This window comes from Girardinichthys multiradiatus, chromosome Y, assembly GCF_021462225.1.
Source record: "Girardinichthys multiradiatus isolate DD_20200921_A chromosome Y, DD_fGirMul_XY1, whole genome shotgun sequence".
Lineage (NCBI taxonomy): Eukaryota > Metazoa > Chordata > Actinopteri > Cyprinodontiformes > Goodeidae > Girardinichthys > Girardinichthys multiradiatus.
Genome location: NC_061818.1, coordinates 30,692,753 through 30,745,868, shown reverse-complemented (window position 1 = coordinate 30,745,868; position 53,116 = coordinate 30,692,753). Strand labels below are relative to the sequence as shown.

Below are 53,116 nucleotides of genomic sequence, written 5' to 3'. Positions count from 1 at the left end.
TTTTACAAAACCAAAGTTTACAGTCACAGACTGTACTAAAATAATCAAAGGTATTTCTTTGCAAAAACTGTATGAATTTGGGATTTATTCCAGAACCGTCTTAATGTAGGACTAAATAAATTGCAATCTAAATTAATCACAACCCTAACGTTCTACAAAAGCAATTTAAGCATTTTTTCCTATAAAAATTAGATTCTTTCCTATATCGTCATCCAATGGTTGAGTTGATGACAGTATCTCTAAATAAAGCATTAATTGTACCTTGTCAACACATTTCAGCTTCAGTGTAATAAAGTGGGTGTGGATCTCCCAGTTTCTGCAAGTTTCCAGTTTAACTAGGGCGCCATCTACTGTCTGCTGCTGGTACCTGCAGAATGATTTAGATATATTGTCCAGATTGGATTATTTAAAGAGCTGGATTAATGTTATCAAAACTACACCCTGAAAGAGGAAAAACACATAAGCTCAAAGTTTTATTTGTTGAAACTGTTACGTTTTAAAAAAATACAGAGCCACTACTTTTGTTTTTTGACGGGTAACTTGTATGCGGTCCCAGCCGGCCTCAGTGGGAACGATTTAACAACCAACCTTGATAAAATACGTATCCATGTTTATAACTAACTTGTTATTTGTCTGCTTTACCAACAGCAGTGTCAACCTTTTCAGAATGTTAATAGGTTAATCTACAGCATTTTTATTTACAAAATTACAGAAAAAGCCAAACAAAGCTCTTCCTCTGAAGAGCATTTGGAAAATAATTTAAAAATAAAAATACAATTATTGCAGTATACTACAATCTTATTGGTTCATGATGCAAAAGCAACACCCCGATGTCCAGATTTCAGTGCAATTCATTCACACGTACCCTCCAATGGGGAAACAGGAGCGTTGCCTCAGAGTATTACAGATGTTAAAACCTCTTTGCCCAATTTCTCCAAATTTAGAGAGGACTTCTTTTGTGACAATGTCATACCAGTTTAGACACAATAGTTATTTCATATGGTCACCGATGGCTGGCTCCTTCACATTATACACTGACATATGTACAACTTACAGCAATACAAATTATTTTGAGACCAAGAATTCAATAAAGAGCAGGTAGTTATATGGGGAGAAGTATCACAAATCATTGAGGTTGTTCATCTATAAGCACATCACAAAAAAGAGGTGAAACTGTTGGTTTTATGTAACAAAATCTATGACATGATCCGCTTTATAATCTCAGCCAAAATGGATCTCTCTGGATTCCAAAATTAGCAAAGATTGTGACCGCATCAATGAGGAAAGCTTAAAACAAGCTACTAGTGTAGTAGTGAATACAGCCCAAACTGGTTTATAAAACAATCTCAACAGAACTTCTCTACTTCTATAAACCTGCCTTTATAACAGGAAACATGGGCAGGAAACGTAAAAACCCAAATGAAACAATAGAAAATGCTAGTGTCAACTTTTTAACCAAACACAGGCTGCACCATGTAATGACCACTGTTGGCATGACTGACTTCCTATACACAGATGAAAGGCTTCATTTCTATCCCTACATCAAGATCGTTGCACTCCTATGTCAGTGGTCGAGTGTTGTCCATATCCTGTTTCATATCTACTGTCACTCAAGAGCCGTGGTTAGGTGGGTGTTGGAGATCCTGTCCTGAGAAAATTGGGTGCAGAAGTGGGTGGAGCTGGAGAGCTGCTGCTGCTGCTGCAGCCTGTGAGGGCCGAGGTGCAAATAGTGTTGGATAGAGAGCAGTGTGTGGGATGTGGTGGAGCGCCAATGGTGTGTGGTGAAGCGCAGAAGCTGGGATAATATGAATAGGTTGACCAGACAGGAAGGCTGTTGGGTGGGCAGGAATTAGCCCTGCATGCCCCAGAGAGTGTCCCAAAGAATGACCGAGAGCGTGGCCTAAAGGGGACAAGGAGATAGGAGTAAAGTGGTGCTGGGGAATGTGATGCACCTGAGCCAGCTGGGCATGTGCATGGTGAGGATGGTGGGCGTGTGCAGGGTGGATGCCCATTGCAGCAGCGGTAGCTGCATGGTGCTGCAGGATGGCGTGTTGGACAGTGGTGATGGATGTGCCGGAGGCTACAGAGACAGTCGGCTGCTGAATGTGGATCTGTTGCATGGCTGGAGGAGGAGGAGCTGGGGCTAAGTTAGCAGCTGCAGCTGCTGCAGCCGCAGCGGCTGCAGCTGAGGGAAAAGCCTTAACCTGCTTGGCCAAAAGCTGCTGCTGAATATGTTGTTGTGCAGCCTGTTGCAGCTTGCTGTATTTCTCCATCTCCTCTGGTGTGAATGTGATGGGCTGACTCTCCAAAGGGGCCAGTCCATCCTCCTCAGCCTCAATGCCATCCTCCTCCAGATTGGGCGGAGGGTAAGCAGGGTAGCCATGTACTTGAGGCTGCATTTCAGGCATGATGGACTCAATCATGGGGTTCTGTGAGGGGTCTTGACCTGGATCTGCTTGATACTGAGGCATCATCATGGATGGATCTTGTTCAAACAGTGGCTGGGGTTCTTGGTGTACTTGCTCTTCTAAGGTTGGCTGTTCTTGTGTCTCTTCTTGCATCACTGTGTTCTGTGGGACCTCCTCAACCTTCTGCACTGGTGGGGCTGGAGGTGGTGGAGGAGGAGGGAACTCTCTTATAGGTTCTACAAGGATGACCTCTCCATCTGCTTCAGAACCCATTCCCGTTCCTGATTTCTCTCCTTCATCGGGTCTTGTTAGGGGAATCACTGGTTTCTTTCCTGCCTGCAGCTTACCAAAAAGGGGCAACATGGCTTTGCTTCCCAGGGTTGGTGGTAATTTAGGACCAAAGTAACCCAGTGGTGGGTCCTTAATCTTAATCCCAGATTTTGTTGCTGAGGCAGAATCCTCAGAACCTCTCTTGGACTGAACCCTCTCAAGCAGCTGCCGCGCCGTGAGCATATTTTTGTGTTCCCCTGCATCACGAGACCCGACTGGCCGTAAAGTCTGAGAAGTGGATGCATGGGTGTTACGGTTAAGGCTTCGCGATGATGTGCGAGGAGACTGGGAGCGATAGATCCGGGAGCGGTTGAAATCTCTCCGATGTGTGTCACTGTCTGCTCGACCCCTGGCGCTTCGTCTGAGAGGGGAGCCTTTGTTGGAACTGGAGGACCGACTCGCTGAGCTTCGGCTACGGCTGTAGCTACGCCTCCATGATCTTGTGCTAGAGCTGCGGCTCCAGCTGCTGGAACTTCTCGAGCTGCTGCGATGGTGTCGCCGGTGCCGCTTCCTTCTGCTATAGCTGCGTGAACGTGAGCGGGAATCATCTGAGGAGGAAGAGGAGTACTGATGTCTCCTGGATCGTCTACGACCTCGACTGCCTCTTCGCTCGTACTCGGAGTCTGACGAACGTTTGGAGTGCCTCCGTCTGCGACCTTCTGTGCTGTAGTCGCTGTAACTGTCTGAGTAACTGCGGCTACGGTGACTGTAGGCACTGCTTCTTGCTGAGGATTGCCCAGAGCTGCTAGAGTAAGAGCGACTGCGAGAGGTTTGGCCACGATGGCGCCGCCGGCTGCTGCCACGGCTTTCCCCCCGCCTCGATGAGCGGCTGCAAGACCGCCTGGATTCTTCGCTGTGGTGGCGCCGCTGCTCCCGTGGGCTGGACTTGTGACGACGCGAGTGTTGGGTGTTGGAGCCACCTTCTTCCTCACTCTCACTGCTGGGTGGTCTACCATGACCCGGACTTTTTTGGGCAGAGGTGGAGCAGGATGCACTTTGCGATCCACTAGAGTCAGTTTTTTGTCTTTTAGAGCCACCGTGATCTTCTGAGGAGTTGGCCTTGTCATTACTTTTTCCACTTCCGCCTTGTTCTGCTCCAGTCTTAGAAGGCACTTCCTTTGCAGCACGTTTCCTTTTTCCCAGCTCAGCTCCTGTGGTTCCTCCTCCTCCTCCAGCTGTGGGCCGAACAGAGGAACCAGCAGCTTTATCTTCCAACTTTGGCTTAACTTTTTCTTTGTCATCACCAGCTGCCCCTTCTTGATCTTGAGCTTTATTTTTGCTCTTTTTCCGTTTGTGTTTCTTCTTCTTTTTAGGTTTCTCTTGGGTTGCCTCAAAATTCTCCTCTGCCTCTTCAACTCCATCTTTTTCTTTTCCTTTGCGTTTTGAATGTTTTCCAGATTTCTTATGCTTCTTCTTTTTTTTTCTCTTCTTTTTCGCACTACTGCTGGCAGTCGTGGGTTTTTGCTCATCAAGTTCTGGCTGGCAGGGATCTCCCTTCATTGCAGGCGTGTCTTTATCAGTGGATGTTTCAGGTACAGGTGCAGCAACTTCAGACGTCGAAGCAGCTACATCTTGACCTTTGTCATCAGTCTCTTTGTTGGGCTTCGGGGACTTTGCTGCTTTCCCACCACGCAATCCTTTATTTCTTGAAAGCTTAAAGTCGAAGTAGAGAGGATTACAGCTGTAAGACAGCGAAGGCTCAGCTTTTGTAAATTCAAGGAGCTCTGTAGGCCACTGCAAAGTGGTGGTCTCATCTTTGCTCAGAACAGGGAAGAAGGGACCCGTTGGGATTTTTGGACCGGTGTTTGAATCGGCTGTATTTTGTGTGTTCTCTATTTTCTGAGTAGGAGAACTGGGGACGGTGGAAACTGTGTCCAGTGCACAAGAAGAGGGATCTACCTCCATCTTCACTTTAGGTGATGAAGGCGGTGGCTCTGGGTCAGCTGCTGATGAATCATTACCTTGTTCTTTTTCAGTTTCACACTCGCTTCCTTTGGGCTCTGTCTGATCAGAACTTTCTTCATCCTTTTGCATTTCCTCTACTTCCTCGTCATCTTCATCATCTTTGCTCTGACACTCCTCAGAAGCCTTCATGAACAACAAAAACTGGAAGTTAGGCTTCACCCGACAATGAGCTGGAGGTACATAGTGGTAGTACTCCGGTCCACAAAATCCTTCATCCTTTTTCATCATCATCTTGAGTTTGTTTAAAGTTGAGGCCAGGGAGCCACCGTCATCAGGCTGCTGCTCCTCTTCCGCCCCAGCTGCACCATCTTTCTCTCCTCCTTCATCTCCTTCAGGAGCTCCCCTGGGACTGTCTGTGATGCAGCCGGATGTCTCCTCTTGTCCTACAGCCTTATCCCCATCCTGATTCTCCTCCTCCTCCTCCTCCATAGCCTCCTCGCCATGATCAGCAAACACAGCAGCGGCCGTCTCCAGCTTTACGGGGGCTTTCTTGGCAAAAGAGAATGATACACTGACTTTTGATGCACTACTGGGGGTTGGGGATAAGGATGTGCTCTTCCCCAGGGAAAAATTAATAGTTGGGCTGGGCTTCGGGGAGGATTGGCCAGTTTTCTCCGACGGTGATCCCTCAAGGATGGCCTCTGTCAAAACGGGGTTCTCCAGTGACATGCTGTCACCATCTCCTTCTTTCTCGCCATCAACAACAACTGTCGTCGTTTTGAACATGGGGCCACTTCCAGGTGTACTAAAACACAAAATAAAAAGTATACCTTTAGCTAATATGCAATGATGTATGGGTTGTTTTAAAACACATTCAATACTTCAAAGGTTTGTTAAATGTCACGTTCTGCCAGCAGAGGGCGCTCCAGTGATATGTTCATACCGGTCCTGTTTGTCCTGTTTCCTCTGCTCAGCCAGCTCATGAAGTCGACGCAGCATCCTCTCCTGCTTCTTTCCATCTTTCCGAGAACGGGAGGACACATTTCGAGCAAACTCTCTCTGCTTCAGCTCCTTTAACCTCTGCATCACATCAAAAAGGAAATGTATTTGGTGTATTAAACATTTCAACACATCTTTTTCACTACATTCTGTTAATCTGGTGGCAACTCAATGTTCTAAACTGAAGTTGAGGATCTTCTCTGACAAGATTTTCATCCACTCACAGTATCTGCAAACAATATAACATGTTTGTGGCAAGATCCTGTGATAAAAAAAAAAAAACTTGTGCAGAGTTCTTTTTACTTTAAATCTTGAGTGAAATATAATGCATATCCACTCTTTTCCATTAAATTTACAGAGATCTCTGAATAACGCCTGAAAACTGCTACTTTACCAGACTGATGAACCCTATTGCTTTCGAGACTTGAAAACAAGAAATACCTGTTTGTGCGCGTGGTCATAGGAGTTAATGTGGTTGTCAAATTCCTGGTGTTTTGTGTACTGCTTGTCACAAAGTTCGCAGTAGAAATTCGCTCTCAGGTCTTCCAGAGCTTTTGCGATAGCCTTCTCCTTTTCCACCTGGTCCTATATTTGGTGAGAAAAACGGGACATTTTAACGAAAGATCAGAAAACCAAAAAATAACAATCTCCTTTAACACATGTTAAAACTTTCACCAGCTTTAAAGGAACCCCACCTTGTATTTTTGCCGCAGCTCTTCTGTATCCTCTTTTTCCACTTCAAGCACTCTCCGCTTCTCCGTGGCATCCTCTGCATAGTCCAGCTAAAAAGGACAAACACAGCAATTCCAGCACTTCCAGAAAACGAAACACCTTGTGAGTCGACAACAGCAGTCAGCCAAGTTACTGGCGGTATGGGGCTAATTTTCATTGCTGTGTAGTATCCAAAACATTTCATTTTTAATGTAAGTCTTCTTTCTCTGGAGGCATGTTGGGTGATCCTTTGGATCGCTACGAAAGAGGGCTAGAAACGGCAGGATGCTAGTTATTTCACTCCCTCACCATTTCAAACTTTTGCAGTTTTGATTGTCGGGTTTAAAAAGGATGTCACAGGACATCAATTTATAGCTGCATTGGGGCCACTTTGTTAACTTGGCAAAGGAACAATCTGACCACCAATTAAATTCAACAAATAGCAAGGAAGCTGAATGTATTACAACTAAGCTGCTCTGGGTTATCCTCATGATCTTTCAACCTGTCTATCATGGAACATGTTGGATTTGGACATTTTTTAAGCCTTTTGGAAATCTTTCTAGTAATTATCTATATTTTCTAGGAAATACACACAAAGACTACTGTTTACAGTTAGTAATGCTAACAGAGTTAATCGTGCCAACTGCTAAAATAAGATGCTAAAGAAAGTTTGTGAATATCAACTGAAATTATTTTGTCTGTTGCTGTTTTAAAATAAAAGGAAAAACCCTGTTTAATAGCAGCTTCTCTCTCTCACACACACACAGTGTAATGTCGCCTCTGCTTCCATAACCATTTAGTGTAGAAAGGGTTAAAAGATATGTTGTGCACTGTTAGGTACAGTTCTTCAAGAACTATCAGAATCGGCTAAACTCACCATCTGTGGGTCAAAGCTTAAAAAAAACCAAAACTTGTAATTGGGCACTGGTCTCATTGATGCGTTTCTGGACTTTTGCATAACCCTGATGTCTAAAAGGTAAATTTGATGACTTCTTCTGTTTCTGAACGCAACCACCGAGGAGAAACACTGATGGGTATGCCTATATACTGCATCTAAACTCACTGGCATAAAATATCAAAGGGTCAGGCTTATAAAAGTGAAAGGTTAAGGTTTCCATCTGTGTTGTAACTTTGCCTTGTGCTTTAAATTTATTATATATGACCTCAAAAAAACCAAAAGAAAACTTAATACAATTACCACAGGACCTTGAACAACAACACTGTATGATTGCAAATGTAAGAGACATGACATTTAGCAATAATTTAGCATTGACACATATGCATTTGGCATAAACTACTAATTTAGAAAGTGCTCTCCTGGCATCTGCTGCACTCAAAGTTTGTAAGACTAAAGGACAGCACGACACTGCTGAGCTTTACTCAACTTTAGCTTAAGTGTGCATGGTGGTTTTTGGGACGTGCAGGTTTATGCGTCATGTAAAAGCATCTGATGCTTAACATTTATTTGGGTGTTAGTTTGAGACTTCCTACAGAGGACCGAACAAAAAAACAGTGACCTAGTTTATTTAGATGGCCTACAGCAAAGCAGTTGATGTTGTTTCGCAGATGCTCCAACAGAGATAAGAAGGAGAATCTACACCAGCGTCTTGGTCTGAGATTAGTTACTGCAGGCCATGAGATTTTAATTAATCTTATACCAGTAACGAGGGATGTCAGGCTTTCTCATAGGTATTATTCAACTCTGTGTGGTTCCCACAATGGCAATCTGCCCAAATGTGCCTCTACAACATCTAAGCATCTAAATAACACGAACATTAAAAAGAACAAATGGATAAATTCAGCATCCTACCTCCATCTCCATTCGGCCCATTCCCATGACATCATATTTAAGAACAATGGGCACAGGGTCGGTGCGTCCTGAGGCAAAAGTGACAGAGAAAACTAGTTGAGTTTTTGAGATAGGGACAAAACACCAACTCGAAGACAGCCTGCTTTTAGAGCATAGGGTGCTGGGGTTAGAGAATATTTGCCTTGAAAGTGCAAAGAGACCAGAAAGCTACAGTGAACCAAACACCAGCCATTCTCACAGCTTACTACAGCCAACTACTGAACTAATCTAGCCTATTAAGCTTTCATGTGGCTGTTGGTTTGCATTGTAGGCACTGTAGGTGAATTAGATTAATCATAGCTTTGTTTAATTTCTGGTGGATTAAATAAAGACGAGGCAGTTGTTTTGCACGGAAGTGCAGACACCATGCACTTCCTTGTGCATTTATTGCTAAAGCCCTGTTAGACCAGAAAGCCAAGTTTAAAAGGAAGTGAAACCTTAAGTGTGCATTTTGGAGTTAGGTGGAATTGTAACAGGCCTGCACTGATGTCTCCATCACTAAATCCTGCATGGAGGAGAAATTCCCAAAAGCCTATAAAGCCAATTGTGTCATCTCTTGCAGGACTCTCTGCAGCAACCATTTTTTAATGTCCTATGGTCCAAATCGGTTAAATTTTCTTATGCACCATTTTGAATCATGATGTCAAAAAAATAATTTTTTTTCCCCTTAAGTTTTATTATGTAAGCTGTGAAAAGAGCTAGGACAGAAGGAAATTAACTTTAGAAAAATTAAACCAAAAGACAACCAAAACAGAATGAAACATTATAGATATGAAATATTTAAAAATCAAAACTACTTTAGAGATTGACACAAATTGCTTAATCCACTTATAATCAGCCAAACAAAGCAGAAAGAATGTAAAAAAAAATGAATAAAGACACAAGCACTCAACTACAGCAGAGTGACGTCACAGGCCAGGTGTCGCCATGTTGACAGTGCAAGGGAGGGGGATACTTACCTGATAAAACATGAGGGGATGAGTAGGAGGAGGAAAGGGGAGGACGGACAGACAGACAGAAAGACAGGGGAATCTCAAAACAAAAGGCATAAAAAGAAATTGGACTAGTCTGCTGCTCCTGATGCCAGCCAGATACAACAACCAATCTTACTCATGGGCATTTTAATTCAGTTTGGTTTCAGTTTTTTTTTTCCTCCCATATATTCACAAATGCCACCCCAGATTTCTAGGCATGCCATTGGGCTTAGAAAGACATACGACCCTGGAAGGATTTGCTCCAAATTTAAATGTATGCCTCTAAAAATCAAAGGGAAATAGTTTCCTCGTTAAACTGAGGAAGGTAAGACAGATGTTTGGTCTAATCATCTGTGTCATTCCTGTGCTCGCCTTGGGTAATTAAGTCATAACAGCCCAATGACTTATTTATTATGAAATCACTGATGCATGGACATTCTAACATGTCTTTGCCTGCCTGGACTTTCAGTCCCACTGCAGTGTCTCTTAGTTGGACAAGCTTTTCACAAAATATTTTACTCTTACCTTATTATTCTCGATGTCTTATTCAAATGGAGGAAGTAAGAGGAAACGGCTGTTTGGGTGAAAGATGTGTGGTTTCACACTCTTTCACAAACGGCGTCAGAGCAGTGAAGCAGAAAACAGAGTCTGGTCTGTTGGCCAGCCACTGCAGTGGTCTGTCTGAACTGAGTCACAAGCAAGGCCCAGAACTGAAGACTCATGAACGATTACAATCATCCCAAACTATCACCAGTTATTATACACAGTGACAATACCTCCACATTACCCATTCCAGTGGAAAACAAAGGGACCAGACAAAAAACAATGTGCAGCTAAATCACGAGGTGTGAATCACAAGGTTTAAAAAAAAAAAAAAACTGAAAACAAACAAAATGACAATATTCTAACAGTAATACAGATGCATGGTAATATACAAGCAGCAGAATGAGGACTAGGACAGAGAGAATTGAAAGCCTATGTAGCATTGGTGCTCTGATGAGAGGAAAATGAAAATAATGGGAGAAATTAAAAACAAAAAAAAAACAATTTAATTGGGGGATAAAATAACATTTACCACTAAGTTTACCATCAGCACAACATGGGCAGGATCAAATTGCTGTAAAAAAGAAACACCAATTGGTTAAGCAGGAAGATTGAGGCACATAGAGAAGGGCAGGTGGGGTTGGGTGTGTGGTAATGGGGTTTCAGGGCGTATTAGCAGGGGGGGCTTCTGTAAGTCACCGCCACCCCCACCCACCTCATCCCTTTACTCAGGGCTAGGTGCTTACAGGAATCTCCTCTCACCACTTATTCAAACCGCTTGTTCAAGTCCCCAGGCCCCTAAAGTGATGTCGTGCATTTTGACAGAAAATGTAACCGAAGGAACCAGACTACCATCCCTTAAACTTAAAGGAGTTTCTACGACAGGATATTGTGACCAGTAAATTGTATTTATTCGAGCTACAGATCAGAAAGGTAGCATTTATCTTAAAAATGGAACCCTTGCTTTCTGAATTACATGTCTTTCTAAAGAGAGAGGTGTAATACACACTAAAAACCAGGATGCATAAAACATGGTAAAACAATAACAGGACTACCTAGAATGTCTCATGTCAAGATTCAGGTTTAGGCAGCTCCATATTACTGGTCATTAACAACCTGTAGTGAAAAAGTAGCTACAGTTCATCAAACAATGTTTTCCATGTATGTCTACAAAAACATATTTTACTAGTAAATATTAGAGAGCTTTAAAAAAAAAAAAAAAAAGAACACCTGGTGGATTTTTTTTCAACTTAAAAATGTAATAAATACCCTTAGGCACGGGCCAGTAGAAGATTCTAACAGTATCACTGTATACACTCAAAAATATAAAAAATATATATAAAATATGATCCAATAGCTTTCTTAAAAAACAAAAAGGTAACATTTATTATTATATTGATTTTGAGAAATAGACCTAAGCAGAAATAGAATGAACTCGCAGTAAATGTAGTGGTAGTTTTTAAATAGTTATTGTAAAGAATATTTTTTACCGCTAAATTAGTCTTTTTTTGTAAGCAAGGGAAAAGTGCAGGAGCCAGCTGATCAGCAGTGTGCGGCAACAGATGGGATATGGGGGGCAGGACTGATTAGGACATTTTGGCAACATGAGTGGTGCCAGTTCAAATGCACTAAACTTATTGCAAGCCTCATTTTTAACCATAAATGTCGCTACAGAGAACACCTCCCTATATTAAACAGATGCTTGCAGATCTAGTGGAAGTACATTTATTATATACAAATTTAACTAAACAGTTAATATACAAATGTTACTGTTTATATATTTATGTATGCATACACTTGAAAATTTGAGAATGACTGCAGAATCTGGGGATCTAAGTAGGCCTGCCTCCGGTACGTCCCTGAAGTAGCCACAGCCCTGCATCAGCTGACCTGTACAAATGCAAGCTGGCTTTTGGGGTTCGAGCGTTATTCGGAGATGAAGTATGGTTTGTGTGACAAGCTAGGACTTAAAAGTGAAAACAACACTTGGAAATCCACTCTAACGAGAAGAGCAATAAGGCGAGCTTTTGCTCGGCCAACAAAGGATTTATAAACCGAGTTCGTCTGCCATTACTGTTGTGAGAAGAATGCGATGGGGAGATTTTAGTTCTGACGTCAATGCCTCATCACATCTGCCATTATCCCGCTCTGACTTTATTTCTGAAAGCTCACACCTATGCAGGACATTACCTTCTCGACTAGTGATTCGTGAATGACCAGATGCGGTTTAGAGGCGGTTCATCTTTGCGGATTTCTGAGACAAATTTTTAAGCGTGTTATTCTAAAACTTTCTTTGGTATTCATGAAAAGGACCATAGAACAAGAATAGTCTGAAGGAATAGTTACCATAACATTTTCAAAGCTGTTTTTAAGAACATTGACCCTTATAACGGTAACTGACCCGTGCCTAAATCCACTATGCTCTTTCTTTTAAAAGACTAGTACAATTTTCTTATCTGATTAATGCTTTCAGGGAAGACCACCATTTTCCCCCTCTAAGTTTTTGCCTTGTATAAGCTTAGCAGTTAGCAAGTCTCCTCAAGATCCTATTTCCTGGCTATTCTGCAAGCTCAGTCTGGGATGTGCTTTAACCCAACAACAAATGAAAACATGAAACATAGGAACATACCTGAAAAAGTAGCCAGCAAGGCTTAAAGCAGTGTTTAGAGTCACTCCTGAAATGCCATAGGTGTAATAGAAAAATAGAAAACAACTACTGTGCAACTGTTTTTTAGTTTTACATTGTTTGTATTTAACAAATATTGTGGCTCAGCATCCTACCTCCAACACTGCTTAAAGCCTCTGGTAAGGAAGAGCTTGAGGCAAGCAGGAGTGCACCTCTGGACAAACATGCTGTGCAGGAGGGGCAAAGAAACAGGGGGAGGATGGGAGTCTGTAGCATGGGGACAGAGACACTGGTTGTAAAAAAGTAGAGAGGTTTTTCCTGTAAGTTGACTCTATGGCCCAGTAAGTAGCAGACACACACATCTAAGTCCCACATAATGACCACACACAAACACAACTTTCACTGTTTTAGAGGTAGAAACAGGTAAACAAGCAGAGGGGGAAAACTTTTCTACACTGCAAGCCATTCAGAGTCTGAGCCGTGGTTACAGCCAATCAGATTACTTCAACAGCAGCCACGGAAACTCAAAGAGAGAAAAACAAAATCTAAAATACATGGAGATGATAATTCTAGGGGATGTGAATCATGAATCATGGGTTCCTAAATCTACCTTGATTTCACATGGATCTTGATTCTTGGTACAAATCGAAGCATTTTCTCTTAAGCAGATTGAAATAAAGGTTTAGTGATTATGAAGCAAAGAGGAAGAAGCTGACAGAGGCCATTAGCCTATGATACACTGTAAAAGGAGTGTTACACTTAGGTCAACTGCAGAGTGGGAGAAAGAAAACACACCCACACATGCATACTGACATAGAGAGGGGATCCAACAAACCTTACCTAAAAGGGGCAAAAGGGACAAAAGAAGAACAAGAACAAAGTCAATACAGTGAAAAACGTAAAGAGGGGACAATGCTTAAACTTCAAATGTCAACAACTGTCTCTTCTGGCAAGGAGGGCAGGAAAGAGAAGGACGATTACCATGATTATCCAGCATACTTCAATGAGATGTGATGCTGTAATTAGTATGGGAGCCTACTCACAAGTTTGACAGGAAAGCGGTCTCTAAGCTGGGCCATTAATTCCTGCACAACAACTGGACACAATTGGCTGCAGTCTCATCTGCCCACAATGTAGGATGCTTACATAACCACATGAATTCTGCCAGAGGCACAAACAAGAGCACAGTCATCCCCTGCAAAGTGCGCTCTCCTCCACATCACCTCAAATATATTGCTATTCGACTCTTCAAGGCCGGATGGAAATAAACATGGATTGAAATTTCTGCTGTGCGGCTGGCCTCTATGCATTTGTCAGCTTGCCCAGAATGAAACGGCTTCCAGGTCTCATCTGTTCACTAGCCTCATTCATGCTGAAAATACCTTTGAGATGACACAAGAAACTAAGGCTATATATGTACATAAACAAAAGCTAGTAGGGCAGCAACAAAACAACCAGGTAATAAACTTCACTGTAGCTTCTCCAGAGGGTCTCACAACCACAATGTTAATCTTTAACCATTTTAAGCAACCCCTAAAGCATGCTCATGCTTCTAAGACCTTCACCTCTCTGAACCAACTTTATATTATGTTGAGCAAAGATTTAGCATTTTCAATTGTTTGGCAACAGTAGCTTGTAAAACCAGCAAATAATGTCAATGTAAAATACTATTAAAACAATTCATGCAAGTTCATTTCAGCACTAGGCTTCTATGTGGAGTTTATGTTCATCTAAAATGTTTTAATGTGTTCATATTTTGGGCTTTGTACAGAATTCATTCTGACAGAGTGAGCTGTCTAATTAAAACACCACCATTTAGTACAGATGTTGCTGGTGGACATTTTGGGGAAATTGATGCACTTGAGCACAAGTTGCAATTTTGCTGCTAAGCATGATGAATCGCTCAGAAATGACTAAAATGATTTGGAATAAAAACAGGATGTAGTGGAGAAGGTGGACAAGACAGAAAAAAAAAGCCAAAGTAGGCATTAGGACGCCAGACTGGCAAATGCCAAACAAAATCCTTTTTAAGTTCTTAGATCAGTGAGTTTCCAAAAAAAATAAATATGAATCTGTTGCACAATGGAAAAACATGGAAGATACTGAGAGCAGGACGTTAACAACGAAACAAAAAGGGCTATTTGAAAACATGCCAGAGTTTTAGACTATTGCCACTTATCCATTAGGACTATGAACCCAGCAGGTTTGAGATAACGGTGTAGTAACAAAAAGGCAAGACCAACCCACACATTCTAATATCTTCACATCTTCAGCCTTTCATCTCAGTGAATCGGTATCAGCTAGTTGCAAAGAACTGTCCGGTGAACATTACTTCTCTTTGAATAATTTTATTAAAAGTTTGCATATTATAGAATGTATTTTATATACAAATCTAAAAAATGATCCTCTATGACTGGTGTTGTAGAAGCACCACCAATGGAATATGTTGGAGCAATAAATGCATTGTACTTTCAGGCCCACAGGTCCTTCTCAAAATATTAGCATATTGTGATAAAGTTCATTATTTTCCATAATGTCATGATGAAAATTTAACATTCATATATTTTAGATTCATTGCACACTAACTGATATATTTCAGGTCTTTTATTGTCTTAATACGGATGATTGTGGCATACAGCTCATGAAAACCCAAAATTCCTATCTCACAAAATTAGCATATTTCATCCGACCAATAAAAGAAAAGTGTTTTTAATACAAAAACGTCAACCTTCAAATAATCATGTACAGTTATGCACTCAATACTTGGTCGGGAATCCTTTTGCAGAAATGACTGCTTCAATGCGGCGTGGCATGGAGACAATCAGCCTGTGGCACTGCTGAGGTCTTATGGAGGCCCAGGATGCTTCGATAGCGGCCTTTAGCTCATCCAGAGTGTTGGGTCTTGAGTCTCTCAACGTTCTCTTCACAATATCCCACAGATTCTCTATGGGGTTCAGGTCAGGAGAGTTGGCAGGCCAATTGAGCACAGTGATACCATGGTCAGTAAACCATTTACCAGTGGTTTTGGCACTGTGAGCAGGTGCCAGGTCGTGCTGAAAAATGAAATCTTCATCTCCATAAAGCTTTTCAGCAGATGGAAGCATGAAGTGCTCCAAAATCTCCTGATAGCTAGCTGCATTGACCCTGCCCTTGATAAAACACAGTGGACCAACACCAGCAGCTGACACGGCACCCCAGACCATCACTGACTGTGGGTACTTGACACTGGACTTCTGGCATTTTGGCATTTCCTTCTCCCCAGTCTTCCTCCAGACTCTGGCACCTTGATTTCAGAATGACATGCAGAATTTGCTTTCATCCGAAAAAAGTACTTTGGACCACTGAGCAACAGTCCAGTGCTGCTTCTCTGTAGCCCAGGTCAGGCGCTTCTGCCGCTGTTTCTGGTTCAAAAGTGGCTTGACCTGGGGAATGCGGCACCTGTAGCCCATTTCCTGCACACGCCTGTGCACGGTGGCTCTGGATGTTTCTACTCCAGACTCAGTCCACTGCTTCCGCAGGTCCCCCAAGGTCTGGAATCGGCCCTTCTCCACAATCTTCCTCAGGGTCCGGTCACCTCTTCTCGTTGTGCAGCGTTTTCTGCCACACTTTTTCCTTCCCACAGACTTCCCACTGAGGTGCCTTGATACAGCACTCTGGGAACAGCCTATTCGTTCAGAAATGTCTTTCTGTGTCTTACCGTCTTGCTTGAGGGTGTCAATAGTGGCCTTCTGGACAGCAGTCAGGTCGGCAGTCTTACCCATGATTGGGGTTTTGAGTGATGAACCAGGCTGGGAGTTTTAAAGGCCTCAGGAATCTTTTGCAGGTGTTTAGAGTTAACTCGTTGATTCAGATGATTAGGTTCATAGCTCGTTTAGAGACCCTTTTAATGATATGCTAATTTTGTGAGATAGGAATTTTGGGTTTTCATGAGCTGTATGCCAAAATCATCTGTATTAAGACAATAAAAGACCTGAAATATTTCAGTTAGTGTGCAATGACTCTAAAATATAAGAATGTTAAATTTTCATCATGACATTATGGAAAATAATGAACTTTATCACAATATGCTAATATTTTGAGAAGGACCTGTATTTGATTGAAATGCTGTTTCCATCTTCCATCAGTCTGTGACTGTCCTGTGCAGTGCCTGCCAAAATAACATTAGATTGCATAAGAGAGAATAAACTTGACAAACTGCTTTTGCAAACTGAGTTATAATGTTGAAATGCATGCATATAATTAAAGGGAAAATGACAATAAACCCAACATTAAAAGTTTTATTTAGATTAAAACCAACCCCCAATGGCACACACACACAGGCTACGAGAAACCTACAAGAACTTCAACATGAGAGAGATTTAGCTTCTGAATATGTTTTAGAAACAGGGAAATTCTCTTTTAAACACCATCTCTGCAGAAAGCAGAAGATTAGTCAGTGTTACAACATGAACAGATACAGAAGCAGTGAGAGATTAAATGATTCTGATGGTTTCACTTCGATGCAGGAGAGACACTTTATATTGTAGCAAACTGCAAAGTTGTTTGATAGTGAAGGTGGTCATGCAGCTCAGCACAGCTGTAACAACCACAACGATCCCCATGTGCTGTCATATTAATACTAATATGCGCTAACAATAATCGCTTGATCGACATGTTCTGATTGCTCTGTTTTGTGCACGGTAGCTTAAAGATAACACTACAGTCTGCAGAATTGCACACATGGGAGTGTTAACGTTATGTTGCCTTGACTTATAATCCTACAGGTGTTTATTTTTTCTAATTTAATCGTCTCTTTAAGATTTAAACTTTATGTCGGTCAAGGTAATTTAACATCAAAATAAAACAAATGCTAAAGTTTTAATGGCAACAACATTTAATGTCTGCCACTCCATGCAAACCCCAACATCTAAGATTATGAAATGTGTCTTATTTTGGGGTTCTGCAAGAGATGTGAAAAAGATAAAAAAAGAAAAATATCAGAAAATAAATCTCTCAGATCTCTGGAGCAACCTTACACTAATAAACTGAATATCAATGTCTCAGTTTGCAAAAGAAATCACAAGAGGATCAAACAAATCCCCAAGGTTTGCTCCCTCGGATTTAATCCTCTACAAGCCTCCAGAAACCTTTACTCCCATCTTTGGGTTCAAGGGAACGGCAGCGTCAAAAACAACTAGAATCATGTTCGTTTTAACCACAATATTTCCAGTCCGGAATCAGACAAAAGGAAGAGGTCAAAGAAAGGATGTGAAAAGAAAATAATTTTGTAGGGTGTCATATAAAAAAAAAAAAACTAAATGAAAATATGAGTAGGAAGAAAACAGAAGTAGATAGTGGCTCAGTGCCACCAGCAATCAGTGAACATGAGTGTGCTTCAGAGTGAATCCTTACCCTGCATGGTCTTGCCAAGTCCTTGCCCCAACTTCCATCCATGTTTTTGAAGCAGCCGGTGCCCGATGTTATCCTGGCAGAGAGAAGAGAGGAGAAAAAAACCAAAAATATTCCAATAATAAGAGGAGCTATACCCTGTGGGCATGGATGAAAACATCAAGACAAACAAAACACTCAAATCACACTATCATCATAAGCACAACCACCACCACCATTGTCATTATTGTCATAATCTACCAGCGTGTAACAATCAGTGTCCTCCAGCAAAAGGAGTGTTAGGGCAGTTGGGGAGAGGGATAAAGGCTCGGGGACTTGAGTTGAAGAGTAAGATTGCCTATGTTAAATAAATGCATGAGTCTTTGTGTGGTCTAAGCTACAAGGTTTACTCCTACATTATGAGTGTATTTTAAAGAGACGATTATCAGGCAAAAAAAAAATTCATGATCAAGATAAATACATCCAATAACATCCACTATGTAAGAAGTTAGAAGGAGAAGGGGGAAGAAGAGGCCAATATATGTATCGCACGCATACATATATGATACTATGATACACTATAGAGTAGAATCTTAGTACACAAAGAAAACTGACACACAACAGGTATGGAAATCTAGCAATAACAAAATAAAGACCAGAAACTCCAAGCTTGCAGTGAATCCGTAACCATGATGGGGGGGGCATTCAGCTGTGAAACATTCAACTGTCACCAAAATACAGCAACAGGAAGACACAGAAGCGGAGCTTGTGGGCCTTGGATTACCATTACAAGGCCCAGAGTGGACTGGTTATGCATGTGTGAAGGGCTCTGTGGGTGTGCAGATGAAGAGAAGGACAGTGTACTTATAACCACATTAGATATAGTAAAAATCACTGTTGAGCATGGTTTTGGATGCTTCTTGCGTTTTTATCATGAATTGTCAGATTCCAACCATGTTCACACTAATGGGAGCAACAATCTGCAACAGTTTGGCCATCTGCTTTAATGTATTTACTTAATTTATACTTAAGATTACAATAATAAGCATCAACAATCTTGGTTAGATCAGACAACCGATAATAAGCAAAAGGGGCTTGAAAGGCATTCAAAAACATGCACAAGAGTGATTTCTAGCACACTGTGGGCCCAATGAGCAAGTCATGTTATTTCACTAGTATTGGTAAGCAAGATAACAAAAATATTTACGTGAAATGCAAGACCATCCCATCACTACACACTACAGTACATCCTCAAGCACATATAAACAAGAAACAATGACATTTCTTTATAAGCAGTGTTTTCTGTTGTGATTATAACTATTCCAAGCTTCTCTAACATTCACCAGAGTGCTGCATTCTATCAAAAACCATACAAACCAAACAGAAAGGATATTTATAATCACAAAGAGACTGACGTCAACTTTCACAAACAGAAAGTGAGGGGTAGGAATAAAAAATAAAAAAAAAATAAGCATGCAGCTTTTTGTTAAAATGATTTAACAAAAAGGGTCGTCGGTGTTAGTAAGAGTGCTGCTAGTGGTACACATACAGTGGGGTGGGGTGAGGTGGGGGTAGAGGGCAGGTGAACAAAACTCCAGCTGAGTTAGTCTCGAATGAATCAGGCACAGAGAGGGAGGATGGCTCAACAAGGAGATCTCTTTGACAAGAGGTCAGGAACATGGGCAGAACAGAACAGGCTGAACCATGATGAAGGTAGGTGTTCAGGTGGTAGACGTGAGCTGGGTTTGTATTAGGTTAGAGCATGTGAAGGGAGTGGTAGCCTCAAACACACGGCACACACTGCATCTCTGCCCACAAGCGTGCAAGTGGAGGTAATCTGACTTATTCCTTTGTTTTAAATCACACACATATTGTCGCCTGCTTTTGCTCTTTTTAATGTGTTTCCAGGAGAAAACTAAAGTCAGCTATGGAGATTAGAAAATGCCACATCATGATGGTGAGAAACTTTAAATCCTAATCAAGTGACTGGTTTAAGTGTCCTGTTATCTAAAGAGATGAGGCAGTCACTTCCGGTTTAATTTAGAGTTTGGCGTTTTCTTTCCTCCAGTTCATGTATTTCGAAGCCCTGTGTACTCTGTGTGACTGTTAGATGTTGTCCTCCACAGGAAGAGTTAAGACAGATGCTGGAAATCCCATGGCAGAGAGGAAACTGGAAGCAGTCACCACAGTGAAGATTTAACTTGGTGTGAGTAGTTGAAGCTTAGCAGTTTTTCATTCTCTTCGAAAATATCCCCGTCAGTCACATCCAACTATATGGATGCCAATAATTTGTGGAACTTGCTCGTGACGCTTAAAGGGAAATGGAAATTAAAATCCACTAAGAACTTTGAACTGGGATACTTTTATACTCTCCATTACCAAACAATAAGAGTCCAGCAAAATATTCAGAAATGCTGTGGAAACATTTAAATCTCAAACCTAAACTTCACATGTGTTTCTGATGGCATGTTTCACTTTTTTGTTTTAAGAATTTAGACCTAAGAAAAATGTAGAGCAGGCTGGATGCAGCGACAGTTTGCACCTGTTGACAGTTAAAAGATTAGGTCAAGATGAGCTCTGTGGAGGCTGGTGGCCAGAGATGACGTGTACACTGGGTGTTGGACAGCAGATGAGTGCACCAAAAGAATAAGACAGACGGATGAAAGCAACGACGGTGAGTCCAACAGCAGTGCAAGTGGAGTGAAGGCATTTCCATACGAACCTGGCTTTAAAATACTGGGCTGTCAAAGAAACAGTCACACGTGACACAACGTAAGAAACCAACCAAACGCTTTCAACGGCAATTCTGCTAGCTTCTCTAGGTCTTAAAAATACAACTCTCTCTCTGCCTTGAAACAAACATTATACTGTATAAAAACAGAAAAGGCAGACATTTTAATAAATCCACCAACTGAGCGTTAATACAGGAGAAAGAAAACAAAACAAAATGTTAAATTAAAAGAGATCTACAAGGGGTGCTTTTTAGAGTGTGCACTGTGCCGTCATCGGCACAGTGCACGGCAAAAGATATGGATAAGGGAAGTGATATGCAGGGGACCCCACCAACAGACTTCAGAGAATTAAGTCTTATTGTTCTTTTTATGCTTTTGGTTTGTTTTTTATAAAAATGGGACAATATGTGCATGTTCATTCTTCAAGATTGAGAAACTTGGGCCTAAACACATAAAATAAACAGCCTTTTCTTCATTTTACTTTAGTAATAGAGCACACATTTGTAACTTTCTAAAGACTCAGATAGACTGCGAGGATCCGTTTCACAGAAAAGCAGCTGCTTTTGGACAAGCTCCGCTCCTCACAAGTCCTTGCAGATCCTTTGACTCAGGCCTTTGCACATTACTGGTCTGTGTCAGATGTGACAGGTGGGACGAAGCGAAAAAACAACTGCTGAGGAGTACCGTAGACTAAGTAAAACAGAAGTCCCATGTGCTCCGTAAACTAAGGAAAATGACCTTTTCCAAGATGCTACTATTGAAATATAGAGTAAAATGACAGAAAAACAGAAAAGTCTGATTAAATAAATCTAATTTACACATAATAATTCAAAATCATACTTACCTTAAAATTCTGAATCCCCAATTTCAAAGATGGGAAATTGTTCAGACTCTCGTCAATTAATGTGTTTAAACATCTTTATTGTTAGTTTCTTAATTTTTATTCCCACTTATTTTATTTAATATAAATGCATTTGAGGATAGAACTGGGTTTTAGCCAACACCATTTACCAATCATAACTTCTGCTCACATGATTAAAGCTTGTTCAAAAAATAAATGAAGTGGTGGTCTTAAAATAATGTTGACCGAATATTAAAAGGGTACCGTTTGCCATGGGTTGTTCATCATATTTAATAAGCAATAAAAGAAGTCAAAATTTTTAAAAGAGCAAGCACTTTGTTTGATACTTGCAACAATACAAAATGCTACAAACTTAAAAAGCTCCTATAACTATAGCTTAAATAGCATTTTGTGCCACAGTTTCCTGTGAGCGTTCATGTTGTTCTTTGGCTCTGAGGCTGCCCACTGCATATCGCTGTGGTACTGGGTCAAATAGGCAGAGGAAGGTGGATGGCAGGTTTAAGGAACTGGGAGAGGTAAGAGACAAGAAGGAATGAGTCTGAGATTTAAAAAAATAACAACACAAAGTGTTGAGAGCACATAGTGCTTAATGCTACCAAATTAACACATGCAATGCAAAAACAGTGTTAAGAGAAAAATAGCAAAGACCAAAGGGGTAAGACAGGAATTAAAAGATATCCCAATAAAATACCACAGACCTCTAGCTGCCTATAATTCACACACAAATGGCAAAGGAGGGGCTCTGAGAAGCTGGGCTGAAGCCTTAATGAACAGCTCCAACATTATGTATTGGTAGACTAAAAGGTTAAAAGGTTGAAATTAAGGAGGTAGGCCTGTGACGGTAATTATTTGCTTTTAACATTTAACGTAATGTTTCAAGGATCATAATTCAAATTCTATTAAAGGCGGATCCTGTCTTACAGAAGACTATAGGACATTTTGCTGTTTTTTGTTTTTTTTACATTTGCACAGTTAAATTGACTTTGTACTGTTTCAGTCACAGGAGACTTCATACAGGTGACAAGGTGACACTTCACAGCTCCAATGCCACAGTGCTTTTTTTGTGCGAGGAGCTGCGTGGTGCTGCAGCAAGCTCCTCAGCCCCCCTCCACAAATAATAGTACTAGCAAAACAGCTACTCAAAGCCAGGTGAGCAGGCCACTACTCTTTCTTACTTGTCCTCCTCCTCCTCCATCAACCACATGGAGAAAAATACAGGTTTTGTTCGGCTGAAACAGTATTCTGTTCTGAAAGTACCGCAATTTACCTTCTGGGCTTTGACCAGAACTAAAACCAAATACAATAAAATAATGTGCAAACAAAATGCAAGTAGGATTTAATCCATGTATGAGTGCACAGGTGCATTTCCCCCTTATTAAATACATTTTTAAAACAAAAGCTTGGTCAGACCTATCTTCACACCATAGGTAGTTTTATTTAAATACTCAAAGTAAAACTTTTAATTAGCCTTCAACAAAAATCTTACGGGTTCAAAAAAGGACATTAATAGCGTTGAGGAGAGGTTTCTTGCTGATTTTGAGGACATAAGAGTTTAGGCCTGCACACCAAAATGCTTCAGAGACAGAAAGGAGGGTGGAGAAAGTGCGGAAGACAGAAAAAGAGAGCTGCCCGCGCTATTATCAATATGCCTCTTTAGCGAAAAATGCAGTCCCAGTTGCACAAGCACCATGCCAGCACAGAATGACAGAGGGTACTGTACACCGAATCACTGTGTAGAAGGGAGGGAGCAAGAAAGAGAGCGAAGGGGAGCTAGAAAGAGAGAATAAGATGTTAGGAGTGACAGTCGTGAAACAGAAAGAGTAGAGAAAGAAAGATAGAGTAGCGTTACAAAGGACCCTAAAGATAAGGAGTAAGGAAGCAGAGCGTGCAAATACAAACCAGGTCATTGCTGCTTAGCTAATAGGGGGCCAATTCGCTGCAGGAGAGAAATGTCGAACACCCCAAGTTGTGTACAATAAGATAACTGTCCTATAAATACAAATACTATACACTAACACATACATTCTAAAATCTACATAAACACACACTCAGTCAAACACGAATGTAACCATCCACACCATCTAATGACCACCCTCTGTTTTACAAAGTACATGGAATAAGCACTGCCTTGTTTTATTTCACAAATCAATGCTACCTAAGGCAGCACAAAATCAGATAGACAACTTTTCTTCTATTTAATCAGACTGAAATGTGATATGGCTTCATTTCTGAATTTTCTAATAAAATTGCAGTAAAATTGTTAAATAAGATCTTTTTTCCAATACTTTATTTGAAATTAATGAGCAGCTACAGTATTAGGATAACAGCTAATGTGACAGTGCTTCATCCACTTCATGCCAACAGGTTTATCTCACTCTGCTAGGATGACTAACAATGACTAATGTGAGATTGTTACAAAGAAAATAAAAACTAATGATAATCTGTGGGCTGTACATATAACAGGAAGATCTAGGATCTAAATCATCTTCTTATATGTCACAGAAGAAATGAAGTAGGTTGGGGACATGAGACGTGGGAGTGATTTAAAAGGTATTAATGGACACTGACGAGTGATTCTACAGGTTAGGTGGCAAGTGTGTTCAAGAAAACACTAGATGCATCTACACGCACAGTATGGAGTAAAGGTGTGGTTCTTATTCCTCCCTGGACCAATCATATCCACTCTCACAGCTGGTCCAATGGTACAGGACGACGGTTGCAACCTTACCGATTCGATAGGCTTGTCCAGGGACGCCTGTTCCAGCTCCAAATGGCCTTCTTCATACTGGTCGAAGTGATTCCCACCCTGAAAAATGAACACACACAATTAACCTTATTAACTTTATTAGAAAAAAAACAATGATCAGTTATACGAAAAGATCATTTGATGTACAACAAAATACATATTCATTATAGTTAACAATTGTGATTTCAGTCACTGATACCTCAGCACTGGTCTAATGTGTGGGAGCTTGGCTCCTACAGGGGTTGGACAATGAAACTGAAACACCTGGTTTTAGACCACAATAATTTATTAGTATGGTGTAGGACCTCCTTTTGCGGCCAATACAGCGTCAATTCATCTTGGGAATGACATATACAAGTCCTGCACAGTGGTCAGAGGGATTTTAAGCCATTCTTCTTGCAGGATAGTGGCCAGGTCACTACGTGATACTGGTGGAGGAAAACGTTTCCTGACTCGCTCCTCCAAAACCGCCCAAAGTGGCTCAATAATATTTAGATCTGGTGACTGTGCAGGCCATGGGAGATGTTCAACTTCACTTTCATGTTCATCAAACCAATCTTTCACCAGTCTTGCTATGTGTATTGGTGCATTGTCATCCTGATACACGGCACCGCCTTCAGGATACAATGTTTGAACCATTGGATGCACATGGTCCTCAAGAATGGTTCGGTAGTCCTTGGCAGTGACGCGCCCATCTAGCACAAGTATTGGGCCAAGGGAATGCCATGATATGGCAGCCCAAACCATCACTGATCCACCCCCATGCTTCACTCTGGTCATGCAACAGTCTGGGTGGTACGCTTCTTTGGGGCTTCTCCACACCTTAACTGTGTGGAGATGTGGGGAAAACAGTAAAGGTGGACTCATCAGAGAATAATACATGTTTCACATTGTCCACAGCCCAAGATTTGCACTCCTTGCACCATTGAAACCGACGTTTGGCATTGGCATGAGTGACCAAAGGTTTGGCTATAGCAGCCTGGCCGTATATATCGACCCTGTGGAGCTCCCGATGGACGGTTCTTGTGGAAACAGGAGAGTTGAGGTGCACATTTAATTCTGCCGTGATTTGGGCAGCCATGGTTTTATGTTTTTTGGATACAATCCGGGTTAGCACCCGAACATCCCTTTCAGACAGCTTCCTCTTGCGTCCACAGTTAATCCTGTTGGATGTGGTTCGTCCTTCTTGGTGGTATGCTGACATTACCATGGATACCGTGGCTCTTGATACATCACAAAGACTTGCTGTCTTGGTCACAGATGCACCAGCAAGACGTGCACCAACAATTTGTTCTCTTTTGAACTCTGGTATGTCACCCATAATGTTGTGTGCATTTCAATATTTTGAGCAAAACTGTGCTCTTACCCTGCTAATTGAACCTTCACACTCTGCTCTTACTGGTGCAATGTGCAATCAATGAAGACTGGCTACCAGGCTGGTCCAATTTAGCCATGAAACCTCCCACACTAAAATGTCAGGTGTTTCAGTTTCATTGTCCAACCCCTGTATATGAGCCATCATACAGTCAAATGTTTTCCTGTGCTGTGTGTGTTTGGGAGGGGACCTTGGGGTCTTGTCATTGTTTAGCATCTGTGAGGTGTGAGTATTGGTCAGAGAGAAGCAGCCAAACTGCAGCTTTGTTTAGGAGCTGAACTGGTTAAACATCTTGTATACTGTTAGATTTTGAGGAAGGAAAACTACTTCTGTTCTGCTATTAGGAGAGTCAGAGTTTTTGTTCCTATAAAGTTGATTATAATAATAATAATAATAATACAGAACAAATATATTGCAATATGTATTGTGTATCATAATAAATCAACTAAATTGGGATATTAATTTTAGGTAATTTCGCTCAGCCCTATTCCCAGGAAACTAAAATCTAAAAGAGAAAATAAAATTGTAAAATTGTCTGAACCCTTCAGACCATTTAAAAAGCTTTGACTGAGGTAACTATTGTCTATAAACTATGCAAAGATGATTCTTAGTCACAAAATGAGAGTAAATAGATACAGACTGGCGCACAAGGAGAATAAAAATGATACATTAGATTCTACAATCTAATGTATCATTAGTGTTAGCTTGTATTGTTTCTTGGTAAAATAAATAAATAGAAAAATACATTCCAGTAGTAAAAATGAGTAAAGACACCATCTAAATATAGTAAATAAATAACCTTTTGGGAACGTGAGCAATGGGCCTACCAAACCCAATCTAAGTAACGCACTTAATGAAAACAGATTCAGCTCTTCTTCTTTTTATCAGCAGAGTAGATTGAGGTTAGGTTTGTGTGTCTTCCCTTCGCAAAAGCGGAATAATAAATGATTCCAGAAATGTTCTAAATTTTACAAGCCATGTACACAAATCACTAGGATGATTACTTGTGGAAAGCTGAACATAAAGCTAATACAAACAAACTATATGGCATTCTGAGTTTTCATTCTCTTTCTTTGCAATGCAGGTGCTGAACATTTACATTTACCTTGCGGTTTTACTGACAGCTTCTTGCACTGAAATATATTTGTTAACATTTCAATCATTTACTGACAATCAACGTTTTTCTGCACAAATCCTATAGAGGTGCAACTATGAGGGGCTGTTTGCAACTACATTCTCAAGAGTATCTGCAGAATAAGTTAACCCTAATGAGGTAATTTAATGTCAATAATTCAGATTAAATTAAATACTACATCTAAATATGTGAAAATCCGGATTATGAGAAAATGAGATGCAGAACAAAAGCAATGTACTCAATTACAAAAAAATCAATATAACTTGCTGCTCCTCTCCACTCTTCTGCCTTTTACTTAGACCACATAATATGCTCTTTATACTCATGTACTCTCCACAAGAGCTTCTTACTTGTTTCTCAATCACTGTTGACTAATACAGTCTTTACTACAATGGTTAATATGAACAGTTTTTGCTCTCTTCTGCTGATCATTAGAAGAATAAAAAACATTTCTCAGTAAACATATGTTAGCATCCTCTTGGGCTTCCATACCAACTAAGACTATAGCTAACCCCTCTCCAAACAAAGAAGGCTTTGACAGCTAACCTCTGCAGTCTTTCTGTAGCACATGCTAAAACTCAAACAGCCCAATATAAAAGAATAAAGTGGGAAAGCTCTTTGCTGGGTTGTGCAGTAGACATTAGTTTGACCATCTGTGGGTATTTGCCGGATTGTGTTGCTTGGCACCAAGCTTTAATCCACGAAGAAACTTTCTGAATACTGAGCATATAAATGCCTTCACTGCAGATCTCACACACAGAGCTTCACTGTGCTGAGCCTGCCATCCTCAACAGACTCATTCAGACCACACAGCAATTAGGTTCTTCCCAACAAAATAGCTGAAAACAGTTCAACAGCAAAAGCATTTAGGTGGAAAAACATCACCACAGAGTCACTTGTAAAACAGATATCTGAGAATTACAAAGAAGACAAATAAATTTTAAAAATGTACAAGTTCATTAACAGTAACAGAAATGATTTAAGCAAAATCTGGATATGGCAGCATAAAAAAAAAAATCTGACTGAATTAAAAATGTGGCCATTTTGTGTATGCTGACCCAAGAGCCATAAAATAACTGACAAGATGCACAAGAAAGGAGTTTATTTTGCTGCCCAATAACAGCTGAACAAGCAGCAACTCCTAGCTCCATAAAAATAATAAAAATCTTTATAAACTTTATACAATATGATTAAGTAGATACATAGTGTGATGCGACATTAGGACGCTTACTGAATGCAAATGTTTGATTAAAAAAAAAAACACGCCCACTAACAAGAAAGACATGATAATTTTGTAGACCAGAAATGTGTTTAGCTTTTGCTGGGTGTGGTCACAGATCTTAGATAAGCAAAAAAAGACAAACGTCTGAAATACAGGTGATGAAACTAAGCTACTCAGCTATTCTAGCATTTATCTACCATTTCTGAGTCAAGCCTACTTTGTTTCCAATAAGATGCACATTTCTGCAATAAAAAAGCAGTGAAGTAAATCCACTCTAAACATTAACATTTACTAAATCTACAAATCGGTTGCCGTTTCATTCATATTTGTAAAATCGGATGACAATTTACCAATTTTGTAATCCATTGTTATCCAGGTCTAAACTTGCACTTCATAAGCGTTAAAAATACATATCTGAAGCAATCTAAAAAAACTACACCAAACGATTACAATAATGAGATCAATATAACTCTAAACATGCACTGCGTAGCTTTTGGCTGTTAAAAGGGAACAGCAGCCTGTATACATAAGTATAGCTGTATGTTAGCCAAGCTTACATCGTTAGCATTTTTCGATAAACAGCCAGCATACCCAAGGTCACTACGTAGTCGGCGTGTATTCAATATTTATTTTTGCTGTTGATAGGTTTAAATTATCAATTAATAGGAAAGAGCTGCAAATAAGGCTGTAACAGGAGTAAAACTGGGACATGTTTATAAAACTAGTGTCAAAACAGCCGCAGTGGACTAGCGTTAGCTAAGCTAGCTTGCAGTGCTAGCAAGCACCATGTACACAGAAATACGCGCAGTTGTCTGTAAAATACTGGATGTTTTATAACTTTTATATCCTCTCAAATGTTCTAAAACACCCCGGCGTACTAGATTCGTTTAAAGTCGCGGGTCTTTTGACGTGCATTACCTGGAAATCACGCTCTTCGTTGAATCTAGAAAATCTGTCGGCCATTTTCTGAACGCAGCTGCAGTTTCTCGTTTGACTCCGATGGAAGCGCCTGGTGGTGAACGAACGGTCCACACTGCGGAGGATTTACGTCTCACTTCTGTCCATCACAACATTTCCCTGTGACACAGCAAACATGGTCTTTCATGTGTATACTGGTTTGCAAAACATATGCTAAAGAACACTTTTAACGGATTAAAAACAGAATTTAATAAATGCATTATTAAAAAGGGATAATAGGGATTTTGCAGTAAACAAAACAACGAACTGAACCGAAACACGTGTCCTATAGGGACTGAATCCATCCGTTTTTATTATTCGTGTCTAAACTATTCAGTGTAATAAATTAAGAACTAATAAACATCGTAATATAATTTTTTTTAACATATCAAAATATATATGTTAAACATTCAACAGAACTAAAATGACAAAGCAAAAGAAGTAAATATAATATTGATCCAGTTATAATTTTTCTTGATTGGTTCCATGTTACATTTTATTCATTGGTATTATCTAATCCACTGAATCTAACTATTTTATTATACTTTAAAAATTTGGACAAAACTGGATTGTATATAGACTATTTGGATGTGAATTGTGCCTGTTCTGTAAAGTGCATTGACATGACTTATAACTGAACCAAATGGAATCCAATCAAATTACAGCATAAAATAAATGTAAGCATGTGGCAGATTGTATTTAATGATTATAGTATTATAATATATTCAGTTCATATGTTTTTAAACGGTTTGGTCAGACTATTCCAGAATTTAAACCTGCAGATAAATGGCAGAATTCTTTTGATTCTTTTGATCTCAAAACTGAAGGCAGAGAGATGCTGGATATGATTCTGCATCCATGTCCCTGTGAAATACGATACTGCATACTCTTGCTGGGTCCTTGTTAGGGCTTGGGGTTGATCTATCTTGTTTGCCAACGATTTCACATTGCCCATCATAATCGATGGAAGAGATTGTTTGAACCTCCTTTATCTCTCTCTCTCTTCTTTGCTCCTGCTCTCCATCCACGGCACCTCCTCTTCAGCTCATCTTGGATTTGGGGCTGTGGTTGATGTATTATTTGACCTTTTAGGATGTTAATCAGCTGTTTCTGGGTGTAAATTCCAACTTATTGCTATGTTCATGAATCATAACGAGTTTCCAAAATTAAAAAAGTATCAGCAAAAGTACTTCAAGCAGCACAACATCCAATACCAGAGAGAATAATTGGTACTACACAAATTACATAATGAAGTAGAACTTTAGCCCCAAAATCCAGCAATATTTACGAGGACATCACTCTCAATTCAAAATATTAAATAGAAATCTGTAATAATAGTAAGACAGTTGCGCAATTGTCAAAATTTCAAAGAAACACTTGTGGTATGTTTGCTGTTAGATGTCTATTAAAGTTCACCAGCCAAATCCGCCCTGCATTAGCCTACTGCAAACAAGAAGACCACACAAACATGTGAGCAATTGAAGTTTCTTTTGTCAATTTATTATGTTTCTTTTTTATTTTTTATTTTTTTTTGTGTGTGGATAATATTCATGGCTACACTGTAATGCAAGACTTGCATTTTTGCAAAAAAAGGAAATTTTTGCAAATTAATGATTAATAAACGAAACAAATGTATTTTCCCTGGTTCTTCAATTTTATTGAATACGCTAGTCATGCTCTTTGAACATATTCTGATATTTTTTTTCACAATTACTTTCTCAGCAAGATATATACAGTGATAAAAGGAGGAATTTGTTAGGATATTGATCTTCTTTTAGTAGTTACATTTTAGAGAATAATTTCTCATTCTCATACATTCAAGCTGTCACTATACTATTTCAATAAAACATACTGCAAGCAAAGGGTTAAAATCTACAAGCAGACCGTGATAGTTTAATGTCAGTCCTAGAGATGTCTGTAAATTTACTAGTTATTAAAGACACATGTTTTTCACACAACTCTTCAAATCAGATTTATAAGACTTAATAAAACAATGACAGAAGTGAATCAATCCATCTTGTGTCAAATCATTGCCATTACATGTGATGTATATATATACACACTCACTGGCCACTTTATTAGGTGCACCTTGCTAGTACTGGGTTGGACCCCCTTTTGCCATCAGAACTGCCTTAATCGTTCGTGGCATAGATTCAACAAGGCACTGGAAACATTCCTCAGAGAGTTTTGTCCATATTGACATGATAGCATCAAACAGATGCTGCAGATTTGTCGGCTGCACATCCATGATGCAAATCTCCTGTTCTACCACATCCCAAAGGTGCTCTATTGGATTGAGATCTGGTGACTGTGGAGGCCATGTGAGTCTAGTGAACTCATTGTTCAAGAAACCAGTCTGAGATGATTCGTGCTTTAAGACATGGCGCGTTATCCTGCTGGAAGTAACCATCAGAAGATGGGTACACTGTGGTCATAAAGGGATGGGCATGGTCAACAACAATACTCAGGTAGGCTGTGGCGTTGACACGATGCTCAATTGGTACTAAGGGGCCCAAAGTGCGCCAAGAGAATATCCCCTACACTATTACACCACCACCACCACCAGCCTGAACCATTGATACAAGACGGGATGGATCCATGCTTTCATGTTGCTGATGACAAGTTCTGACCCTACCATCTGAATGTTGCAGCAGAAATTGAGACTCATCAGACCAGGCAACGTTTTTCCAATCTTCTATTGTCCAATTTTGGTGAGCCTGTGCAACCTGTAGCCTCAATTTCCTGTTCTTAGCTGACAGGAGTGGCACCGGTGTGGTCTTCTGCTGCTGTAGCCCATCCCTCTCAAGGTTCGACATGTTGTGCGTTCAGAGATGCTCTTCTGCATGCCTTGGTTATAACAAGTGGTTATTTGAGTTACTGTTTCCTTCTATCAGCTTGAACTTCTGGCCATTCTCCTCTGACCTCTGGGATCAACAAGGCATTTGGGTCCACAGAACTGTTGCTCACTGGATATTTTCTCTTTTTCGGACCATTCTCTGAAACCCTAGACATGGTAGTGTGTGAAAATCCCAATAGATCAGCAGTTTCTGAAATACTCAGACCAGCCTGTCTGGCACCAACAACCATGCCACATTCAAAGTCACTTAAATCACCTTTCTTCCCCATTCTGATGCTCGGTTTGAACTGGAGCAGATTGTCTTGACCATGTCTACATGCCTAAATGCATTGAGTTGCTGCCATGTGATTGGGTGATTAGAAATTGGCATTAACGAGCAGCTGGACAGGTGTACCTAATAAAGTGGCCATTATGCATTTATCACTTTTATCCAAAACAAGATTAAAAATTTGGATATAACAGTGCAATTAATATTTAAGCTAACAATAAGCTACTTAGAAAGAAGACCACTAGTCAGTAGTCAGATTCTGACAGAGGTAAATGGGATGACAGTGTAGAAACAGAGTGCAGGTATAAAGAGAAATAGGTGCTAGAAGTACTACTACTTGTAGAGGTCAGGAAAAAAATACAAGACAGTCATTGATTGTTTGGGAAAGGGTTAAAATAACCAACTGTAAATGTATCAAGCATTTTAATGATGCTTTGAGACAAGGATTTTGTATTAAAAAAACTATGATTAGTACATCTCGTATACATGTCAGGCATTCTTACTGAAAGGCAGCCAAATGGACTGGAACCATCCAGGATGTTAGCACCCTTTTTAAAACTTCCCAGCCAGACAACAGGATCATAATGAAAGATTCAAATATAATCAAATGTTGAAGAAATTCCTTTGTTGATTCAGTGGAACACAAAGCATAATTCAGTGATACAAGCTGCTCTGAAGTTCATCGAGTTTGGTAGTAGTAGATTCAAGGATGTTACAGCTGACAGGGTTTGCATATTATTGAATCTGTAAAATGTGTAAAAAAAAACTGACTTATACATTTTTTATACACTTATACATTTTTGTAAATTTGACAAATACCGTAAGAACAGTGAGGTATGAAATGTGTGCATTGCCAATTCCATAAAGTTCAAGGCAATTCCTCCAACAGATCAGTATCGTCTTAGTGCAGGATCTGCTATTTTGTCCTAATAACATCTTTTAAAGCTGCATCGTCACAGAGACAGGATACAGACACTGGCTTTGCTTTTGTTACAAGGTTTATTCAAATAAATAAAATCTCTAATTTAATCAGCATGACTTTAGTAGATGCATATTTGATATATCAGAGCAAGTAATACATCTTTGAATTATACAACTCACACCCAATGCATGTTGCATGAAAAGCACCCTAACCTCTGGTGCCCCCAACCAATCAAAATCTAGGAAATCATCTAAATTCTGCGGCAGTATAAATTGTATTGAGGACAGCAAAAACTCCCAATTCTCAGCAGCAAGCAAAAACATGGAAGCCAAGGCAAAGCAAGTGTATTTGTGTAGCAACCTTTTACACAGAGGCCAATAAAGCAATCTGTGACCTTCATGTAGGAAGCAAACATTTCACGCCCTGATTTAAAAGAGCCAACAGTTTTTGCATATTCCAAGCTTTCAGGCAGTCTGAGCAGCATAGAAAATAAATGTTACCTCACTTTGTTTAGTCTTTGTCCTGTCAACACAGAGTGAAGTGGTCTCTGAAGACCTGAAGGTTCTATATGTTCATACATGACTCTGAAATGTATTTATCCTCAATACCATTTATTGCTTTATGGATCATCAACAAGATTTTAAATGCTATTATTTTACCAACAGGAAGCCAGGGCAGTGATTTAAGGACTGGTGTAATGTGACCCATTTTACTGGTGTTGGTCAGGACTCCGACTGCAGCATTTAGGATTAGCTGCATCTGCCTGATTTTTTTTTTTTTTTTTTTTACAGACACGTGGAAAAGTTGGTTGCAATACTCTAACCTACTGAAAATAAAAACGTGCATCTTTTTTTCTGTGTCCTGCTTTGATTAGAAACCTTTTATCCTGGCAAGACTTTTAAATTCATTTATTGATAGATTTTATTTTGTTATTAGAGTTCACATCCATTGTAACACCTAGGTTTTTTGCTTGCTCTGAGGTCTTTAGCCCCATAGAGTCTAGCTCAGTTTTGATTTCTAATCTTGCATTTTCTGGACCATATTTACTCAACAGAAAAACCTCTGGTTGAATTTCCTAGCATGGTTTTCTCAACAAAGTTTACAGCATTCCATCAGATTCATTATGCAAACTGATGGATTTCATCTAGTCTTGAATATAACAGTGGCTCGAAAGAGTTAAAGAACTTTCCTTTTATTGATTTATTTGTATTTTAGTTTTGTATCACTGACACGGATAACAAATGTGTGGAGTTAATGGCAGTAGGGTAGTAGGTTTATTCAAATAAATAAAATCTCTAATTTAATAAGGGTATGGACTAATTCTTTCATTAATTTGTATCCAGACAAGCCATTAAAAAAAAGCGCCCTTTCAAATTTACTTGAAGATATTTTTGTTATCACATTTTATTACAAAATTAATGAAGAGTGCTGTTTTGTTCTGTTTATCCGGATTTTTTTTTTTTTTTTCTCATTTATCAAACGAGAGTAAAAAATTATTGGAGAAAAAAACAAGTTTAGCTTATTTTGTGTGTTCAAGGTAAACTCGATTTTCGGTCTACATGGCCATTTTCATCTAGCGTCTTCACAACTGTACTCGAGTTAAAAATTGCCAGCTTTTATATGGCGCTTAAAACGGGTACTGAGGTTTTACTTTCAAAATAAAAGTATAAATGTCACTTTTATAACCACGCCTGTTTATTCTTGGTCAACAAACCAAAATAAAATTACTTAACTAAAGTACTTCTTTATTACCAGTGAAATTATTTTTGAAACAGTGCGTTTGATGTTTCTAAATAAAAAGCAAAACAAAAAATTATATTTGTATTTGAAATTCTAACCGGAAGCTGTTTCTTTAGGGCGGTCGAATGACTCGATGCTAAGCGCTCCCATAAAGCCGACGCCTATAACGTTGCTGACGGTGAGTTATCTGTTTTGTTTCTTTAAAGTTTAATACTTTAATCAGGTTATCATCTCTCCGACGTTTGTTTTTCTTATTCTCTCATGATGGCACTATGTCGTCTTTCGAATTCATGGCCTTTCGAGAAATAAAAACTACTGAGGCTAAGAGTATATTTTTTTAAAATGGCGGTGATGGCTAGAAGGAAGTTTGTAATGTACTAGGAAGCATGCATATATGATTTCTCCTAAGAACATATATAATTTTCAGTAAATTATCCTTACATTGAATGTCAAAGGCCACCATTGTTTAAGCTCGGCAATAAAAACGTCGCCTCCCGTTTAAATTTGGATGAGCAGTTTTACGCCCATTGAAGCGGATGTTTCTGATTAAACAGCTGCTTTCAGAGCTGAGCGTTGAAGGTTTTTGCCTTTTCAGGACAGTAATGCACACAGAGGACGTTAGACACGCGACAGGAAATAAATAAATATAATGTTTAAGATAAGTAAGCAAAACCGATTTAGACATATCTTAAATATTAATTGAAATTGGGTTTTTGTTTTTTTGCTATATATTGTTCACGTAAAGCTAAGCATACGTACGCATTGTTTGCTATTAAATCAGAATTGCTTTTCTTCTAATGACAATTATTTATTTATTTTTGTTATTTTGTTTTATTATTGAGCTGTTTCATATCTCCAAATAATTTTTTTAAATGTTCATTACTATACTTAAACTTGCAGGCTTCACTGGTCTCACAACTTTACTGTTAGCTAACAGCTGCACATAAATCTGTTTTTTATCTTCTTCTTGCAACTATGGTGTGCTACAAGCCATTTTTTGTTTAGTTTAAATCAAAAAGGAATTTGCAAATACAAAATTGATATTACATAGCATCATGCTGTAGGACATCTTTGCCCTGTTATTAGAAATGTTGCAATAGAAGCAGATGATTAGTGATTAAACACAGATACTGGTACTGGTGTTACCTGGGACAAAAACACATCTGTAAAAAAAAGAAAGGAAACAGAAACACAAAAGCAATCAAGAAATCCCAAATGTGAAATGGAAAAGAAAAGCCAAAGTGAAATAGACAAGCAAAAAGATCTATAAGAAAAAGAGCTTTACAGAGTTTTAGGTGATCGGTTACAATGTTATGGCTGATTGATTGTCTTTATGTCAGTATTTAAAAGCTGCCAGAACCAGATCCTAATTTTATAAAACAATGTCCAGAAACGTTAGCAGTTTTGTATAGTGCGCTGCATTGCGTCTTATCAGTGCATCATGCGACTTGCGTTCTTTTTTTTTCTTTGTTCATGGCATGCAGCGGTATTCTGAATTTCCTGTGTGCAGTAGTGGTTTTGAAGTGAGTAAGTTGTTTTGCTGCCTTAAAGGAAAGGAAGTGAGATTGTGTCAGATAGAGAAAGCAGACAGCTCATATCTTCGCTCCAAATTTTAGCTCTTGCAGACAATTTTCTCCAAAAGATACTCACAATCAAATAGTCAAATATATTAATGTCTTTTTTTTCCTAAATAATAGAAAGGCAGTTTGTTTTTGTTATTTACATGTAATGTATAATGGATGGTGATGTGACGTGTGACAGATTCAGTGCCAGCAACATTATGAAAGGTTAAAAATCTCTTCACATTTCAGGATGTCTATGATGAGTCAGAAGCTCATCCCAACTGAGTCAGATGCAAAGAAATGACATTTTAATGCTGCTCAGTATTTACATGACAAACCTCTTTGTCCTAATTTTACTTTTTTTAATTAAAATTCAGTGTCATACTTTTAAAGTTTGCCTTTATTTTCAGTGTGATTAAAATCTTGCATAGAATAGGATAGTTTTATTGTTATTGCATTGTACAAGCGTTCGTACAACGAAATTTGTTTAAGCACCTCCATAATTTAACAGTTTAATTTGGAAACAGTAGAACATTAGCAGCAATAACCTCTTGCATAACTGCAAAAACACTTGAATTAAAACCAGTTAAAAGGAGAACAGGAACCAAATAATTTAAAATGGTCTGTTTGGTATAACACAGCAGTAGCTAGGGTGACTGGAGAGCAGGATTGTGCCATTTTAGTGTAGAACTGAATTGATCAAATTTGCAGTATAGACGTCATACATGTGCAAAACAGGCGCAGGTCGGTTCATTATATTTCTTTTGAGTGTATTGCAGTATTTGTTCAGAACAGCCATGGCTCTGAGGGGAAAAACAACTTTTCAAATGACTGCTATGAATAAATTATATCTGGTGTTCTGCTTTTGCAGGTAACACCAGAGCTGTTATCATCATGTTATCCTTTAACCTTTTGTAGTTGGAAGATAGAGGGAGCAAACTAGCCATATTGGAGAAAAAAGGCGGGGGGGAATATGGGGAAGTGTAGATGCATTTCCCATAAGTCATGTCAGCCAGCTCCTCCCCTTTTTGGCTGGGTGCCAGCATCAAACCGAATTAAGAGCCAAGCAGCAGAGGCTGGGCTTCGAGGCATTGCTGAAGACCATGAAGGATAAGGAAGGCAAACAGAGCGCTTAGTTAATGTCGTTGTGGTTTCAGAGCAGATACCAGGGAGAGGCAGCAGTTAAGACTAGCGTCTGTCGGTACGTGCAAACAGAGAGTGGTTTTTGTAGGTGTTTGTTGTTTTTTTTTTTCAATTTCCTTACTGTGTAATCGGGGTGTGGTGGTGCCGCACTGCGGAAGTAATATTTTAACCGCCTTGCTCTAAAAGATCTTGCAGTGCATTAAGGGCAGTAAAGGTAATGTGAAAAATTTAGTCACACTTATTAGAAGTTGGATACTAGTTTGGTTGTAGGTATGTTTAAGTTATGCTGATAAATCAGAAAATGATAAATATGTAGGTGGTTTGATTAGCTTGAATCAGGATTTTAGTGTTAATCTTTGTGGACAGGGCATGCTATGATGCAACAAGCTGCAACTGTGCCTCCCCAACTGATTTTCAGCTGGGATCCGATGAACACCCTTAGTTTAATTTAAATATATTTCTTTTATTTTCCTACACGTTCAGCTCACCACACTCATGCAAGTCTTTGTTGGTAGTTCAGTCTGGTTGAGTCTTACCTAATATACTTAATTTGACTGGAACAGAGTAATTGGTTTTATTGAAACCGTTTCAGCTGTCAAAAAGAGGCCAGGGTTTAGTTTTCTGTATCATCTACCCACTGCAGACTTTCGGAGTTTCAGTTCGACTTCATATTCAAGTCTTTTCTTTTAAAGCTTGGAGGGCATAGTCCAACATGTCAACCTTTTATATGGGCAATAAAAAGCACAAAAAAAAAAAGGTGCTTGCCTAATTGCTGACCTGAGAAACATTTACTCCTTTGTCTCAGCAGTTTCATGCTAATTGGAGCTGCTGGTTCAGTGAAGAAGTTACTTTTGTTCTTTTTAGTATCATTTAATAATAAGAACGAACTACTGAAACCTGTTAAATGGTTGAACTGAGAAGACATTTTTGGTAGTTCATTTTGTTCTTTTGATTAAACCTCTATAAAATTGGCCTCTAATAAAAATCTGCTAACACACTTCAAAGAACTTTGTATTCATATAGGAATAATGCATTGCTGGTATCAACAACCATGCAACTGTATAGAAATGCTGCAAATCTATTATGTTTCACAGACATCCGATGTAACTATTACCAGTGCAATTTACAAAATTTTAAGCCTTGCATTAGTCAAACTACAAACTTTCTTGAGGGATTCCCTACATAAATAAACATGCTTCTCAAAAGGGGCTCAAAAAAGTAATTAAAGAATATCTTGTAACTGAGATTTCAACTTAAAAAGTGGTTGTAATTGTCCAAAAATAATTTGACTTGATATTCTCTCTTTCAGAACTATCAGATGAAATGGCGGTGAGGCAGAGGCTTTTCAATTCAACCGCTCCATTCTCTTGTTCCCCAAAAGCTGAGCTGAAGGGATCATATCCGCCCAGCTCCAGCAAGGAGCAGGAGACAGAAGAGGAGGAAGATGAGGGGAAGGACAGCAAATTGGGCTGCATGGAAGAACCAGAATGGATTACGACCCCACTGGTAAACAAACTCCTCACACATGGAACTGCAGAGCAAGTGGGAGAAATGCCAATAAAGACCTCTACCATCATCGCCCAGGCTGAATGTAAGTGTTTTTACTGATTTATGAGGATATAATGTTATTACTGAGTGTGACTGGATTCAATTTAACACCAACATTTCTTTAGGTGAAACTCAGGACTCCCAGGAATTCAGTCCATCTTGTTCTGAAAGATTTGTTGCCTTCCCAAATTGCTTTACCAGGTAAGTTTCTCATTGCTCATTACTATTTTCCTCTCACATTTATTTGTGGAAATGAATGAAAATAACCCAAATTTGTATTGCTTAGCCTTCCCTCAGATCACAACCATGTGGCATGCCCAATTTCAGCCTCGTTTCAAGAGGCACATCTCACACGGGAAAAGAAGAGCCAAAGACGGCAAAAGAGCAAAGGAAAGAGAAAAAAGCAGGGGAAGGGAAAAGAGAAGCAGCGGCAGAGACATCGAATTCCCTCCGGCGTCCCTGAACAAGAAAGTGGCCTGATCCAGGTGAGAACTGTTTCTATCCAAACACTTTTGTTGGCATAACAGTAGCCTGATATTAACTGTATTTAGACCATATCAGAATAAGACACCGCTGTGCAGTCAGCATCTTCTGATTACCTGATTACAAGAAACTAGGTCATATTTAAAGTAAGCAGTAATTAAATTAAGTGTAACCTATCGCTGATTGCATAATGTGGACATGTAAACACTTTGATTGCGTGCTTTTTTTCACGAGCTATAAAACATGGTTTCAAGGCCTCTGCTGGCATTTAGCTGCTTTACATTTCCTGCAGTCAGTATGAATGTTCCCAAATTTGTCCTTTACAAACCCCCTGTCTATCGTTTTAGTAAAACATTTACTTGACTGGATTCATTGTATACTGTGTTCACACCAGAACTGATTTTAAAGGATGCAGTGCCACATTTTCTCGAAGTCAGTATCCCAGACTTTTAAACATCCTTTTGCCTAAAGCTGTGGAAGTGAAACACTGAATGTTGCTTCTCACGTCCATGAATTTTCAGCCTCTAAACATATAAACATTATAATTTGACCATCTCCTGTAGGAGGAGTTCTCTAATGGAGGAATAAGCGACTTCAGCACATCCCGCTGCAGCAGCGTTGAAAGCTTGGTGGAGCAGGAGTGTGGCCATCCTCTCTACGACAGACAGATCTACCCCACTGGCTCAAGTTGCTCTCCTCTGAACTGGCCTCGCCAGGTCTTTGATCACCTCTCCAGCTTCCAGCCGTATGAGCAGGACATCAGCTCAGATTCCCTCAGCAGTCTTGGGGACTGCTCTCTCGCCCTTGCAGGTCTCAGAGGCGTTGTCAGCCAGGCAGATCCTTGCTACGCGGGGCCATTTTTCAAAGATGTGGAGTGGGAAGCTAGGGACAATGAAAATACATGTTTAACAGCTGATTCAGAATGCAATGAAGGAACTATCTTTTACAATGAGGTATGCCACCATCTTTCAATTACATTTTTTAAGCTATTGTTTATATAAAATTAACTCATGTCTTTTCCTTAAAGAAAATCCAACCTGTGGACTCTGAATATAAGGAGGGGAGCGAATACATCCTGTCGCGGTTTATCAAAGAAGGCTCCTATGGTGAGGTTTACAGTGCTCAAGATGTCAACACAGGATTCAGATTTGCAGCCAAAAAGGTGAACTAGTTTATATTGCCAAACATTTTTTCTCCACTGTCCGATCTAAAAGGGTGACATGTAGGATTTTATTCTGTATCTCCGTATTTTCTTTGAACACAGATTGCCCTAAAGAGATTCAGCAGTGAGGAGGTGGGTGCGTGGAGTACCCTCAGATCTCCTTGTATCACTGAGCTCTTTGGAGTGGTTAGAGAGGGACCAAATGTGGTTCTTTTAATGGAAGAAAAATCAGGTAAACAAGCTTTGTTTTTTCCTTTTTTTTACAAAAAGTGCATTTTGTTGCGACTTCCACAGTAATGTGCAAAGTGGCAGTTCAACTGTTCTGAAATGACCGTTAACCTGCCTTTTAAGTGCTGCACTTTGAGCTAATACATTTTCTGATAAATTATGGACCTTTTGAAGTTTTTAATCGAGACTCTGATTTTATCTGTTATGTCCAGGCTCCCTGAGTCAGCTGATAATGGAGCGTGGCCAACTGCCAGAGGATTTAAGTCTTCACTACCACGGTCAGGTTTTAACTGCCCTGGAATACCTTGTAAAGAAAAAAGTGGCACATTTAGATATTAAAGGTATGTATTTAAAAAAGCCTGATCTGAGTTGTCCTAAAGCTAAAAATATGAATAAGCGAGAAAACTGATTTGATCTCTTGACATACACAGAAAAAAGGAAGTAAGATTGTATGGGTTTTTATAAACTAAAAATGGCAAAAAGTAAAGATATTTCTTTCCTTCATTTAAAGCTGAAAAACAGCCTTTTTATTTTATTCATAAAACTTTGACTTGGAAATATTAAGAATTTGTTTTAGTCTGTAAACTCCTAAATATGAACACCCTCACGTCTTATAGTATCCAGTGGAAAATATAAAGAGAAAGTATTCCTCTGAAGAATTTGTCGTTGTTTAGCTGTTGTGTGGAACACGAGTGTCATAGTTACAGTCTAGATTTGATCTTGAGGCACCTGTGTGCTGCTGACGGGCTGGGAATTTCCCACAGCGTGAGTCACAGCCACCAGTCAGTAACCGCGCATGTGCACTTGATCAGGACAGCGAGAAAGAAAAGAACCACACAGAAGGAGCATGAGGGGGATGGGTCGGATTGCAAGAAGCAGTCCGCTAGACAAGTAGAGTGAAGGAAAAAAAAGTACAAGTATAGAAAGTGAGACAAGTAGAGGAGGAAGAGAAACGTAATAGAAGAACAAAACAGAAAAACAGAAGGAGAACTCTAAAGGAGGAAGTATAGCAAATGAAGCGAAACAGACAAAAACATATTTTCTTTTGAGGCTTAGGCGTCATCTGGTGTTCAGGACACTTTAATAACAACAAGAGCAATGGCTGTCCTCATTATTCATTCCACATCAAAGTAATTTGTCCTGCAGCTGTCCAGATCTGATTTCAGATTTTGCTCTGCCCACTAGCAGCTGTATTTCTGAATATTTTAGCTAAAGCAAGGCTTCTGTAAGGCCACTGATGATTAATGGCTCTGCTTGGATCTCACAGCTGACAACGTGTTGCTGTCAGAAGATGGGAGAGACTCCTTCCTGTGTGACTTTGGACATGCAGAGAAACTCGACAACCAGGGCCTGAGCCTCAGTAGTTCCAGAGGTAAACATTGTGCACCTTTGGCCAATCAGCTGTGTGATGTGGAATTTATCCAGTCATGTCTGTATTTACTGTTTTCTAACTTAAATCAGATCTGAAGGGCACAGAGACCCATATGGCCCCTGAGATTGTAAAAGGAGAACCCCGTGGAGCCAAAGCAGATGTGTGGAGCAGCTGCTGCATGTTGCTCCACATGCTGAATGGATGTCAACCATGGACAAGATACTACACCTGTAGACTGTACCTGAAGGTGATGCTCACAGTCACACAGAACAAACAGTAAATCTGCTCCTCTGGTTATTCATATCAAATCCTAACAAAATTGCCTTTTTCCACGTACACAGATTGCAAATGAGCCTCCGCCAATCGGAGAGATCCCATGTGACTGCAGCCCTCTTACAGCTGAAGTTTTAAAGGCTGGACTCCAGAAGGATCCAGTCAAGAGATTATCAGCATCTCAGCTCAAAGAAAAAACTGACAGAGCTCTAAAAGAAGGTGAAGTAAAGCTTTGGTGTATTTATTTTTTCTTTATGGCTGTATTTAAGCAGTTTCGGGGACCCATCCAAAACTGAACGTTTGCTACTGGGGATCAAATACTCTAGTGATAGAAATTCAATACCTTTATAGCCTATAGCCATCCCAGTTATTGCAAAGAAACAACTGATTTAGCTCTTTAATCATAGATGGAATTTACTATAGCTCAATGTTTAGCGGCATCCCTGCTCCAACACGCCTGGTACAAATGAATAGCTATGCCTCTGTAGAGCTGTATGACATGCTGATGAGGGGTTTCAGCAATTTGATTTGGGATTGTTGGAGAACAGATTCATCTAAAAGTTGCTGGACAATAGCTCTCGAGAACTGGAGTTGGGCAACCCTGGAATAAAAGCTTACAGGTCCTTCTCAAAATATTAGCATATTGTGATAAAGTTCATTATTTTCCATATAGTCATGATGAAAATTTAACATTCATATATTTTAGATTCATTGCACACTAACTGAAATATTTCAGGTCTTTTATTGTCTTAATACGGATGATTTTGGCATACAGCTCATGAAAACCCAAAATTCCTATCTCACAAAATTAGCATATTTCATCCGACCAATAAAAGAAAAGTGTTTTTAATGCAAAAAACGTCATCCTTCAAATAATCATGTACAGTTTATGCACTCAATACTTGGTCGGGAATCCTTTTGCAGAAATGACTGCTTCAATGCAGCGTGGCATGGAGGCAATCAGCCTGTGGCACTGCTGAGGTCTTATGGAGGCCCAGGATGCTTCGATAGCGGCCTTTAGCTCATCCAGAGTGTTGGGTCTTGAGTCTCTCAACGTTCTCTTCACAATATCCCACAGATTCTCTATGGGGTTCAGGTCAGGAGAGTTGGCAGGCCAATTGAGCACAGTGATACCATGGTCAGTAAACCATTTACCAGTGGTTTTGGCACTGTGAGCAGGTGCCAGGTCGTGCTGAAAAATGAAATCTTCATCTCCATAAAGCTTTTCAGCAGATGGAAGCATGAAGTGCTCCAAAATCTCCTGATAGCTAGCTGCATTGACCCTGCCCTTGATAAAACACAGTGGACCAACACCAGCAGCTGACACGGCACCCCAGACCATCACTGACTGTGGGTACTTGACACTGGACTTCTGGCATTTTGGCATTTCCTTCTCCCCAGTCTTCCTCCAGACTCTGGCACCTTGATTTCTGAATGACATGCAGAATTTGCTTTCATCTGAAAAAAGTACTTTGGACCACTGAGCAACAGTCCAGTGCTGCTTCTCTGTAGCCCAGGTCAGGCGCTTCTGCTGCTGTTTCTGGTTCAAAAGTGGCTTGACCTGGGGAATGCGGCACCTGTAGACCATTTCCTGCACACGCCTGTGCACGGTGGCTCTGGATGTTTCTACTCCAGACTCAGTCCACTGCTTCCGCAGGTCCCCCAAGGTCTGGAATCGGCCCTTCTCCACAATCTTCCTCAGGGTCCGGTCACCTCTTCTCGTTGTGCAGCGTTTTCTGCCACACTTTCTCCTTCCCACAGACTTCCCACTGAGGTGCCTTGATACAGCACTCTGGGAACAGCCTATTCGTTCAGGAATTTCTTTCTTTGTCTTACCCTCTTGCTTGAGGGTGTCAATAGTGGCCTTCTGGACAGCAGTCAGGTCGGCAGTCTTACCCATGATTGGGGTTTTGAGTGATGAACCAGGCTGGGAGTTTTAAAGGCCCCAGGAATCTTTTGCAGGTGTTTAGAGTTAACTCGTTGATTCAGATGATTAGGTTCATAGCTAGTTTAGAGACCCTTTTAATGATATGCTAATTTTGTGAGATAGGAATTTTGGGTTTTCATGAGCTGTATGCCAAAATCATCCGTATTAAGACAATAAAAGACCTGAAATATTTCAGTTAGTGTGCAATGAATCTAAAATATATGAATGTTAAATTTTCATCATGACATTATGGAAAATAATGAACTTTATCACAATATGCTAATATTTTGAGAAGGACCTGCATATCAGTCCTGATTAGTCTGCAAATACATTGACGTTCCTAACCACGTCAACAGTGTAATCCAGCATGTTTGTAACTTAGAAAAATAAAACCAGTACATTAAATTAGTTTATTGCTCTTATCTGGTACACGTGTAATGATTCATGGTCAAATCTGATGTAGAAAATGGTGACTGGAAAGTGTACTTCAGGGTAATTGTTTTTTCACTGCAGTTGGGGGATTAACCAGCTCAGTCCAGGGACCTTACACAGAGCCTCTGTATGTTCCAAACAAACCACCTGATGACCTGCACCCAATTAATAGCAGCGGTGACTTTGAGGATAAAGAGGAACACACGAAGTCTGCTGACAGTGTCATAACAGGCCTAAGAACAATGGAGATCAGCCCCCGTGAGCCAAAGCGAGAGTCATTGAACGCCCCACAAATGCTTATCCCTGAGCCAAACTTGAAGAGAAACAACAAGATCACCACCGTGCCTGAGCTTGAGCTTCGCAAACTGGAGCGAGGTGAATTTTTATCCAAGCATGTAATTGTTGACATGTAAACAATTTGATGTTTGAACTCTGCTCATGCTTGTTGTTAGACTTCTACCTGAGCAGTCTGTCTCAGCTTCCTTCTGCGGAGATGCAGGAGCAGCTCCTGTCTTGCATTAACAGTGACCATTATTGCAACTGGGAACTATGGGATGAAAAGGTAACTCACATCACAGAAGGGCACATTGCTTAAATTTAACATCAAGGCTTAATATAGACACCTTGAAAAGAAAACAAATATTTTGCAAAACTGTTTTGTAAGTTACTATAAATCTTATTTTAACTGAATAACTTTTATTCTTTCAAGGACTCTGGTCGCTGGTCCCTGAATCCCGGAGATGATTACAGCTCCGGTTTCTTCTCTTATAACAGTCAGCCAGATGTCCAGGTTTTCAGTTTAGATTTGCTTGGTCAAACACCACCATGCTGTTTTGAAGGTGAGATAAAGCTCCAAAACATCTCTCCGTCCTCTGAACCGTTCCATATAGTACAAAACTATACATGTCTTGTGTTTTGCTTTTGGTACAGGGGTGGATGTCTGCATCAGAGACTTCAGCAGGAGAAGAATTCAAATCAGAGAGAAACGTCGGGTGAAGGTTGGCCACATCGCCACTGGCATCAGTGATCAGGTTAGAGTTGGTCGCTTTCACACACAGTCAAAAAACTGATTTGTTGAAGGAGAGAGGGTTAAATAACGGTCTCTGTTTTAGATTTCAGAACAGGTGTTCACCCTGGAGACTCAGCACAGCCAGCAGATCAGTCACGATGACGAGGTGCTGGAATCTGGTCTGGAGCTCCGCTGTGTTCCTGCTCCAGACTTCAGTTCTGCTTGGAGGTGGAGAGTCAGGGATGGAGTGTTGGAAACAAACAATCTTTACCTACCGCTGGCTGAAGTGCCGCTGATCCACTCTCTTCTGAAATGATTTAAAATTTACCCTCCAATGCTTTTTTTTAAGCAGTGCTTTAAAAATGACCATTTTAAGAAAAGGTCTCATCTTTACAGCTTTAGTGGTGAGTTTATTTGTAGCAATGTGTCTTGTAATGTTTACCTTTTGCTTTTTATTACTTTTTAACTTTGAGGCAATAAGCATGTTTATGTAGAACATGTTTTCATTTTCTAAAACCAGTTTGTTACTCCATACTATTTATATGTAGGCCATTCAATTTTATGATGTTTGCAATGAAAAAGGTGTTGTGCACAGCATAATGTGAAAGTTTTGGCACAAATTACTGTAAAATGGTAAACAAAACTTTATATTTTTTGGTTTTCCACAAAGATTGGAACTTTTTATGGTGGTTTCATCTTTTTAATAGTCATGACTTTCATGTGTTCAGTTACATCTCAAGAAATTATGATATTGTGAAAAATACTTGGTTGGGCCTCCTTTTGCATGAATTACTGCATCAATGTGGTGTGACATGGAGGTGATCAGCCTGTTAAATTGTTGAGGTTTAATGAAAGCATAGGTTGCTTTGATAGCAACCTTCGGATCATCTGCATCGTTGGGTCCTGGTGTCTCTCATCTTCATCTTGAAAACCCCAGTGGACCAACAATATTTCAATGTGGATTCTGTACCTCTCCACTCTTCAGACAGTGACAAAAATATTAAATGTTTTTACAATATTCAACATTTTTTTGGTTTTAGATTTAGATGTACCTGTAATTATGATTATCCTATTAAAAAGTATAACATTTTCTCATCTTCTGTTTCCCAACATGTCAGATTTATTACCATATTCAGCAGTCATTTTAAGTCTGTTTACTGTCTGTCAACCTCTGCTTCTAAAGCCTTAAATTTTAATCAAATGTGGCCAGAAAGGTCGATTTTCATTTGAGCATTTGATGCAATACACATTAAGAGTTTGGTGTAGATTTACAAGGCACAGACTGGCTGGAATCAGAGATGTATCAAGGACATGGACTACAACTGTTGTAGTCCTTGTGTTAACCCATTCCTGGACCAGAGACAACATCAGAAGTAACTTATCTACACTGAATGGCCTATATCTCAGAGTTGCAGGTATGAACCATATACCTCAGGTCATCAGAGACATCTCTGTTTTCAGGACCAGAACTAAACAAGGAGAGAATATACTGAGTTTATATACTACTTGGCTGTGGAAGTACCTGAAATCCTGAGGTGTGCAGAAACTGGTGGATTTTTTAAATCTGGACTGAAAACATTGTTTACAGTAGCTTTCTGGTAAAGGCTCACAATTATTTAGTAATTTAATTGTTCTAAATGTGCATTTGCAGTGAGAAAAATACATGTGTAATATTAATACAATTAATATTTTTACAGAAGATTTTTTAAGGACATTTTTCTAATTAGGAACCTAAAGTGTGGTCTTTTAAAATCTGACAATGCAAAAAATATATAATGATGCATAAAAAAAGATTACTGGGCCATTTTAGGTTCTAAAAATATTAATTACTTCCTAGAATGTTTCTAATGCAAATTACTAATGTATGTCACATTTTTGTGTTGATGTCCTTTAACATAAAATTTGAATTTTCATAACCCTACTATATAAATTATATAAATGAATATTTCAGGCGGAAGCAATTTTAAAAGACATATTTAAAGTTGAAAAACATGTATTTTTAGCAATTTTTGGGAAATTGAAATTTTTTTTGTTCATGGGACAAATGTGTTAGAATTTTAAAGGACCTCTTAAGGGTGAAAGGTCAGCAGTTCCCATTTTTATTGTGAAAGCATTCACAGCAGCAGTTTAACTCGGATCTTAGTGGTGAGAACAAATATTTGATACACTGCCGATTGTGCAGGTTTTCCCACTTGCAAAGCATGTAGATGTCTTTAATTCTTTATCATAGGCACTCTTCAACTGTGTGATAGATTTAAAAAAAAATCCAGAAAAATCACGTGTGATTTTTAAGTAATTAATTTGCATATTGTTGCATGATATAAGTATGTGATTCATTAGAAAAACAAACCTTAATATTTGGTACAGAATCCAGGCGTTTCCTGTAGTTCTTGATGAGGTTTCCCCACACTGCAGCAGGGTGGGCAAACCCACTCCTCCATACAGATCTTCTCCAGATCCTTCAGATTCTACTACTTCTGCCTGAAATATTCAGGAAGGTGAGGGATGAGCCCAGAACTACACAGCAGGACCTAATCCTGCTGTGTAGTTCCAGTCTATTGTGGAGACATTGGAGTTTGTTTGATTGAGTTTGTGGACAGGTGCTCTCATACAAATAACGAGTTCAAACAGGTGCAGTTAATACAGGTAATGAGCGGAGAACAGGTGAGCTTCTTAAAGAACTAACAGGCCCGTGAGAGCCGGTATTCTGATTGTTAGGTGATCAAATACTTATGTAATACAATAAAATGCAAACAGATTACTTAAAAATCACACAATGGGATTTTCTGGATTTTTGTTTGAGATTCCAGCACTCAGTTGAAGAGTACCTATGTTAAAAATTAAAGACATCTACATGCTTTGCAAGTGGGAAAACCTCCATAATCGGCAGCGCATCAAATACTTGTTCTCCCCACTGTAATTGCTGTATGAATGAAAAAATGTGTGGTATTCTGTGCCTTAGGTTGAGACCCATCAAAATACTACATAAGTTGTTGACAAGAATGTCCTTACTTTCAGCAAATTCAATTATATTCTGACTTTCAAACCAGCAAAAGGCTCTAAGGGTGTATTCACACTTGCCACTTTTGGTCTGCTTTCAGAGTTCGTTTCCCCTCTTGGTCCGGACCTTTTGTGCAGGTGTGAATACACTCAAGCGAACCCTGGTCCGGACCAAACAACCGGACCGAGACCCACTTTTTGAGGTGGTCTCGGTCCGCTTCCGAACAGAATCCTATCTATCTATGAAACCAACCAACTTTTATAAAAAGCTTTTGCTTCTTCTCATTTGGTGTTAATCAGTCTTCTGTACAGCTAGGCAGAACCATTGTCTGCGGCTGATTGTCAGACAAGATTTGAGGGATCAGAAAAAGTAATAAATTATTCCAGTGTTTCTTAATGGTGATTCCAAGTAGGTACCCTATAGCTATAGTCTTAGCTTTGTTTATGCTAAGATGTCACTTTCCATTAAAAATTGAATATCTTAACATTTTCAAGGATGGCGGACATTCCTCATTTTATAATAAAGCATTTTCTGAGAACATCCGAGTAGGGATACAATAAAAAATACGCTAAAAATAAAGATTTTGTAACATCTCTAAAAAGGGAAACATTTTAAATGTCGCATTTTCTGAAAACACTCTCCTAAGCATGATTCCAGTCATAATTCATTGTCTGAACTACACACACAAGTCATAACAGGGAGAGTTTAAAAGATTTATTCTCCTCATCACAACATAACAAGTCACTGCAAAAATGTGAAAAATTTTCACCCATATAGAAAAGTTGTAGACTTAGAAACATCAAAGTGACTTCATTGTAAAAAAAAAAAGCAAACACCAAGGCACTGACAAACAAGGAAAATGTATAAAAAACCCTTTTGCTGCGCGATGTTGCAGCAGTTTGAATAACTGTCGCAAAAATACAGTACTCTGAACGTGTCAAAAGTGAGGTAAGCAGCCTACTGCTTTCTGTGTACGCAGTGCAACTTTGTTCGTAAGTCAAAGCAACTGTTGGCTCATGACACATGGCTTGATTTGGAAATACAAAACAGACCCAATTTCTTTTATTTATATATATATATATATATATATATATATATATATATTAAGAGGAGTCACATTAAGGTTGTAACGGCTTTCAAAACACCCCAAAACAGTAAAGGTTTAAATTTATCCAGCCATTTTTAGTGAGTCTAACAACAGTTCGATATTTCATTTCAAATGTAAACAAACGGAGCACAATTTACTGATTAGGCACTCTTTGTTAGTCCCTGAAATAATAAGAAGCTGTGGATTCATGACAGGACAGGGAGATGAAAGAACTGGGCTTAAACCTAATGGTCATACTTGGTTGAACGGACTTGGAACTTTTTAGTTAACTTAATTGTTTGCAAAAACATTACATTAAATCGACTCAACGTGACCACCATCTAATTCGTCCGTAGCCGGCAGTTTGTTGAAGATTCCCATCAGGGACTACTCATAAATACGTATGAATGAAAACTGGCTAGCATACAGACATGATGATGAAAATGAAAAAGAAACAAAGATCACTACAACTAAAATAACAGAGACAACCCTCTTCATCCAGCTGAAATTTAGTTTTAGGGTTAAAAACAGAGTGCAGTGACTTTGTACCACATAAAAAATAAATTATGCAAAATTCCTTCTTTATTAAAATCTAAATCCTCCCCATCCTTCTGATTTTGTGCATTATCATGCACAGCTCTCCTCCTCAGCGGCACAATGGTCACAGGTACAACAGCGCTTCTCCAGTCCAACTCCCAGTTTCACAGGAACTGTGGTTCTCCATGTACGAGTTCCTCTAGCTCAGCTTTTTTTTTTTACTCTGCCTCAACTTGTTTCTGTTGACCCTCCGATCATCTTTTCGTTCCTGTTCCCTCAGTCATAGCTCTTCCCATCTTTCTCCTCCCTGCTCCTCAAATGGCCCTCACATCTTGCGAATGACTATAACAGTGGTAAGAACACCAGCCAGGAAAACCCCCAACGTCTGCCATGTGGGTGTCCCAAAGTAGGAACGAATACCCTCCTAAAAAAAAAAAAAACAATTATGGAGACACTTAACTAATGCCTGTCTGACACAGCGCCAAGGAAAAGTTTTAAACCACCTCAGATCTGATCAATAGCTCTTTAATATAGTGGAAGATTTTTTTAAAGATCAAAGTTGGGAGAATTACTGAAATAACTGGTTTCATGGAAACAAAATGTAAAGAATCTGAAGGGTCTAAAATTTTTTAAACAAATGTTATTAATGATGTGCTTAAGCCGCATTTGTAAGCTACTTCCTCACCCAGCCACCTTGCTCCCTTATCCAGTTGATCACATGATCCCGGAGGTAGTCTATGGTCCAGTTGATTATTGTTCTGATGATTTCAGGAATTTTGGTTATAAGTGCCTGAAAAATATGTTTAAAAAAAAAGTGTTTATTATCCACTAATGAATCCATAATGCACAAAGAGAGGTACAACAGAGGGAGCGTCACGTACTTTTATGACGAGTCGACAAGCGAAGTAAAAGAGCGCGACCACCCGGCCCCAGTTGAATCTACCGTCAGAAAAGATCTGAAAGGCGACTTTCATGAACACGTCTTTTGATGGGCTGAGGGCAGAGTCCTCTATCATCCTACGGAAAACATTAGATTTGACTTCATTTGTGAGAGGAAGGTTAGTAAATAAACAGTAAGACTAAGAAAGAATAAACATTTGTAGTATTTCTGTTTGAATGTGGAGACCCAATCTACCTTTGTAGCTCCATATTTCCATCCAGCTCATCTCCAATCTGCTGGAGGCACTGAGCGAGCTTTTTATGGTTTGGGTCACATAGCTCCGTTGCATCCAGCTCTTCCCTGCTCACTACGGCATCACCGTCCACGTGCCGCCGAATCCGCTCGTAGATGAAACTGCTCAGGGGCAAACCACAGTAAAATGTCTCGCACTTAGTCTTAGAAACTATAAAATAATAATGTAGCTACAATTACAACACAAAATACGACTCTAAGGTAGCAGGCTATGTACAGCACAGACGGCCTCACTTTAAAATAATAAAAAAAAAACATAACAGTTTGAATGAAACAATGACCTACTGCCCAGAATTAAAACACACTCAAACATTAGTCTAAAACTGAAAGATTATCTCTTTCTTTATCTTCTATAATCTCTTAAAAACACCAAAGAAAAAATAGCAACGAGAGTTTGTTAACTGACCCCGAATCCAATTCAAAATAAAATCCAATACGAAACTAAATAACTTCTCCTAAAGCAAAAATATAATAAAATAAAATGTCATTTCGAGCATCTGCTGGCACTTATCTGGAGGTTTATTTTACAGCATTTCAAAGCGTGGAAACTGTCACCTATTTGGCTTTATTTAAGAGGAGTACTGATATAAACATTTTGCATCGGAATTATTGGGCGAATTCATCATGGTTAGCAGTATTATGACAGCAGTCTTGTTAGAATGTGAAGCCAGCAACATAAATGTTAGAAACATTACTGTTTTTTTGTTTTTATAAAACATTTGGCAGGCACTTTTTTTTAAAGATTATGTTAAGAGATTAATTACAGTCTGCACACTATTGTGTTTTAATTAGCAAAGGAGAAGATTTAACAATTTTAAAGGCCTTAAATATGTGTTTGCAAGTTATAGCGCAGTATATATACTTCAGACTTGCATTGAAAAGGTTTGCTGGAAGCTTTGTTTAAGTTCCTTTGCTGTCTTTTACCAAAGTAGAAACTTGAACTGTTATAGACAAAAAGCCTTGGGTGTTGAATGCTCGTAGACCTGAAAACCTGAGAAGTTAGTAACAGACAGACTTTTGAACCGACAAACCGAGAGAAATACCTTTCTTGCTTCATGATAAAAAAGAAACAGCTGGTTTTAACAAGCACGGCTCTTTGGAAGACAATATTTTTATTAAACAGAGCGCCTGAGACACTGAAGACCACAGCCTCTGCACATGGAGGGCCGACTCTACCAACGGAGCCAGTCAGGGCCCAGTTTTAATGGTAATTTTAATTTAAAAACATTCACACTAGCCACCTAAAATGTTATTTTGACAATCAAAAATGTCATTCATGGACTTCTTTGGTGTGGAGTACTTTAGAGAGTTTTTCCATCTACTCTTTTTCAGTATTGGCATTCAACAAAAAAGCAATGAAATGACACCTACTTCGATCACCGGTGACTAATGTATTGCTCATCTGATTGCCTGCAAAGGACTGTGACACTCCTACAGTGGCTCTAACATTTTGTTGAATATCGCCATGAGAACCTACTGATTGTGTTTGACCCACTATTTTATTCTCTTTTTATTTTCTCATCGAGATTGCACCACTTTCCATTAGATTTCACATTTAAGATAAAAATAACCTATGCTGGCTACAAGCATCAAGAGCAGTGAATAAATGTGACTGCATTGCATTTGAAATAT

General features: G+C 39.5%; 3 protein-coding genes across 6 annotated transcripts in view; 1 reads left to right on the top strand and 2 right to left on the bottom strand.

The window, feature by feature from the left end:
• Positions 1 to 460: 460 nt before the first annotated feature.
• On the bottom strand, positions 461 to 28,762 carry LOC124864105 (G patch domain-containing protein 8-like). 3 transcript variants are annotated; one of them, XM_047358734.1, is made up of 8 exons: positions 28,703 to 28,762; positions 24,035 to 24,112; positions 17,737 to 17,809; positions 8,164 to 8,231; positions 6,338 to 6,424; positions 6,084 to 6,227; positions 5,587 to 5,723; positions 461 to 5,448 (listed from the first exon to the last, which is right to left on the bottom strand). In XM_047358734.1, the coding sequence occupies exons 1-8, from the start codon at positions 28,745 to 28,747 to the stop codon at positions 1,611 to 1,613; spliced, it is 4,470 nt and encodes a 1,489-aa protein (XP_047214690.1). In that variant the 5' UTR covers positions 28,748 to 28,762; the 3' UTR covers positions 461 to 1,610. The 3 variants fall into 3 exon arrangements, with proteins under 3 accessions (XP_047214690.1, XP_047214691.1, XP_047214692.1); XM_047358735.1 differs by lacking the exons at positions 24,035 to 24,112; positions 28,703 to 28,762 and adding an exon at positions 20,435 to 20,450; XM_047358736.1 differs by lacking the exons at positions 17,737 to 17,809; positions 24,035 to 24,112; positions 28,703 to 28,762 and adding an exon at positions 10,252 to 10,293.
• Positions 28,763 to 34,614: 5,852 nt separating this feature from the next.
• On the top strand, positions 34,615 to 46,762 carry LOC124863966 (mitogen-activated protein kinase kinase kinase 14-like). Of its 2 annotated transcripts, none has more exons than XM_047358556.1 (16): positions 34,615 to 34,706; positions 38,543 to 38,824; positions 38,907 to 38,982; positions 39,068 to 39,266; positions 39,828 to 40,217; positions 40,292 to 40,426; positions 40,529 to 40,658; positions 40,867 to 40,995; positions 41,922 to 42,026; positions 42,116 to 42,273; positions 42,368 to 42,518; positions 44,740 to 45,033; positions 45,111 to 45,220; positions 45,368 to 45,497; positions 45,589 to 45,689; positions 45,771 to 46,762. In XM_047358556.1, exons 2-16 carry the CDS (start codon positions 38,557 to 38,559, stop codon positions 45,981 to 45,983), a joined length of 2,589 nt encoding a protein of 862 aa, XP_047214512.1. In that variant the 5' UTR covers positions 34,615 to 34,706; positions 38,543 to 38,556; the 3' UTR covers positions 45,984 to 46,762. The 2 variants fall into 2 exon arrangements, with proteins under 2 accessions (XP_047214512.1, XP_047214511.1); XM_047358555.1 differs by lacking the exon at positions 34,615 to 34,706 and adding an exon at positions 37,137 to 37,291.
• A 3,557-nt stretch (positions 46,763 to 50,319) lies between these two features.
• Positions 50,320 to 53,116, bottom strand: part of LOC124864490 (apoptosis regulator BAX-like) — a 4,191-nt gene continuing 1,394 nt past the window's right edge. The window contains exons 3-6 of the mRNA XM_047359286.1: positions 51,428 to 51,586; positions 51,174 to 51,309; positions 50,978 to 51,082; positions 50,320 to 50,716 (exon numbers count right to left, since the gene is read on the bottom strand). Coding sequence (XP_047215242.1) covers positions 50,618 to 50,716; positions 50,978 to 51,082; positions 51,174 to 51,309; positions 51,428 to 51,586 — 499 coding nt within the window. The 3' untranslated portion in view covers positions 50,320 to 50,617. The remainder of the gene's footprint in view (positions 50,717 to 50,977; positions 51,083 to 51,173; positions 51,310 to 51,427; positions 51,587 to 53,116) is intronic.

Excerpts from the sequence above, each read along its gene's own strand:
- LOC124864105 (XM_047358734.1), bottom strand. The coding sequence starts at position 28,747 with ATGGCCGACAGATTTTCTAGATTCAACGAAGAGCGTGATTTCCAG. Across the intron at positions 8,232-17,736 it reads ACTTGGCAAGACCATGCAGG|GACGCACCGACCCTGTGCCC; the intron begins GTAAGGATTCAC and ends CTTTTGCCTCAG. Across the intron at positions 6,228-6,337 it reads AGCTGCGGCAAAAATACAAG|GACCAGGTGGAAAAGGAGAA; the intron begins GTGGGGTTCCTT and ends CACCAAATATAG.
- LOC124863966 (XM_047358556.1), top strand. The coding sequence starts at position 38,557 with ATGGCGGTGAGGCAGAGGCTTTTCAATTCAACCGCTCCATTCTCTTGT. Across the intron at positions 40,996-41,921 it reads GGCACATTTAGATATTAAAG|CTGACAACGTGTTGCTGTCA; the intron begins GTATGTATTTAA and ends TGGATCTCACAG. Across the intron at positions 42,274-42,367 it reads CCTGTAGACTGTACCTGAAG|ATTGCAAATGAGCCTCCGCC; the intron begins GTGATGCTCACA and ends CCACGTACACAG.